At 35.1% G+C, this 72,089-nt stretch overlaps 4 protein-coding genes across 6 annotated transcripts; 1 reads left to right on the top strand and 3 right to left on the bottom strand.

Moving 5' to 3' along the window:
* The first annotated feature begins 1,486 nt into the window (after window positions 1-1,486).
* LOC132279745 (eukaryotic translation initiation factor 5A-4-like) lies at window positions 1,487-5,820 on the top strand. The gene is made up of 5 exons (XM_059781783.1): window positions 1,487-1,723; window positions 4,581-4,703; window positions 4,902-4,958; window positions 5,301-5,375; window positions 5,519-5,820. The coding sequence occupies exons 1-5, from the start codon at window positions 1,601-1,603 to the stop codon at window positions 5,621-5,623; spliced, it is 483 nt and encodes a 160-aa protein (XP_059637766.1). The 5' UTR covers window positions 1,487-1,600; the 3' UTR covers window positions 5,624-5,820.
* Window positions 5,821-6,229: 409 nt separating this feature from the next.
* LOC132279744 (probable purine permease 5) lies at window positions 6,230-10,447 on the bottom strand. 3 transcript variants are annotated; one of them, XM_059781781.1, is made up of 3 exons: window positions 10,219-10,447; window positions 8,056-9,108; window positions 6,230-6,738 (listed from the first exon to the last, which is right to left on the bottom strand). In XM_059781781.1, the coding sequence occupies exons 1-3, from the start codon at window positions 10,241-10,243 to the stop codon at window positions 6,728-6,730; spliced, it is 1,089 nt and encodes a 362-aa protein (XP_059637764.1). In that variant the 5' UTR covers window positions 10,244-10,447; the 3' UTR covers window positions 6,230-6,727. The 3 variants fall into 3 exon arrangements, with proteins under 3 accessions (XP_059637764.1, XP_059637765.1, XP_059637763.1); XM_059781782.1 differs by lacking the exon at window positions 6,230-6,738 and adding an exon at window positions 6,828-7,719; XM_059781780.1 differs by lacking the exon at window positions 6,230-6,738 and having other exon boundaries at window positions 7,814-9,108; window positions 10,219-10,443.
* A 4,109-nt stretch (window positions 10,448-14,556) lies between these two features.
* Window positions 14,557-21,878, bottom strand: LOC132279743 (uncharacterized). Its single transcript, XM_059781779.1, has 8 exons — window positions 21,753-21,878; window positions 21,479-21,578; window positions 20,267-20,839; window positions 19,901-20,130; window positions 18,975-19,713; window positions 15,362-15,975; window positions 14,995-15,021; window positions 14,557-14,898 (listed from the first exon to the last, which is right to left on the bottom strand). The coding sequence occupies exons 5-6, from the start codon at window positions 19,626-19,628 to the stop codon at window positions 15,790-15,792; spliced, it is 840 nt and encodes a 279-aa protein (XP_059637762.1). The 5' UTR covers window positions 19,629-19,713; window positions 19,901-20,130; window positions 20,267-20,839; window positions 21,479-21,578; window positions 21,753-21,878; the 3' UTR covers window positions 14,557-14,898; window positions 14,995-15,021; window positions 15,362-15,789.
* On the bottom strand, window positions 19,699-21,571 carry LOC132278060 (NAC domain-containing protein 76-like). Its single transcript, XM_059779888.1, has 5 exons — window positions 21,479-21,571; window positions 20,451-20,839; window positions 20,267-20,399; window positions 19,876-20,130; window positions 19,699-19,713 (listed from the first exon to the last, which is right to left on the bottom strand). Exons 1-5 carry the CDS (start codon window positions 21,569-21,571, stop codon window positions 19,699-19,701), a joined length of 885 nt encoding a protein of 294 aa, XP_059635871.1.
* Window positions 21,879-72,089: the final 50,211 nt, after the last annotated feature.

The raw sequence follows: 72,089 nt of genomic DNA, 5'->3' as shown, positions 1-72,089 counted from the left end.
CCATTCAATTTGTTGCACTTTATCTCTGTATTTATCGTTTTGATACATGAGTCTCCTGATCTAAAAGAAAAAATTAAACCACTGTCACATGGCCATTAATATAATAACTAAAAGTGATATTATATGCTTTAAAAATCTTTATGTTGAAAATGTATGTGTCATTGTTTGGGAAAATAAAGGACTTATATTTTTCGAAATTTGTCCTAATTATTTTGAGTCCTAGCTAGTATTCATATGACATGGCATGCATTTGAACAATTATGTGCTTTTATAAATTTTAGTTGATATATGATGTATAATACTCATATTATATAATGACAATATTAACATTTTACATCGTTGCTTAACACTATAGGTAAATAATTTAAACTCAAACAATCATGTTTTTTTATTTTTGGATAAATTGCACTGATACTTTTAAGTTTTGGTCAACGCAACTCAGTGGTCGATCGATACATTTTTTTTACGTTGACAACAATTAAGATTTAAAAAATGTGCATTGACACCCCTCCAGACCTCTGAAATAATATGGAGGGAGTGTCAGCGATTAGATACTAAAATGAATTAAAAAAAAAAAAAAAAAAGTGACTTAGAGATTAGGGTAGAAAAAGAGGTTTAATGATGAGAGTACTTTCGTCAATTATTTTGTAAATTAATTAAATTAAATAATTAAGGACAAATATAATATTTGAAACCACATAAAATGCCAAACATTAAAAGGTGTCAATATAATTTACAATTATTTTTTAACCGGTCAAAGGTCGGCCTAATACCTCTTCCACCCAAATAATAATGCTATGTACATTTTGGTACTCTTGATAACTTTATCCTTTTCAAAGTACTAATCCGTTATAAGTTTATAAAAAAAAAAAAAAAAAAAAGGTCCTCTCGTGTCGAGAATCATAACTTATCTTTATTTATAATGGAATTGAGACAAGACACTAATCAACCATCAACTATTGACTTATTAAATAAAAAAGTTAATAAATCTCTCAATTCAACTACTAGTTAAGAAGAAGAATTCAAAAACTTGATAACTATTTTCCTAGCCAAAAAAAGAAAAAAAAAATTCCATTAAATGACACCCGTTGATTGGGAGGAACAAGGTGGTATTCTATAAATATAACATATTCCAATTGAGGGGTATGGACCATCTTCTTTTGGTCACAGACTCACAAGCATCTAATTCTCTCCTTGGAAAACACACCCCGTTAAATTGATCCCTGATAAAATTAGCAATCTTAGTAGTAAAATCCTGTGAACTTCCTATCCTAAATTGCCACCTAAGCTGCAATGCAGCAGAAGAACCGAAGAACTATGATACATTCTTCCACTAGGACACGTGTTTAATGACTATTGGTCCTTATAAATCTTCAAGATGACAGACATGCACGACCTGCTCATAATAATTCCTCTTTCAGAATTCTTGATCAGACGGCTATAATTCCATCTCTCAACATCTGTCCAGAATATCTAATAGTAATCATTATAAGGGTTCGTGACGGAGTGAATCAAAACTCCGATAAAAAGCTGTTGTCTTCCTCCTCATCAGAAGTCTTCCTTCCTCAACCGTCACCGTCTTAGAGAGAGATTGAGAGAGATGTCGGACGAAGAACATCAGTTCGAGGCGAAGGGCGATGCAGGGGCCTCCAAGACCTACCCACAGCAGGCTGGGACGATCCGCAAGAACGGATACATAGTCATCAAGAACAGGCCATGCAAGGTCTAAATTCGTATTTTTCTTCAATCTGATCGTTTGTTTGCGTGTTTGATTTTGAAATCTTATCTGGGTTCCTTTATTTTTGTTAGATCTTTGATGGGTAATTTGATTCTTGTGATAATTTGTGCTTTTTGTGAGAATTGAAGCTACACATGCTATTTATTGTTTTCTATTCAATTTTTTGTGGTGTGTGTGAGATAATTTTACTTCTTTTAACTGAGTGTGTATGTTGACTTTGTGTAGATGCAATGGGTTTAGATGGAAATTTATGTATTGATAAGTAGGTGTTTCTAGGAATATCACTGTTGGCTGTCTGAATCATTTTGATTTTTATGCTTGTTAAGAGATTTCTAATGCAGGGTTCACCTTCTGAAGCTTAATCTCCTTTTGTTGGGATTTTGTGCATCAATACTGTAATAGTCAAACATGTATGTGTCATGTGTTTATTATCTATAAAAATGTTTAATAGACCTGTGAGGTTTGACTTGTTGAGGCAAGAAAATCTCATTGGATTGGATAAAGCCAGCTACAAACAACACCCGATTATGGGTATGAGATGTTTCAGACATATATGTTTAAACATAATAATTCAAGTGTACTGTATAATTGCATATTGAGACTCCTGTATCATTCACCTTTTAATTTAATTAAATTATTGCTTTAGAAAAAGTTATGTGTCCATGTTGAAAGCTCTATCTTAAATAAAACACTATATTGATTTTTTTTTTTCCTTTCCCTAAAAAACTATATTGTCATAGGGAAATAAAAGAAGAATATTAGAAGAAAACTTTATCTTTATTCTCATGTAATTGGATTTAAGTATTTGATAAAGCCGATGCCTAGATGCATACTTACACTCAACACACGTACTCTAGTTCATGTAACATGTGGAGACCAATTTTATTTTTGAGAGTAACCCCATAGGCTGTGAGCTTCACATGATGAAGATTGTGACGTTTTACATCTCATTTTATGGGGTTTCATTTAAATATTATCAGTATGCAAGATAACTGATCATTTTGTGTGGTTTCATTTGAATATTAGCAGAATGCAAGATAACTCAAACATATACTAGCTGTGAGGTTGTGCTACTAGATATCTTTTTTTTATCTTTCTTTTTCTTCCCCCTCCTCTTATAGGTCATTCCTATCTCTCAAAAGCCATATATTCTATGAAAAAGAAGCCAAAAAGTCATTCTCTTAACACTTGCCCTGACATTCTTTTGGCTTTGAACCATTTAGCTTGAAGTAGTTGCTCATTCGTATTGCTGTAGTTAGTGACATAGTTAGTTCCTGAAATTGATTCATCTCAGAAGATTCTATTCTGATGAGTGATCACTGATCAGTTCTGCTTTTACTACCAGGCAGATAAACCCATCAATATAATAGAATAGTGGCTGATTTTAATAGCAGAACTAGTGATTTTTCATTCTATTGGCTACCGAATTGTATTATTAATTGTAAATTAAATTAATTAAGATATTGCCATTTGGTGGGTGAAACTAGTGCATTTTTCTCTACTTAATGACATTACTAATTAGTGCACTTTGCCACTTACCGCTTTCATGCTTTCAGAGAAAAAAGTTCAAATTTTGAGGTTTGCGGATACCTTCAAATTATAGGTTCTTCTTCAGTTAACTTTTTCAAATTTTGTTTATTCTTTGGTTGTATAAATTTTGGATAACTTTTGAGTTTCATTTTAATTATTTAGCCGAAGTACGACAGGTACTTGTACGCCTCCATGTCTTTGTCCGACATGATTTTATTATTTTGCAGGAATGAAACACTTGCAGTCCTACATCAGCTAAATAATAAAAATAAAATTGACAGAGAGGAAGTACCTAAAATTGACAAACGTATAAAAAGTGTCACAACTTGTTTGACCTATTTTGATTTAGAATTTCCTGAGGCAGTGAAAATCATATTAACTTCTTTAAGCCTGATGTTGTCTAAACCGAATCTTCAGTTGTAGAGCGTCACTTGGATGTATACTTTTAGGACCAGCAACAACTTTGCTCAAGCAAGAGCTTAAGCAATAAATGCCACCCTTGGCAACTGTTGACCATTCATGGCTTCATTCAAGCACCGGGATGTACTATTGATGTGTTACCCTTCAAAATCATTTTGAATGAAACAGTTCGACCACTGATCCAGAGAGTAATGTTAGATGAGAAAAGTGTGTTACCTTTTTTTCCCCTTCTTTTTCACTTCAATTGGTGATCACTTAATATGAAAATGCATCTGCCTCCAACGAAAATGGATTTAAATGTCTATAAAGTCCTGGTGAATAAAGCACAGGTTCCTTTGTCCATATCATCTTTTTGGCAGGTATCTTCATTTCTATTTTCATTCATGAGAAATATGGATTATTTATTTATTTATTTATTTATTTTTATCTTGAATTCTATGCTTTAGAAATATTTCAGAGTATGGTGTTCACTTTTCATAGGACTGGAGAATATCTGGGCTCCTTTGTTCTTAATTAAATTTTCTTCTGTAACATTTGTCCATAAGATATTATCTCCTTGTCTCCTTTGAAATAATTTGCACAAAATTTCACACAAGAAAACGGTTGGGAGTCGTAAGATTACAAACTTATCAAGCTTATATTGGGTATTCGTTGGTGAAGAATATTATTTTTGTGGCCATTCCTTCCTATGATGGATGCCAGATTTCGGTTATACGCGCCCTTACTTGTATTGCCGCTTGACTACTCAAAAGGGTTGGCCATTCTGTCATTTTTAGTATAGTCTGTTCTTTTGCCTAGAACATACAGTTTCCTTTCATTACTGCTTCTAGAAAAGGTACAAGATTTTGATCTCCATTATATCAACTGTTTGTTTGGTGACTGCTCCAAACAGGTTGTGGAGGTGTCTACCTCAAAAACAGGCAAGCATGGGCATGCAAAGTGCCACTTTGTGGGAATTGATATTTTCAATGGAAAGAAGCTTGAGGATATTGTTCCTTCATCTCACAACTGTGATGTAAGTCTGTTCCCGTTTCTTTTTTAAACTATTTTCTTTTGTTCCTTCTATTTTTAGTCTTAATGTGGAATTCTCCTTGCATGACCTGGGAATTCCATCCCTGGTTCTCCAGCTGATCACTTAATTTGATTAATAAAGAAAAATTACTAAAATTGATTGACTTGTTGATCAAATAATTATGCATTTGTGTTTTTACAGGTTCCCCATGTTAATCGTACTGACTATCAGCTGATAGATATCTCTGAAGACGGCTTTGTAAGAGTCATCTTTTACTATTTAACTTTCAAATATAGCTGCATGGCAATGTTATTATCTCTTAACCTTCCCCCTGCCCCAAGACAAAGAAAAAGGAAATGTTGTAAGAATGTGAAAGGTCACGTAGGATTTGATGCTTTCGTTGAATGGGTTCTTCTGTGTGTCGTCTGATTTGGGGGTTCCCGTTTCATTCACCCATACCTGCGTAGATCCCAGTATCCGACTGAACCATACTGCATCATTCTCTCCATACATAGATTAGTTAAATTTGGTGGTTACTATGCTGAATTCAGGTTTATCAAATCTTGTGATCTTAATCAATTGGATTTGCATCTCTTATAGGTGAGTCTGTTAACTGAAAATGGAAACACCAAGGATGACCTGAGGCTTCCCACCGATGACAATCTGCTTACGCAGGTAAATCATAGAGAAACAGCTTAATTCTCCTCCGACTTTGTTTTGCTTTGAATGTGTTAATTTTGTCTTTGTCCTTGTTTCATTTCGTTTTTTTTTCCCCCCTACTTGCGCTGAACTTCCGTTTCAAATTATATTGTATGTAGATTAAAGATGGGTTTGCTGAAGGAAAAGACCTCGTGGTGTCTGTCATGTCTGCAATGGGAGAAGAGCAGATCAACGCTCTCAAGGACATTGGTCCTAGAAATTAGATATTTGGCCATGGCAGTGCTAATGCTATGGGCTATGGGCGTGCAACAAACTTCTATTAATATGTCCGTTTAGTTATGTAACTAAGACTCGCTGTATGATGCGAGAGGGAGAATGAAATGAAGAGACGAGCAATGCTGATCCCCTTTAAAGGCACCATGCTTTTAAAGCAGGACTGTAATTATCTATTTTATATCAAGGACTCCATGTAGTTGGGGAAAAAAAAATGCTTTGTTGAGTTGAATTTTATATCAACTTAAATTAGCTCAACTAAACTTTTACCATCTTTTGGTTTGGTTGTAACAAATCAGGTTTACATGACTCCTTTGTCCTACATGGTTCATAAAATAAATCCTGTGTACAAATCCTGTGTCTTTTTGACTTGTTTGTCCTGGTGGTGGTGGATCACCGGTTTAGCGTCCTAGGGCAATTACCTGCTCATGATGAATACCTGGTGGTGGTGGATCACCGGTTTGGTTTATCGAAAGGAGACAAACACTTGCATGGAATGGAAGTTATTTTCCAAGAATTTCTTCGTCCTATTAGTGGTGGTGGTGTACCTAATGCCATGGGATCTTGGACTACAATTTTTTCATGACGCAACACTATATGAAAAAGTTATGAAAAAAAATAAATAATCAAAAGCAGTTTTCTACACTTAAAAAACAGAGGAGAATCCAAAAAAAGCTATGAACTCTGTAACCAAAACTAAGCAACAGGGCACCAAAAACAAGGCATCAAGCCAATTAGCCAAAGGCAAAAGCAACCAGAGCCAAACAAAGCCAACCACCCAAACAAACAAAGTAGCCACCCCAGCACTCAGAACCCACTGACCACAGAAGAGTACATAGCAGAAAGATCAACCATCTCTAAAAATGGAACTCGCCAAATCCCGCTACTTTTGCTTTCATAGACTCTCTTGGGGCTTAAATAGTCCCTTAGCAAATCACATTCTCAGCTTCACCAATTCAGTGTAATTTCTTTTCGGATTGAAAGCACAACCCTGTAATTGTTGGAGTACATCTTCTCATTACTCTCCCTCCAAACCACATATGTAGTGGCTCCCAGCATTAGTTTGCTTATGGTATTCTTCACTGATTTCCGCTTCAAAGCATTGCTTTCCCCAAGAATAAAATCAGATAAAGAATCAGAAACCCACCGAGTACTGCATTTACAGCCAAGGAAATGCCAAACTCTAAAAATGAATGAACAAGCAAAAAAAATAATAATAATAACAAAGAGCAATGTTTTTCAGAGCTTAGCCTGCAAAAAACAGTTGGTGGTGGATATCACTTCCACAGTAACCAATCTGTTCAGAGTATACAACTTGCCCTTGATGACCAACCACAAGATTATAACATGCCTAGGAGTATTATATTTAAACCAAACCATCTCCTTCCACCTCACCCTGCATTGTCTAGGTCTCAACTCATCCCGCATGGCAAAGAAATTACCTTTAGTAGGTGGTGAAACAATTCTATCAACTCTGGAAGGGAAAGGAACAAAGGAGTTCGGACTACATGCTTGAATTTCCAGTACTTAAGTAGCTAAGGTATCAGGCCAGTGCCAAATTTCATTCCTAATGACGTGACGGACTGAGGCTTCCCTATCAATGCCAGAGTTATGAATAATCTCTTCACCTTTAACCCATAGACAAGGCCCTATGGGATGTCAAAAATCAAACCAGAGCCAAGTTTTTTTACCATCTCCAACAATGTGTTTAATTTTCATTCTAACATTACTTCTCTGCTTCAAAATCTTTCTCCTACTCCAATAAATATTACCCGAGGGATTGATAGTATACATCCATCTCGCCCATAAAGAATCATGGTTAGAACGATTAGAGAATTAATTCCATAGGTGTTTAGAAATGGCAGCATGATCCCAAGTACACAAGTCCTTGATACCCAGACCGCCCTCATCCTTTGGTAAACAAATTTCCTTCCAAGCCACTTTAGCACCCCTAGGGTAAAGAGATGCCCCTTTCAAGAAAAACCTCCCGAGCACTTTGTAACTTTCCATAGGTGTTTAGAAATGCCCCTTTGTAACTTCATTAGCACCCCTAGGGTAAAGAGATGCCCCTTTCATCTTGGTTACACTGCAAATTCTTTTCAATGTGAGTGCTTGTAGATTACTGTTAATTGCAATATCTCAAATTCGATCTTGAATCATCCAAAATATAATGCATCATCTAGTCCTCCAGCAAATGCTACAATTAAATAAAATCTTGCCCGTTTCTAAACCAGACATGAATGCAACATGCAGTAAAATGTCAGTGTGTGTGCAAATGTAAGTATTCGATTCTTGTTGTATAAATTAGACATTACAACATAAGTAAACAGTTTCAAGCTAGTAACAATTGACAGCATACACATTAATGGAGGAGATAGAATAATAACTGAACACTCACAAACAGGTTATGTGGAATCCTTACTTAAAGAGTAATTTCCGTAGATATAGGAACCAAATCCCCAAAATGTTATGATCAGAGAGAGGATCTTGAAACCGCTCATGGGATCATGCAACAATATAACAGCTGCAATGCTTGTGAGAGGTACCCTTACTGCATTAAGAACACCAGCTAGGACAGTAGAAGCCAAATAAAGCACAGCAGTCGCTCCCAAAACCCCCAACTGAAAAGTAATAGCTCCCCAGATGAGAACTAAGCAATATGAACTTTCACCCCCCACGAAACTTTTGGCCTCAGTTTTCATTCCTTGGAAATCATTATTTACGATAAGCCCAATTGTGGTAAATATGAAAGCAGAGAAAGAAACCATGACTTGTTGCTCCAGCACAACGTGGAAGGATCTTCTTCCCAGTAATTTCACAAAAACAAGCTCGGAAAGAGCAAAAATGAGCCCATGGACAGCGGATCCAATGATATCCCACATATAACCCAAAATGTATTGGCTGTCGGTAATATCTCCGTATCTGTCGGAACTTGAATCCAGACCAATGATTGCCATAGCAGCAGTAATAATCACAACAGCATTTATTGTTGAGGCATTAATTTTATTCTTCACAAAAAGATATCCAAAAAGTGCAGAAAACACGAGGGATGATGATGCCAAAAGAGAGGCCGTTGACGCTGGGAGGTAGGCATAGGCATATGCATACATAAGGTTGTCAGCAGCACTTAGAAAACCCAACACAACATAGGAAAGAAAGAGTTTGAAGTTCAAAGGTGTTGGAAAGGTTCTAGTAAAGATGTATGTGGGAATTAACATTAAAGCAGTTAGCGGCCACCCAACAACTGCCACCCACGAAATGATCCATTTGCTCTTGCCCCCATTGGAGTAATATACACGAGACAGGAGGGAAGAAGCAGGGAATGCCACAAGAATTGCTGCACTGCTTAGAAGTAGAAGAATCCAATATGAGATTGGCTTGCTTATGTATGCTTCCGAGACCCTACCCCTAAAATTCGAGATCTTTTCCCTCCACGAAAGAGATGGTTTTGACGTTGCATCCTCCATTACTTCCCCTAGTATGGATAAATGACCATGAACTCATGAAAAATGCAATAGAAACCAACAAACCAACAGTATCACAAGCAATGTGCTCGCAGCAGAAAAGGTGAATAAAAATCCAGATTGACACTTTTTTTTTTTGCTTTGAGTATCAATATATTAAGTTATAATATATGGAAAAGATGCAATTATCAGCATAAAATAAGTTTTGGAACAACCCACAAATACAAAAGTATTTCATGCTGAATGCAATATGCCTACCAAAAATCAACCAAGTCAAGTTGCTTGATTAATAACAGGTATACCAAAAGAATCATAAGAAGCTCTTACTTTCAAGAGTTCCAGCCTTTATATTTACTGAATTCTACATTATTGTTACCTGGGGCAATGGTGGTGATTTTGCTATAGTTAGTGCTAAGACAAACTTTGCAGATTACATATCCAATGGTCCCAATTAATTTTTCACCCAGTGAACATAAAACCCAAATTTACTTCAAATAATCGAAGACATTCCAAATTATTCAACAATTCCAGAACTATTTGAACAATAACCAAATTCCTCCAATTAGTCAATTACATTAAATTCATCTCCAGGTTTTCTTTGAGTACATACCCAGACATCATTTTGAGGTAAAACGTTTCAATTGTGTACTTTATATTTACAGGCTCTCATTCACCAAGGGCAAACACACACTACGTAGGTAGTGATTTAGGGACCGAATTCGGCGGTTACCAAATTGGAATGGTAGGTTACATCAGTCACGATGAAATCATATAGTAAGGCAACCACACACATTCGTTTTTACCTAATTCGATCCTTAAATAATTATTTATAATATATATATATAAATTTGCCAGGATCCAATACACTAAAGCTTGTATATGCACATATCTCGATTCGTTTTTGCTTGCTAATTCGTGAGCATACAACACAAATCAAGCCCAAGTAACAAAAATTGGTTGATATACTCAAAATTATATTGAAATCTAGAATTAAAAATCACAACTAATTAACATGGGTATATAAAAGAAAACTGTTTATATGGGTATATACAGAGAGCAAAAATGAAAGAAAATTGTTTATATGGGTATATAGAGAGAGCAATGAAGCTAACGCTGCTAACCTGGTTCGAGCAGTGGCTGCAGCATGAAGCCGACTTCTAAAACTCCAGAGCTGCGACTGCGAGAGTAAAACAGGCTACAGTGACATAGTGTCGCCAACAATTTCGTCCATGCAATTCATGTTCCTCGTTGAATAATGTTGATTTAATTACGGTCGTGCCATCCAAAAATCAGTACCATCAGTGGCTTCGCGGGGTAGTTGGTCTGATTCGATGCTGGCCGTCAGATCAGTTGAGATGGCACCACTATTTGGTGGAGATCGGAGTAGCTTTCATGCCCTTTTATTATTCTGTGAATTTTGTGGTGAGAACGTTGGAAGGGGCAATTATTGATGCTGTGTGAAACCGTTCTTACTGAACTCGCGCTCTCGTCATTGTTTGATTGTGTGACTTTTGATGTCGAGTCGCTCAATGATAGGTAGTAAGGGGTGAGCTCACTAAAGACCATTTCTCATCGTAACATTACTCTTTTGGAGTAATTAAATGGTCGTTTCAGATTTTGAGTAAGATCTGGACAAACTTTATTTTATGATACTTAAAAAAAATTATACTCCGTATTAAGGATCTTGATTGCTTGAAAATGTCAATTTATTATTGTTAGCATTGTTGGGCAATTCACATCCAGTCATCCAAGAAAAAAAAACATGAAATGAATAAAAAACACTTAGACCAGAATGATACTGAGACTACTGTATAAAAATGTGAATGGGCCATGATTAAACTAACGTGCCGGTGAGTCAACTTATTACTATGGTGGTGTTGACCCACTTATAACACTCTTAATCGGTCTCTAACACATGGAGGGCCGGTTATGGGGCAAAGCAATCAACCGGTCACTTAGAGTCTCCAATTTCAAGTGGTCTCAAACTTAGTACCATAATATAATATAGTATTATATATCTGAAATATTATTATTTTTCATAATTAAACATAACTTTTTAATCAACTACAATTTTCATAATTAAAAGACAAATATACAATCATATATCATCTAAATTTAGTACCATAATATAATATAGTATTATATGTCTGAAATATCATTATTTCCCATAATTAAACGTAAACTTTTAATCAAACACAATTTTCATAATTAAAAGACAAATACACAATCATATATCATCTAAATTTATTGCAATAAATAACTATCAAAATATATATATATATATATATATATATATATATATATATATATGACAATAAACACATACTTATAATATAAATTTATATATGTAATACAATAATTTGTATGGTAAAAATAATTTGTTTCTATCCCTTTCCTTCAACGAGAAATTGATTTATTATTTAATTATATTAGTTTTGGACTCCGGTGGATGCATGATAGTTAAACCTAGTTCAAACAACTAAATTTTTAACTCATAAATGCAACCAACAGTCAAAATTTTAATTCAGCCTAGTTCAAACAATAAAATTATCACAGTGATTGGAATATTTTAATTTATAATTTTATATCTCAAAATGTAAGACGGTTACATTTATTTTAATATGAAGTTGAATTTTGATTTTTTTGGCTAAGTTGTGTTGAGTATTTTTAAAAAATTTTAATATAAATTGGATTGTGCTTTTACCGGGACCAATTTTTGTTTTGTATGTTTTCAACCTTAATATATTTTATGTGCTTATCTTCTGATTTTAATGTAAATTTCACACTCATATAACTTTTTTCTCGTGTGAAACGTTATGTATATAGGGTCTCAAATTTAAAAATTTGCCTAAGGCCTCTCAAAACTTTGAAAATCTCAAAGCCGGCCCCGAACATATGCAATCTTCCTGTCCCACCTACACCAAAAAAAATTTTAAATCTCTTCAGAATGGCCATCAGCACATGTTTTTTGATTTTATTGTAGGTCCATTTTATTTTGGTAGAGTGTTTGTAGTCGTATGTTGCACCACGTCACCGTTTTAACTGTTACAATGAGTAATTTCTTTTCAAGAAGATATTGGATATGTCGTGCATGTCATGTCATTAGTATATCCATTCAATCAAATATAACATATCATATTGTTGTCATCAATTTTATAAATAAGGGGGTCAATGCATTTTGCATTATCACTTGATGGGTATATACCAATGATATTACGTGCCAGGCACATCCAATATCAACTCGAACATGCAAATGGAGTCCCAATTAGAAGAATTTGGTTACTGAGCAACATAAGGCTTCCAAATGGGTATTAGAAAATATAATAAAAACACAAAAACATAAACACTTGGAGAACTGTAACATTGTCACATAAGGTACATATAAGGAGTGATATAGGTAATATTGTCATAAAATTAAGGTAAAAAAATTTGTAATGGCACTACCTCAAAACCTATAATACATTGAGAATATCAATTGGATGATAGTAAATAACCAGGACTCATAACTCTATCTATGTGTAATTTTCTCTTAAAAATACACCTATCAATAAATAAATTCTTATTAAAATATTTAATTAATAATTATTATTAATATCGCTTTTACCTTGTGTCAATTTTCTGTTTACTGATTATTTTAGAGTTTTGTTAATTATATTTTATAGAATAATTTTTTAATTTATTATTGTAAAGATTTTGTAAATTGTTATCATTATTTAATCTTGTAATCTGTGTATCTTAATTAATATATCATCATTTTAAAAAATCTATTTTAATTACCATTTGAGATTACTTTATTGAATATTAATTTTAAATTATATTTTACTCACTCACAACACATACCGTTTTCCTAGTATATATACAAGAGAAGAAATGATGAGAATGGGAGGCGACAAAACAGGTGTTAAAAAAAATAAAAAATAAACAATAAAAATAGATAGATAGTGTCAATAGGGGAAGATTTTTTAAAATTAGATTTTACTAATGTACAATGCAACATACCATTTTCCTAATATATATAAGAAAAGAAATGATGAGAATGGAAGAAAATAGAAAATAGAAAATGAAAGAGATAGACGGGGGAAGATTTTTCTGTTGATTCTTCCAGTAAATCCTCCATAATCACTTCTCTGATTTATACTGAACAAGAGAGAGGGAGCTCTTCCAGCTGTAATATTCTTATCAGGATTCAGATTTAGCATTCAAATAACATAATGTTCAGGCTGTTGGAAGGACCTAGCGGCAATGCAGCATATGCTCATTATCTGAAGAATTGACATCCTCCACAATTTGGTGTGCTTTCTGACTTTGACGCTAAAGAACTACCACACCATTTGGCGTTTAACTGAAACTCAAACAGCTATCACTGGACAAAACATCCAAAAAAGAGTACCAAACAACATCCTATTGATCTCACTACTACTTATTTACCAGCACCAAAATTTTTTTTTTTTTTTTTTTTTTCTCGCATAACTAACATATGTGTGGCGGTATTGCCATAGTGGTAAAGGGTCAACCTAAAGTGTCCCCACATTGTTAATCCTAGATTCGATTCCCCACTCCCCGAACTAACTACCAACCATTGCATAGTCTCTTCCCGTCCTTTACCAGTGCTATCACGTAGTAGAGAAATCCGGGGAAAAATGGTAAGATTTGAAAGGATTTGGTGTGTAATACCAAAAGTATACCTCAATTAACTACCAACCCACCTTTGTACTTGCACCATCTCTTTATCCCAAAGTGATAAAAACGAATTTATTTCAAATTCCAGTAAATTCCAAACATCAAATAAGAATCCTATTTTAATTACAATCCAATTTCTTTTCTAATTCCAATTTCAAATCCCAAAGGATTTGGTTCCAAACAGAGCGAGGTTTCAATATCCTAACTTCAAAACCAGTAGCTATACCACTGGGTAGACCTAAAAGTTTTTCTTACCAAGGGTTGTAGGCTAGTGATTCTTCCAAACCTTCCAAAGTAGCCGTTCTTTGATATAGATTCTCTATTCCTAATTGCGGTGACACGGAAATTCTTAGATATTAGATATAAATTCTAATTTTAAATAAAAATTAAAATTCATATTTTAAACAATTAGAGGTCATTGTAATTCATAACAGGTGAACAATATAGTGTTGATCAAATCTATCATGTGCTCTATTCAGGCCTACTGGACTCAAGCCTTCATCCTTTCAATGAAGGGAAAGTCGAAGATTTGAATCCACAATGGGTGTGTGAATTTCTTGACAAAAAAAACTAAAAAGTTTTCAAGTACAAAGTCGAAGAATTGAATCCACGATGGGTGTGTGGGTTTTTTGACAAAAAAAACCTAAAAGTTTTCATTTAGCAACCAAAAGAATACATCAACAACTAATGTTTATTTTACAGAAGAACTATTTCGGACCCATACCTGTCCCACATTAAAATTCCTATACCATTGCAATTTAGAGGGGGAGAGAGAGTTATTTTTACAAGGGGATACTATCTTTTCTTCACAAAAAACCCTACTAGTATTCATTTACAACCAAAAGAACACAATAGAACATCAACACCTAATGTTAATTTTCCAGAAAGAACTATTTCGGACCCATACCTGTTCCACATTAAAATTCCTGTACCATTCCAATTTAGAGAGAGAGAGAGGATGATAGCTGAAAACATCAAATGTATTGTTATTTTTACAAGGGGATATACCCTTTTATCTCCCTCTCTTGTGGGGCAATGTTAACAGTTGGAAATGACTTCAAGCTATCAAAAAATATATGACGCCACTTGTCAGCCCACTTTGCATGCTATCCAATCATGATCTGCATAAAATCAAAAGCTTAGTTATATTTCTCTAAAATGCCTTCCTTTGCCAGAACTTAAAAAGAAAATCAAAATAAATAAATAAAGAAACTTACATGCAGTGGAATAGAATCTCCCATTCACTGCAAAATGTAAGACATACATGTCAGAAACAGGCCGTATTGCAACAAAGCAAGATAAACAACAGACCAGAACACTCCCTAAGAACCATATGCTGTTTGCACAAAGCAACTACCTATTGTTACACGGAAGTCAGATTGTTCTAGTACGGGGATGGTGGAACGTGGTCTACGTCTATCTTACACGGACTTAGGGATCCCGTATTAGGTGTGGGGGTGGGTGTATAGGTGTTGGACCCCCCTGAACCCTAAATCAAAGGCACACCGAAATATTGCTTGAAATGTGTCAAAAGGTTACTTGTTAATATATAACAATCTTATTATGTTAAGTGATGTGGCATACCTTCTCGTTTATCTGACCACCAATGTCCTCTTGGTTTCTCTTGCAGTAACCCGACGGATTGTGAGCACTAGGATAATCATTTTCGCGTCCCCTACGCAGTGAACTTTCATCTTCAACTCGGTCCCCTCTCTTGACTTGCTCACTCTGCCGCCCTGTGTCTTTCAATTGGTAATCTTTGGCAGAACCTTTATAACCATCCTTCTCTCTGGCATGGGTAATCCATGCTTTATCCTCTACAGCTTGTCTACTCCTCATTCCTCCCCATCGTGCTACTCTTTCTCGCTTTAACAAGCTGTCATCGTGTGACATATGCCACTCACCCTGCTCCTTCAGACTTTCACTCCTCTGAAACCAGCCCTCTTCTTTGTGCTTGGAAGAATAATGATTGTCTTCTTTTATTCTCGTTTGCTCATATCCCTTCTGCTCATTCATAATATCATCTCTATCTCGCTTTCTATGAGTGCTATTTTCTCTATGCCATCAATGTTCTCATATTGACTCCTTAAATGATCATCCCATTCCCTGTACCGTGATCCCATATATTTATTATGATGACCCCTCTGACTAACATCGTCACAGCGCATAGAATATTTTCCCTGCGATTCAGAACCTCGCTGTTTTCATTTCCAAAAGAGAAATCATTAGAATGGAGGCAAACTATTACAGGTGAAATATCAATTAAAATTTCATCATCTAATTACTAGGGAAAAAAAAAAAGAATCATCATCTAACACGCTAGCAATTAAACAAGACTCAAGAATCATTGCCATCGATGATTACAAAAATAACATTATATGACAAAATAAAATAACTTGAACCCTAAACGATTGAGTGGAAAGGACATAAAGATCACTGTACACAATATGACAAAGGATGCCTATTAGATTGGTTTATCACACAACTGCACAAAGTTATAGTAAAGGTCTATGTTACTAATGTAATTAAAAATTATCTTTACTTGACTGTCAAACCTCTCTCTTTCATCAGTTGGTCATTCAACAAGTTAGATAGTATTTCAAGGACCAAATTTTTTTATTTTTTATTTTTCTCAAGAAATCCTATTCTAGGTTTTTTTCTTTTTCTTTTCTTTCTACTATTTTTTCTTTTAAAATAACATATTGTCATTGGTTAGAAATGATATAACACATCATAAAAAAATATTCTTTTCTCATGCCATGTCTTCCACATATTGGTTAATACGTCTTGGTGCTGGCAACAAGTATCACAAGTTCACAACAAATCAAAGTATTATTGTTCTTGAGGCTATATAACTTCATAGTATTACATCTTTAATAACTTCATTCGGATAATCATGTGATCCAACAAATGTACTCACCCCAAACAAACACAAGGAAATTTCATGCTGAACTAGCTCAACAAGAATTGAGTGAAAATAAATACAAGTACAACAAATTAAAGCATGTAAATTGTGGCAAAACGAATACAATATAAATGTAGCATGTCATCTAAGTGGAGAATTCTGCCATTTATAAATGAACTAGAAAAGAGATCAGATAATCCCACCATATCCACGAAGAGAAGAAAAAAAAAAAAACTGCTGGAGAAAAAATATAATGGATCTGCCTAGAAGATAAAATAGAACAAATCCACTAAAACTCATCCATTGACAGAAAAAGAACGGAAAGCATGTAAATTGTGGAAACATATTTCCAATCCATCCCCAGTTTTGGTACGACAACAATTCATGATTCATGTGGCATGAGGTGTCACATCGATGTCCAATTAGCGAAGAAATATGCTATTTGAAGAAATTAGCTTTTTTTTTCTCTTTATATATATATATATATATATATATATATTCCTCCATGCCCTTGTAGAGAAGAAAACTTCTGAAGAAAAACTATCATGGATCCACCTAGTGAAGGAAATGTATGAGGGATCCACCTAACAATCAATTCAAAGGACGAACAATGGAAAACAATCGACCTGGATCTGCCTTACCCAGGACAGTGATGGACCGACACACACAAAATTTGAGAGCGGGCAGCCTTGAACACAATAAAATAATTCAAACTACCATACTCCGTCCCAAAATAAGTGTCCATTTTGGGGAGTAGAAGTTTTTAAGTGGACATGCAATTATTGCATTGCCTCCTTTTAAAATTACTAAGTTACCCTTTCAAATTTGAATATATAATCAAGTTTGAAATTTTGTAAAACTTCAAGGGCATTCATGGAAAGATGTCAAATACCTTGTTTAAAGCGGGACAAGTATTTTGGGAGAGCCCAAAAAGAAAAGATTGACACTTATTTTGGGACGGAGGGAGTAAACAAAAAAACTTTGATATTTTAATTAAAACTTGCTCATACTTCCATTTCAATTAGTTTTTTTTTAGGAAAATACTTCATTTCAATTATTATCAAGCTGACATGATAGGAAAATTTTAGGTATGTTATATAAATAAAGAAAAATAGTGGGGATGACCAGTATGTATAAGGTGTTTTATCAAAAATTTAGTAGGAATATTATTAGAATTTTAGCAAAATTTTAGGTGCATAATACAAATAAAGAGAATGTCAGTGGGGGCGGCCGCCCCCACAGACTACTACATGGGTCCATCCCTGACCCAAGATCCACCAATTGGATCATAGCAGTTAACAACCAGTCATAGTTCTGTTGAGTGCAAATCATGACTGCGTACAGGCCAAGCTATGCCAAAATGCAATGTGATGCTTAGCAAGCTGAAGATGAGCTAGGCAGGCTGAACAATGATACCATATAGCATTTATGTTTTTCAAGGCATATGTAATGACTTTTAGGGCTTTGTTGGTTTGCAGAGCAGCTCATTTGAGCTTGAACCGAATGAACCTAAAACCACCAACAGATCTAGCTAAACAAAACCCATCTATTTGGTAAAGGCAGAGGCAAAGCCTGTGCCTATCCGAATCCGAAAATAAGTTTACATATCCCCCTTCAACCCTCCAAACACAGACATAATGGAAAATAGGAAACGTAAAGTGAGCTACCAAGACATAGTTTAGGCATCACTTGTATTCTACATTCTTCAGTTTCTCCATAAATGAGAAATTCCTCTTCCAGTAATGATGCATTAATCAACGTTCAAATAGTATGTAATTATTCGTACAAAATTACAGTAAAGAAAAATTTCAAAAACATAAAAGACACATTGATTCATGAAATTACAGTAATAACTTTAAATAAGAAGAAGAAAAAAAGAGGTTAAAGTACATAAATCATACACAATAAGTGTAAAATAAAAAGAAGAAAAATAAATTTTAAAAAAGAAAAATGAGAGAACTATGAAGGGAAAACAATTAGGGGAAATGTAACTTCTTTAAGGAAATCAAAGGAATTAGGGGGGTAGTGCAGCTTGAATGTATGCTGTTTGCACAAAGCAACTACCTATTGTTACACGGAAGTCAGATCGTTTTAGTACGGGGATGGTGGAACGTGGTCTACATCTATGTTACACGGACTTAGGGATCCCGTATTAGGTGTGGGGGGTGGGTGTATAGGTGTTGGACCCCCCTGAACCCTAAATCAAAGGCACACAGAAAAATTGCTTGAAATGTGTCAAAAGGTTACTTGTTAATATATAACAATCTTATTATGTTAAGTGATGTGGCATACCTTCTCGTTTATCTGACCACCAATGTCCTCTTGGTTTCTCTTGCAGTAACCCGACGGATTGTGAGCTCTACCCTTAGATTCTTTGCTCTTCCTTGCATTGTCTTTAGATGTCTTATCGTGTGCCCCATGACCATTAGAATCATCGAACGAACGATCATTACCAGTCTCACTCTGCCGCCCTGTGTCTTTCAATTGGTAATCTTTGGCAGAACCTTTATAACCATCCTTCTCTCGGGTAATCCATGCTTTATCCTCTACAGCTTGTCTACTCCTCATTCCTCCCCATCGTGCTACTCTTTCTCGCTTTAACAAGGTTTCGTCATGTGACACATGCCACTCATCCTGCTCCTTCAGACTTTCACTCCTCTGAAACCAGCCCTCTTCTTTGTGCTTGGAAGAATAATGATTGTCTTCTTTTATTCTTGTTTGTTCGTATCCCTTCTGCTCATTCATAACATGATCTCTATCTCGCTTTCTATGAGTGCTATTTCCTCTATGCCCGTCAATGTTCTCATATTGACTCTTTAAATGATCATCCCATTCCCTGTACCGTGATCCCATATATTTATTATGATGACCCCTCTGACTACCTTCTGTTTCGCCACTCTGCTCATCATATTCGCCGAAAGGTCTTTTAATGTTCTCCATGCGCATAGAATGGCCATCTTGAATAACTGCCTCCTTAACATCATGTAACTTCCGAGATTTGATACCATCAATCCTTTCAACTGATTCCCACCTGTTTAAACAAGACAAAATTGAATATGAGAACGTTCATAATGAATTGAAAATTAGAACCAATATATAATAACCCGTAACATGCACACACAAGCACACCCAAAAATAACAGACTGCCATTTTAAAAATCTAATTTCCACAATATGCTCAATAAAGTACATACAGTTTCATCTAACCAAATTTCATACCTCTCCCCATGAGGGAAGCCAAAATCCCTGCCAGCATATACTTGGGTCCCTTTAGAATTAGCATGGTATTGACTGGGTACTTCTGGAGGCAAAGGCAGCGTCCCATCTCCTTCACTTACATTTTTCAAACAAGAATTCAAGGCAGATGTTTTTCGCCCAATTTCAATTGCCAGATTTCCTCTGAGATCCTCTCTATCATGATCTTTCTCTGCAGAGTACTGCAAATCTCTCTGTTTGCCAAAGAACATTAGTTCGTCAGTATTGTATTTGCAAGGTAAGAATATGTAGAAATTAATTTTCTAAAGGACAGGATTGACCACAAATAAGTAGAAATTAATGTTTTGAAGGACAGGATTGACCACTTACCTCAATGATTGCATCCGAATCACGGATTTGCAGTGGCCGAGTATCAATGGATGTGGCACATTCACCAAAACCACTCTCCACCTGTGGTGGCTGCACAGGTGCAGATGTATCTTTATTGTTCTGCAGCTCTGGCCTTTCGTATATTACACATAGTGCCAGATCTGACTATTTTTCTAACACATACTCCTTCATTAGCCAACGTCCATGTCCACCAGACTTCCAAGTATAGGTCAAGTCTTTTCGAAAGCCTATAAGCACCGTTTCGAGAAAAATATTCAAGTATTTGTTGGAAGCTCTCCAGCACCCGTCGTTTGTTCCGCGCCTTATCTGGACCCCATCCTTTGTTTTTCTTTGTAAATTCGTGAAAAAGTACATATTCTGATTGTCACCATTATCAATGGCAAATGCTTTAAGCTCCATCGGATTGAACTGATATACATTCAGTTCTCTGATTACCCCTTTTGGAACAGATTGATTGTTTACCCTCGGCCTGAGGTACTCGTTCAGTAATTCAGCTGGGGTTGGTGAGAACCTTACCCCAGGAGGAACCATTCTTCGCCATTCTTCCATTTTCTGCAATCGAGGCACACAATTGAAACTATAATTACTGTAAAATAATTCACATTTCATATAATCAATATTCTAAAGATTAATAACTATATAACTTAAGCAACCTATAAAAATAAAACAAAGCACCACCTCCAAAAAATTAAAAAATCATTCTGAGGCAAAAGAACAACAACCTCATTTAATATTTGCAGATATATGCTAAAAGTACTTATCAAATAAAATATAAGCCAAAAGCAAGAAAAACTTTGGTTTTTAACATAACCCAAACAAATTTAAACCTTCAATATAACCATGAAAGACCCGGTATAGATAAACAATGAATCAGAGTGTGATAAAAAGAAAATGTAAGTTAATCAGTATAAAATTTTTCAAGAATAGAGTAATCATAAAACATGTATTCTATAAATGTGTGTATATAGATAAATCTAGAGAGAGAGAGGCTCACATTGAAGATGGAAAGAAGATGGCTAGGGTTATGTGAATATGAGCTTAACAACTAAATTAACAAATAGATGGAAATCAGGTAGATTAAGTACTCTAGAAATCAAGAAATAGTATCCAATTTTGAACCATCAAGAAAATTATTAAAATCTGCTGCTGCTCCACCCATGTATCCAATTTGTACAGAGAAGAGAATCTAACCTGGTAACCACATTGACAAGGCTTCAATTGATCCGTCCCGTCAATCTCTTCTGCACAGAGAGGGCATCTCTTTTCTTCTTTGTCGTCGCTCATAATTGCGCTAATATATGTAGAAGAATCGCAAAAAAAGAGAATCAGTAATAAAGCAATCATAAAACATATACGATTATAATACAATGAGATTTAAAATTAGGGTTCTGTAAATCTTTGATCGAAAAGCAGATACAAATGTAGAGAGAAAAATAGAGATAGAGAGAGAAAGAGAGAGGCTCACATTGAAGATGGCTAGGAAATGATGAATATAGCGGAAAGAAGATGGCTAGGGTTTTGTGAATCTAAAGGCTGATTGAAAAGCAGAGACAACGAAGAATGTAGCGAGAGAGAGAGAGAGACAGGAGAAACCAACTGCAATAGAGAGGTACGGCTAAGTATTTAACGACTCAGGATTGAGACGGCCGTTCTGGTAAATTCTTTATTAATTTCTTTATTAATTTAATCTTTTGTAAACTACAAATTACTAAATAGTAATTTGGTTGATTAAAATTTATATATATTTTTTAGTATTTATATTTTTTTAGTATTTATTATTTTATTGACTATTATTAATAATTTAAATAACATATATATGTACTATTATTAAATATGTAAAGAGTTTTAGTGTTTTAATATTTCAGTATTTATTTATTAATATAAAAAAAAAATTTTATAAACAAAAAATTACTTAAAAATTATTTAAAAAATTTAATTCAAATTACAAATTACCTAATAAAATTTATTTTTCTTGTCCTATATTGATTTTAAGTAAAAAGAATTATATGAAAAACTCTTATAAAACTATTGACCTAAAAAAATAATAATCACATTTTTCTCAGCCTTTTGGTTAAGATTAATTGTAATACTAAATTTTTTTGGGTCAGCCTTTTGGCTAACCTTTCATGATCTTTTGGTATTTTAATATTTCAGTATTTATTTATTAATATAAAAAAAGAATTTTTATAAACAAAAAATTACCTAAAAATTATTTAAAAAATTTAATTCAAATTATAAATTATCTAATAAAATTTATTTTTCTTTCTCGGCCTTTGTGCAAAAAAGAGAAATCCAAAATCACTCGAGTAACATAGACACTTATTTTTTAAAAAACAAATAAAAAACAAAAAAAATGAAGAAACAACAAGATTCTTAACTCTTGATAAAAATAAAAAATAAAAAATAAAAATTCTTACCTAATAAAATAGGTGTATTATGAAAGTACAAATTTTTGTAACATCATCCCTGTTTTTAAATATTCGTGTGGTAGTTTCGTAAAGGGTTCATAGGCAATTTGACTGACTTGAGAAGGGATCTTTCTGGCGGGGTCCATTTTATATTTGATTTAGAAGTAAATTAGTTCTATACATTTGAATAGTTTCTTAATTTGTTTAGTACTGTATTGTTTTTTTATTGGATTAAAGAATGTTGAATTGGATTATTAATTTAGGAAAATATGTCCATGTGTAGTACTACTACCTAATAAACTATTATGTCAAATCCGACGTTTTTTTTTTTTTAGTTCAGTTAATAATCATACTTTTAGATACGATTGAAAACCTCCCTTCTTTTTCCTTTTGTAACATGTTTATATTTAATTATTAATATAAATAAAGAGTTTTTATAAATAAAAAATTACCTAAAAATTATTTAAAGAGTTTAATTCAAATTACAAAGTGCCTAATAAAATTTAAAATAAAGTGCAAAAAAACCCCTTCAACTATTTGTCATGTGCAATTAACCCCCCTGAATTACAATTTGCCCCCTTAAACTATTGAATTTGGTGCAATTAACCCCTAATGTGACATCTCCGACCAATTGGTGTAAACGGAAATAGTAAAAGACAATTTTATCCCTTACATTAAACTACGTCGTTTCAAAAAAAAAAAAAAAAAACTTCAGACCGGCATTCAGTTCATTTTTCATCTTGGACCTCCAGACCACCCAAATCCAACCCTCACCTTCACGTGATGTTCTTTCGTTCAGTTCCTCCCAACAGCACCCTCCTATAGATCCACAACGGCCTCGACGGCATCCAAAAATTTCGTAAATTCGTGCCTTGTGAATCCATGGCGCTCTGCGACTGGATTGAACTTCAAGATGTCGAATAAGCCGAGGATCTGGTTGCCGCCAGAAGAGAAGAAGAAAGGTGACGGTGACGCAGCGGCGAACCCTAATTCTGCTGCAGTCGACGGCGACGGTGGGCGACACATTTCTATGAACAAGATGAATATTGAGAGACAAATACTTTTTTCCAGAAGATTTCCCAATATATCATTCCAAAATCCAAATCAAAACGGGTGACAAGAGCCACTGATATTCACTCTTACAAACAAACTGAAATAGACACACGTGAAAAAGAAATACACAGATGCACTAATGAACATGAATGATTGGAAGAGTGGGTGACTGATCATCTCACGTCAAGGTCGAGAAAGGGCTACAGCGGACAACAAGATTAACAGTATAAACACAAGAATTCCTCCAAATGATCTGATCAAAGAGCCAGAAGTGCGCTCACAGAAAGATTAGAATTGTTGGCAGACGGCAAACCAAATCTGCTGCCACCAGATCGGCTCTACAACAGCCGCCACCTCCATCTATATCTCCAAGCTTGTGCACCTCACGGCCAAGAGTCATCCATATACACGACCGGCCTTCACCGGATCCACGCCGACCAAGAGCTCATCACACAGCCGCCAAATTTATTCTCACAACTCTCTTCTTGTCTCCGCCAGATCCGCCGCGAGCTCGATCCACCATAGCCGGATCTGTTCTCACCGACTTTTCACTGCCATCAACATCCTCAAGCTTGCCGCGCTGCAAGTCCAAGTCCAAGACCCAGATCTATCTTGCTGGTCATTTCCATCCTCACAGCCAAATCTGTTTCGCCGGCCATCTTCAGCCTCGAAGGTGCAGTTGTGGGGACGGACCGGATGGTGGTGATGGTATCATCTTTTTTATTGACGATGAACAGTGTGTATTTAGCATAAGGGCGTGTTTGGGTGTTCTAAGTGGTTTTGGGTGTAAAGGTAAAAGGTTGTATGGTCATTTAAAGAAATTTGGGTTGTCACGTGACCTATCACGTGCATCTTCACGGCCAAATTCAACCGGCTTATCACCGGACGGGGTTAATTGCACCAAATTGGTTAGTTCAAGGGGCTTATATGTTAAATTAATAGATCATGGGGGTTAATTGCACATGGCAAATAGTTGAAGGGAGTTTTTTGCACTTTACCCTAAAATTTATAAAAATTAGTTTAAAAAGTTTAACTCAAATTACAAATTACGTAATAGAATTCATTTTTCTTGTCGCACATTGGTTTTAAGTAAAAATAATTACATGGAAGCTTCTTATAAAACTATAGATCTAAAGAAATAATAATTACTCATTTCTCGGCCTTTTGGCTAAAATCAAGTGTAGTACTAAATTTTTTTGGGACGGCCTTTTGGCTAACCTTTCTTGATTTTTTAGCTAAGATCAAGTGTAGTACTACTTTCTCGGCCTTTTGCCTTTCAATATTTATTTATTAATATAAAAAAAAGTTTTTATAAATGAAAAATTACCTAAAAATTATTTAAAGAGTTTAATTTAAATTACAAACTACCTAATAAAATTTATAAAAATTAATTTAAAGAGTTTAATTCAAATTACAAATTACCTATTAAAATTCATTTTTCTTGTCTCACATTGGTTTTAAGTAAAAAAGATTACATGAAAGCCTCTTATAAAATTATAGACCTAAAGAAATAAGGCTAAGATCAAGTGTAGTACTAAATTTTTTTGGGACGGCTTTTTGGCTAACCTTTCTTGGTCTTTTGGCTAAGATCAAGTGCAGTACTACTTTCTCAGCCTTTTGGCTTCAGTATTTATTTATTAATATAAAAAAAGAGTTTTTATAAGCAAAAAATTACCTAAAAATTTAAAGAGTTTAATTCAAATTACAAATTACCTAATAAAATTTATAAAAATTAATTTAAAGAGTTTAATACAAATAACAAATTACCTAATAAAATTCATTTTTCTTGTCCCACATTGGTTTTAAGTAAAAAGAATTACATAGAAGCCTCTTATAAAACTATAGACTTAAAGAAATAATAATCACATATTTCCCGACCTTTTGGCTAACCTTTCTCGGTCTTTTGGCTAAAATCAAATGTAGTATTACATTCTCGGCCTTTAGGTTAACCTTTTCAAATTATAGAAAGTCTAAAAATTATTACCTAATAAAATTCAAATAAAATATTTATTAAAACTTTAACACGAAATACATTTCAAATATAGAAACTCTAAAAATTTATACCTAATAAAATTCAAATAAAATATTTATTAAAACTTTAACACGAAATATATTTCAAATTATAGAAATCTAAAAAAAAATAAAAAATAAAAAAAGAGTTTCTATAAAACTCTAAAAATTATTACCTAATAAAATTCAAATTACCTATTTTATCTATTTATTGTTTCTAAAAAAAATATGTACTCTCGGTATATATAAGTCTTTTTTTGCCTTGCTACACAAAATATATTTCAAATTATAGAAACTCTAAAAATTATTACATAGTAAAATTCAAATAAAATATTTATTAACACTCTAACATGAAATATATTTCAAATTATAGAAACTCTAAAAATTATTACTTAATAAAATTCAAATAAAATATAAAATATTACCTAATAAAATTCAAATAAAATATAAAAATTATTACCTAATAAAATTCAAATAAAATATTTATTAAAACTCTAACACAAAATACATTTCAATTTATATATTTCAAATTATAGAAACTCTAAAAATTATTACCTAATAAAATTCAAATAAAATATTTATTAAAACTCTAATACAAAATATATTTCAAATTATAGAAACTCTAGAAAAGAGTTTCTATAAAACTCTAAAAATTATTACCTAATAAAATTTAAGTTACCTATTTTATCTATTTGTTGTTTCTAAAAAAACTTATACTTTCCCTATATACAAGACTTTTTTTACCTTCTCGTAATCCCATCAGTTTTATATATTTTTTTCCAAGGTACGAGTAACCCCCAGGTTATGCATTGTTTTATCTCTCATATCATGCATTGTTTTATTATTTTTTTATTTGTCTCACCCCCATATCATGCATTGTTTTATTATTTTTTATTTGTCTCATACTCAGATCATGAATTGTTTTACTATTTTTTATTTGTCTCATACCCAGATCATGCACTGTTTTATTATTTTTTTGAGTTTTGAATTCTTTTATATGTCCATTGCTTATGCCTTCCGAATATGTTCTTTGTAAAATAACCCTCACCATTTTAACCCCTGAAGAAACTGACTATTTGACTGGCCGAATTCAGAACAATGGAACTGAAGTTGTTGAATTGAAGTTTCTGAATAACACCTCAATTGAAGTTGAGGAGCTTGAAGTAGTAAGCTTAGAAACAATAAAATTTAATTTTGTGGACTTCAAGGAGCTGAACAAGTACATTGATGCAAAAGAAAATATGGTTTGCTATCGTTTAATTCTCAACTCTCCATATATATGTTCTTTCTTGTACATATATAAAAAAAAATTAAAATTAACATTAATATTTTATTTTTTATTTTATTTTTATTCTTGCTAGATGTTTTGGAAATTGTTATTGAGGTATCTCCTTTATTGAACATATGTAAGAAGAACAACAAAGACACAACATAAAAGTTGGAAAAACGGGAAGCCATTATAATGGATATGAGGTACGTCATTACTATATTACATATACAATCATAATTATGCAAATATCATATAATGACTAAAGTAATTAATCTTTATTACAGTTTAAGTACAATTACTTTGATGTTATGGGAGGATCTTGCTGAGAATGAAGGAAATTTTATCATGGAGCTAATATAGGAAAGATATATCATCACAATTACACACTTACAAAGGTAAATTATCATACAAATTGATATTATTTACATTATATATTATTAAGTAAATCTATAATAACAAATTTTTACAAATAACAATGTATATTCCAAGTCTGTCTCTTCAAACACAAAAAGAATCTACATTGCAAATTAATATGGATATTGAAAGTGTCAAAGCATTAATATATTGATTTGTTATTTATTATAACTTCTTTTACATTATATATACACTATTGGTATTACACTATTTGTAGAAAGGCTACCACACTGGTGAACTACGAGTGCACAATCCCACATCGTCTGGGAAAGGGAAAGAGGAAGTGCTTATATGCAGGTGTGTCATTCCAATTGGTATGATGCCTTTTGGGGTAAAGTCCAAGAGCAAAACCGTGCTGGCTCAGGCCTAAAGCAGACAATATCATACCATGTGGTGGAGTGGGTCGTTACAAACATGGCGCTACTAATTGGTTTAAACACTAATTAATTACATGTCTCGTAATATTATGGAACATTAAAAAAAAAAAAAAATTAGGATAAAAATGCCCTTTTAATTATTTATTCTCTTATGTTAAGTTTGGTATGCAATAATTGAATGGAATGGTATGCAAGAATTAAATGGAATAGAATGTAAGGGGGAATAAAATATAATACAAGTGTTTGATTTGACCAATTTAAAATTTTGAATGAAATGCATTTCAAATTGAATTTTTCAAAATACCTCTCTTTTAATGATAAATAAATTAAATTAATAAAATAACGTTCTTCCATAATTTTTCTAAGGGTTAAAAAAAAAAAAACAAACTTGAACTATTGGAGAATCAGCAACTAACCCCCTGACCTACTAAAATTATAACCAATCTCCTGAACTAAGCATTTTTGTTGTAGATAGCCTTACCCGTCACTATTTCGGTTGGATACGTCACTGTTCTGGTTGGATCTTACAATTAAAGTGACCACGTGATGGCACATGACATACACTATAATTTTAATGACTATAGTACCCTCGTGAGCATGAAAAGACACTAATGTCACTTATTGTAACTATTAAACCTAAACACCTTTTAAACACTCCCAAACACACTTTTATGTCTCTCTCTCTCTCTCTATATATATATATAATTATAAATTATTGTTTATCTTCTTCACAAAGCGCATGATTGAAAAAAGTTTAAGAAATTCGCATTCACTTGTGGAAGATTTTTTTTGTGTGTGTATATATAGCTCATTTGTATGTGTAAATTGCAAATCAATGGAAGATTTTTCAGAGGAAGCGTAAGAGAAGAAACAATTGCAGGCCGGAGAAGAATGAATCGACACTTTCCCTTTCTTCCATTTTCTCAATTTCACCCTTATTTTATCAAACCCTAAGGAAGCATATCTTTAAATGATAAACCGAAGGAGGGGGGGTGGGTGGGGGTTTCTTCAACACTTAGTTAATTTCAATATAAATAGGCTCACACATTCAACTGCTCAGTGATTTTACAAGGAAAATCTCTCTCAACTAGAGATCAAAAACATTGAATCTTGGCCACACCCAATGTAAGCTCCACTAGTTATAATGCATGTAGATACACATTTAGTTGTCTCTCAATTTGCACACACCCTAGCTCACAACAATGCACACATCCACTCCATCTATCATAAGCAACCCTCTTTGGACCCTATGAGCTCTCATGGCTCACCAAAATATATAAAGATGTATATCAATAATACTTAAACTATTACAAAGGATAAGAGTATAGCTTAAAGTATCAAACAGCACCTCAAAATATTCATTCTACTAAAACGGTATACTGAGGGGTATTTCTGGAAATTCGTATCAACACAGACCAACAATAGAACTCAGAGTCTCATATCAACATTATACATATACCCCGATGATGATCTTAATGGAATAAGCAATGTCTGTGAAAATCATAGCTCAATGGAACTTAGTCTCATATCAACATTACTCTTGACGCTTGCCTGATTGAAAAGTTTGAGCTTCACAAAATATTATTTACATCTTTGAAAGTTTGAAATTCAAAAAATATTACATCATTGCATGTTGTCCAATAAGATCATGATCTGCATAAAATCAAAAGCTCCTATTGTATTGAAACAGAGCAAGATAAACAACACAATCAAAACAAAAACACTTCAGAGAGCTCTAAGAACCATATGCAGTCTGCTCTATACATCAATTAAAAATAGCAAAAACAAATAGCTCCCCATACACTCCTATGTCGAGACAACTAGGTGTGGTTCTGCAAAAGTGCAATCAATCCACTCAACTAAAGATGCAGGATTGGGCTCAACTCAGATACCTAATGACTTAAATTCAACTTGAGCCATTGATAACATAGATTCAAGTAATATTTAACCACTACTTCCTTCAAAGGATGCAAAAATAAGCTAGTCTCAGCAGTCACCCAGAGACCTACAATGAAATGCACGGTCAACCAAAATTTATGAAATTTGAAAGAAAGAAAGAACCTCATACGGGGTAGGTTATTGCATATTCGACGTTATGGAAACATGCATCGGAAAATTCAGCTACCAGCCACCACATTAGGTTGACCCTTGTGGCCAAAAAATTTCACGAACAACTTGCATTTTCACTAGTACCTCCAACTCGGAAACACAGCCACACAGAGTCACAAACACCATTTAGTCAATTAGTTGTAATTCCCCACTCCATTTATTAATTAGGAAATTTACATGTTACATTCTGAATAATATTTTCTTCAGGAAATTTCTCCAAAGTGTGTGTTTAAAATTCTCCAGAGTTGCCCATAAATGACCTCATCTCACCACAGGAAAAAGTCCTTGTTAACTAAAATTCAATTTATGACCTACCGCAAATTAGATCCCCGATCATTTGTAAATGAAATCCTCTTAGCATGAGATTTTAACTTTGCTTCAACATGTTCCAGTCAATTTTAAAAAACCCTCTCCTTATTTTAGAAAAGTTGTGTTAGCATGTGCCAAAAAAATGCCCACCCAACAAGATCATCCTCCTAAAATGTCCCATTGCATAACTACCAAATATTAGATATTCAGTTTCTGGGAATATTTTGTAATTACAATTCCAATCTTCTATTAGCAAGTTCAGAACCTTCAACCCAAACTGATATTTGATCACCTATTTTCATTACTCAAACTTCAAAAGAAAATACTCCAAATTCCAAAAAATTATCAAAAACGCATCTCCACTTTAACCATGTTCCGAGGGTCACCATCATATGTCAAGGACAAACCTCAATTTAAGCATTAAGCCCTTTGTTTTCTCTAGTATAGGTGGTTCACAAGAGATCAGATCCTGACATAAACGGATCCCTTTTACATACAGAGTCATTATGGAGACAATTATCAAGAAACGAACATATTTTGGCAATATAATGCCATAAGGCTTCCTTTTCTTCCAAGAATTGGCCAAAAAAGAAAAAAAGACTTTAACCAAATTGTTCTAAAACCATCTAAACTGTATAAATTTGGCATTCATGTCACACATTATAAACAAATACCAGATGTCTAAGATTCTTAAAACACTATACTTTCATGCACTACGCAATAATTTGTTTTGAAATATAACTGAAATAATAAAGTGTAATCTACGAACAAAATATATAAATATTTAATCTGACCTTATTGAACCTAACTCAAAAAAATAAAAATTGTACCATCTATTTGAGAGCGAGTAAAAGAACTCTTGTTTCACGGTTTTCGCCAACTTCAGAGGCAACTTAGTCCCTACTTAGAAATTTTTTTTTGATAAGTAGTCCCTACTTAGAAAAATTATGAAGCCATACTTGAAATTTGAAGAACTCAATAATTTGAGCCGCAGGAAGTGGAGTCAATCCATATATTTCTGTTGCAATAGTCCATAAAACTGTAGTCTCGAATGCTAGAGGTGTACTTGGTCCTAAGAATGAAGAAATTCGCCAGAGCGATACAAAACATTGATTTGGATAAGTGAGACCAACATCTCACTTTTCATAAGAGGCCATTGCTACAAATGTAACACGTTTTGAAGCAAAGGAACATAGCACACCAACGTAGATTATCAAAACTTATGCAGCATAGAACACCACATGGGAAAATAGAGAATTCAGTATAAAAATTAAAAAATTACCTAACATTCACAGACATGCTAAAGGTTGCTGGCATGCTAGAACCTCTTACTATACCGCAACCCCGACTTTGTGGAAGGGTTATCATATAAATACAGTAGAGACAAAAGATGAAGGAAGTCGTGTTAATCCACTAAATGGAAGCCAGTGGACTCTAAATGACTGCCAAAAAAAAAAAACATTTTATAGACCTTAATAAAATAACGGAGGTATTTATCGTAAAAAAAGATAATGGAGGTCAGTCAAATCCAATCAATCTAGATTCTTTACCATATTTGTATAAAAAGAATCAAGAGGTTGGTTGGCCAGGAAATGGAGTTCTTGACAAATTAGTATAAAGCCAAATAATGCAACCAACAGCACACTACAGCTAAAATTATGAATTTTATAAACATAAAAAACAATGCCATACTTCAGATTTCGCTAGAAACTTTGCAGAATCATGGAAGGAGACAATACACAATTTTATTCTCAAGATCTATTTCAATTAGTCATAGAGAGTTAATAAATGATAAATATAACTATTAATAACATGCAGATTCTAAGAATTTTGATAACATGCAGATTCTTTTGTATAAAGTTACATAAATTTTGATAAGTAAACAGAATCTACTAAAAATGGCAAATTGGGGGTCCAATGCATGTACATGTGAGGTATTCAACTTTATAAAAAAGCCACTTAAATAACTCATATCTCTCAAGAACTCTACAAAAGAATCTCAACTTCGGAAAATAAAATATTCAAGAAAGAAAAATGACTGGTCCTTGAGGACCAAATCATTTTCCGAAAGCATCCAGCACCACTGTTGGATGCTTTAGGAGTGGTTTCGGTCCTCTGTTTACAAAGGACCTATCACCACTCTTCAAGAAATGAGTTGATTTATTAAAGGAGAATACTGTATGTAAAGGGATTTAAGTAACACAACATGAATATATGATCTTACAACATACAACACTCGTCTACACTTGTGAGGCCACAAAATTAACTCATATATCCCAAAAACTCTACAAAAGAATCTACAGATCATACTCTCGAAAGTATTGGTTTCAATCTTTAAGCGGGAACTGGGAAACTACTCTCCTTAAAATTCCAATTCCTTCCCTGCAAAATGCATCACAACAAGCAAAGGGAGCTACATCCCATACATTCCTAGATCTCAGTCTCTTACAACCTTCCCAATCCTCTAAGCACATCAATTACAGTCACTGGAGTGGCCCAAGCACCACCACTAAGGACAAAAGAAGGGCCCAAAAATCAGTTGCTACTCCACAATTAAGAAGGAAGATGACTCTCAGCTTCCACAGCACCCATGCTTTTGTAACACTCTAGTTTAGAGATACAGAAGTCTCATCTTCAGTTTATCTGTAGTGATAACAGAATCCACAGCTGTTAACCAAGCAAAAAAGTGCCGACTTGAAGGAGGCCTTTGGGAGAATATAACTTCTAAGGGAACTAGATGCCCCCCATCCCCTAGAGTGTACCCCATAAAAGGACCAGAAGCTAATTCTCTACTAGATGCCCCCTTTCTGACAATATACCTTAAGCTGCACACCATTTAGCTCATCTTCCATTTCCCCACAACCAGGTCCCTCGCAACATTTCCAATAAGGCCACAACTAGTCCATCTCCCAGTTGTGCAAATCTTTCCAATTCTAGGGCTCCCAATCACACCAGTGGGCCAAAAAGACAAAAACTTGCAGCCGAGGCAACTTTATCTGTTGTGATCTGGAAGAGTTCCAATAACCTATCTTTAAGGACTCTTTCACAAACATATGCCAAAATCTGACTATCCTTTCCGCATCACAATAAACATGAAGTAGGAATTCCTCCCAATCTTTTGTAGTACCTCCAGGCCCACTCAGTTTGAAGAATCCACCTCCCTCGACACCTAACCACCTCAAGAACACCCATACTTGTGCTCTACTACTCTTTGGCACAAGGATTCCTTCCTAGCAAATCCCGAAGGCACTTCTCCAGCAATATTCAATAAGACACCCTGAGCTCACTAATTTCATAACTTCCATCCTTGAGTAGAAGGCAAACCTTATTCTATCCCACCACATGGAACTTATGTCCTCCCCAATTCCCAAAAGAGCATCTTCACGGAGCTTATACAATCTCATTCTGCGAAGGGAGACATGAATCCTAGTCAATTTACTCTTTATAATATTAATCCTTCCTTTCTCAAGAGATGTTGCCGGTTCATCCCTTAAGCCACCTCTGAAACTGCTTCGAGATAGCATCCCAATATGCCTTCACCTTGAAGGAAGCTACTCCGTACCCCAAAATTGGAAGTTAAATCTTCCATGTCCCCAATCTTCCCAACTGGAATAAGCTTCTCTTTCCCATATTAGCCGAAGACATGAGACCAATGCCTCAAGTGCTCCATATTTGCACAGCAAAAAGATGTCTTCTTCTAGCAGCAGGTAGAAATCTTCCATCTGATAGCCACTATCCAACTTCAGAGCACCTCAACAAAATCCACTCATCTGCCCTCCTCAGCAACCGATCAAGTCATCACCAATTTAAACAACAAAGGAGAGAAGGGATCCCCTTTTGAACGCCTTCTAATACACTTTTATTTATCACAAAAAAAAAAAAAAAAAAAAACGAACCCTTCTAAAGAGCAGGCCACAAAACAATAAGTCAAATAGTAGAAATACAAGGCTCTATCCACTTCCTTGCCTGATTGTAATACCATCCTCTTTTTACACAAAAGAAAACCTCAATTTACATGGTCATATACCATCTTAAGGTTTAGCCTATAGAGTACTCTCTCTTCCTCACTTCAGTTTATACAGTTCACATATTAATTCGCAATAAGCATCACATCAAAGATTCATGTATCCCCACAACCCTTTCCTGTGCCTTTGAGACAATCACAACCCTTCAAGTATTAAGGATAAGGCTTTAGCCAACAGCTTACTAACACTCCCTACCAAGCTAACCAGTCTAAAATCCTTAATGTTAATCGCACAGTGCGCACGTTCTTTCTAAGTTACCACTGCAATAAAGTAAGCATTTCGACTCCTCTTTAAGATCCCCTGCCCAAAGAAATATGAAAAAACCCGTCATCACCTAATCATTGACCAACACTGCTGAAAGAAACCCATGGTGAATCCATCAGGACTGGAGACTTCACAGTTAACTGCTATCCGCCACATTTATAACATCAAACTACAAAACCCCCCAAAGAAGGTCACCACACATTCCTACATAAAACCTTTCATGGAACAACACTTCATGTTCACCTCTTTTTCATTTAGCTCCAACCAATTAATGATGATAGTACAGATGTGATTAACCCTCTGATCGGAGGTAGCTATTTAATAGAAGGAACTTAGTATTTTTATCTCCATCATTAAGCCACAAAAGTGCTCCTTTTGGTAGGAGGGATGGAAAAATAAATGGAAGGGAGAAGAGAGAAGATGAAAGAGGCATCGCTAGGGAAGGGAGGATGTCTGTCTCTCCTGTTGTTTGGTTGAGTGGAAAGGGAGAAAGAGATAATATTATTATTTTACCATCATATCCTTAAATGTATAAATTGATACACTTAAATGAGAATAATATCGTCTTTCAATTAAATTTAACAAATATATTTCTTTCTGTCTCCTCTTCCTCCCAAATTCAGATGGATGCATAATAGTGGACCTAGAGGGATGCCTCACCCATGATCCCACCCTATCTCTTTTCCCTTCCCCTCTACCAAACAATAAAAACTTTGTTCCATGCCTTCTCCCTCCACTTCTTTCCCCTTCCATACAATAAACCACAAGCTAAATCAATTTTACCAACTTAACTATTCTGAAAGCACAAATCTCTCTCCCTAATTCCCTTTCTTCTCATCTCGCGAGGCCCATCCTTCCCTTGTGAGAATGAATTGCTTCTCCTCAACCAATTTCTTATTTTCTTGGAGCACTTGGGCCAAAACCGTGTGCATGACTTTTCACCATTTACCACTCCACAAGCCTGTCTCCTCGCTACCAGTGCCATGGGTGTTTTTCTTACTCTACCAACCCATAAACTATCTCTACCCATCAACTCCCTCATGAGACTACATCTCTTTCAATCTCATTAGTCTTAACCTATAACCTAAGTGCCTATTATAGAGTTCCAAACCCAATTCCTTGTTAGAAAAGGATTACAATTTCTTAAAGCCCAAGACTTGCTTAACATGAAATTTCCTAACAAAATACAACTCTAAAATAGAAACCTAATTAGAATAGGAATTTAAGACACAATTCCCAACACTAACCACATTCAAAAATCTCCAACTACATGTACACACCATTAGCCTGTAACTGCCACAAGATCACCCCATAAAAAGCTCCCCTCAGCATCATCCACATGCCTATAAACCACACAAGTCAAAAGGCAGAAAACATAAGAGATTTCCACCTAAAAGTCCACCCTAGATACCACCTCATATCCCACATGTCAAAGACACCTCTACCATACTTATGCGCCCCGAGTAAGCCCACTCGAGTCATACCGAACTCCAGAACACAATTTATCTTCATTGATAAATAAATAAACAGAATTTGTGATGAAGCAAATTGCTTTCTCGGAGAGAGAAAGCTCCTACCTGGCAAAAGCAAACAAAAACACAAAATGATAATAACATATTAAGGACCAACAAGTAGCAAACTAAAAATAATTCAAGGAAGGAAATAGAACTCATAAGAATGTTTGCAATTAGAGAATTATAAGTCATAAGAATGTTTGTAATTAGAGAATTAGAAGTCATAAGAATGTTTGCAATTTCTAATTCCGTGAGTCCAATAAAATAATAATAATAATTTAACTAGTCCTAGGAATATTGACTTTTTTGCACTAGTCATATCAGAAATATAGTGGGAAAAAAAAGAAAAAGAAAAAAGAATTTATCCACACAAAGGAGAAAAACAAGTTAGAAATATTTATGGAAGGAGATGATATCGGCGCTACAAAATGCCCAAGACACACTTCTTCTTTAGTCCATGTGCCATTAGAAATGATGTGCCTCAGCCTTTTCTCGGAGCGTTGATATCATTTACCTAACCTAAATTGCTGCAAAATTACACTCAGCAACATAAATTCAGAAACCGCATAAAACAAAATAGTACTAAAATTCATTGTCTTTACCATCTCAGAATAGCTTAGATCATAAAGATCCTCATCATGAGCCCACTCATCCATGCTAAACTCAGGAAATGGATGACAAGTGTTTGAATAAAGCCATTGACCTTTCTCAATTTTCCGACAGATGAGGCTTTGCATCACTCCCTTTATATTGAATGCAAAGCCAATGCAATCTAAAGATAACAACGGCAAATATATTAAAAACATAAGAAAGGACAATGGACAACAGTTAAAATATCTAACTAACAAAGAATTAATATATATATACAAAAAAAAAAAAAAAGGGAAATGGTTAGCCTACACAAAAACGAACAAGCCCATCAAGCTGAACATAACAAATAAAACGGATTAAATAAAACTGTTGTACTGAAAGGAAGGTTACACCTTTTGCTCTGCATTAAATCAAAGCAAGATGTGGTCAAGAGACTGGTCATAATTGAGTTTGACTCATACAAGATTATAGAACATTTGACTAAAACTGTTGTTCATAGATGGAGACGATAGGTCATGCTTTTTGTTACTCAAAGTATCTTAATACCACCAACTAAAAATAATTACTCAGTAAATAACATTTGACTTATGTAGTTCCCTTTACCTGACCATCAATCACATGCCGGTGGTTGTGGGTATCAATAGAGCCCTGTCCTTATGTACGCTGGGAAGAACTTTGGCAGACAATGAATTCCAGCCTTCAGAACATGTTGTGTAGCTGCTTTACCTAAGCATAATAGTACTTGGCTTAACCCTTTGCACACGCCTACTCACCTTCTAGGAATGAATTGAATCATCCAGGTGGAATGGGGGGGAGAACCTAAATGGGTTTAACACCATAAATAAATGATTGTATCAAGTCATACAAACTATTGACCAGTTGAAATTCTTGAAGTCCAACCATCGGACTGGATTAATCTTCATAATTCTATATTGGTTCTCCTTGGTGAAGGATTTGGAGCTATGGTCTGAAATATCGTTGTGCATCATTGCATTTGTGGCAGTGGCAATCTATCTGTTAAAGTTTAGATGGTAATGCAGAGTAAACGGTTAGCTTCATTAGGGAAAACATAAATTTATTGGTTTTGCATATGCAATGGTAAAATCTCATGAGATGAGAATAAATGAAGAATAAAGGTGGTAAGATTATGACAAATGGAGTTCACTTGGTAAGCCCCTCCTCTACAACCACCATAAATAAGAAGCTCTGGATAAACGCTGAACCAAAGCCTAACAACCATCTCTTGAATAGTCTAAGGTGCAGTAATATTCTCCCCAAGTACATGAAGAGATTTAACTCATAGACAAATAAATAGAAGAGTATGATTTTGAGACTTTCTTCCACACATTCGACAACACACCCATTCAGAAAAAAGCTCATCAAAATCCAAATTGGTAAAAATATATATACATATATAAAAATAAAATGAAAAAACAACATTATTGGAGCAGTCCTCCAAATGAGACCCATCAAAAGGCTAATAATTCACTCTTCATTCAATAAGGATACACAAAAATTCGATTTCCAATGATCATAGAAACTAAATAAAATAATGATCATCCTATACATTAAAAATTGTATCTTTAGAGATCAGAAAATAGTTACGAAAGCTGAAAGCGACATGTTGGGCAGGAATTGGATTTGGACAACCAGGCTGAGATGCAGCGCCTGTGGAAGACATGCAAGCAACAAGTCTCATAGATGAAGTCCATGGTGTCGGTCGACATTACATCCAGACATATAGGGCACAAACCCACCGCCGTTGATCGGTCGTCCTTGGTCCGCTTCCAGACGTGGTCCTTCTCCGGATCAATTTCGAAAAAGCCTATCGGTTCGTCGGTGTCAATCGGTTTCAGTGGATACTTCCCGCGTTCACCCAATTTTTGGGGTAGCGAACCCATAATCACAAACAGGTCATCATCTTCTTCCCAATTATATTTCGGATCTTCGTAACCATCCTGATCAATCAGAGCATAAAACTCTTCATCTAATTCGTCGTCCGATGAATCTGACAAATATCGCGTAGGCGAAGGCGGAGGAAACAACGGCGACGGAATGGGATGAGTAGTGCGGAAGCCGTAATTGGCCGTTCGACTTCGATCAACGTCAACGACTATGACTATTCTGGGCAAATTGCGGCGAAGAAGATTTTGGGGGCTAAAGCGAAATCGAGAGATGAGATATGTAGAAATCTCATGAGCTAAGGATGGGACGGTGTTGGGTAGGAATTGGTTTGTGGTGTTAAGGGCGTTAACAGCAAGCGATTTGATGGAATTATCAGATAAAAGCCTTATGCGGTCAAAGATAAAAACCTTCTCTGATATTCCTCCTTGGGTGATTTCTTCACTTCGGTGCTTAATGGTTATAAATTTGTCGGAGATACGGAACATGAAAAGGGCTTGACAATCGGAAACTCCATTCTTGCGGAGCTTCTCATTCCACCTGAATACACGCACTTTTCTGCAATCGGCTTCTTCACTCACGCGCACCATCTCCGTCGATCGATCTTTTCAGACTCTCTCTTTGTTTACTGTGTTCTGTCTACCCGATATAATTTGATTCCACAGATGTACTCCTTCCTATTCCAGGACACTCGCGTATGTATTGTAATATTGCTCCCCACTCCTACAATATATTCACACACACACACATATTGTATATTTATATATACACACGGACGCATTCAATAGAGGTACTCCTCCTTATACAAGGACCAGATACTTGGGGTTACTTAAGGAAGAAAAGAGATAATCTTTAGGGTAACTTTAGATACTTTATCCTTAAGCAAAGTATTTGTCCTATTCTTGTATAGGAAGAAAAGAGATAATCTTGCTCCCGACTTAATTTAATTTAATTTAATTTTTATTTGATTACACTTAATTTAATTTTTATTAAAATAAATAATAAACAAATGCATACTAATTTGGTAAAGTGTTAAAATATAAAATAAATAGTACTTGAAGTATAAAATTTTACCCCAAAACTAATTTTTACTATTAAAGGGTCATAATGTCCTTTCTTATTAGATTACACTTAACTTAATTTTAATTAAAATAAATAAGAATAATAAATGCATACTAATTTGATTACATATTATTCATTAGATTTGTATAAATTTATTTTTAAAATTTTAAATTAATTATTTAACTAAAAATCTCAAATAGAAAATTTAAATTGTTTAAGTAATTTCTTTTTTTTTATTATTAATATATTGCATAAAAAATAAGATATTTTTTAATTAAGTAATTTATTAATTTTTCATCAGTATATTGTATGAAAATAAAGTGTATTTTTTTACAAGGAAAAAGTTTAAACTGAGTATAGTAATTTTATAATAAGTGAAATTTTTATAATAAGTTAATAGTTAAAACTCTATTTATTTTTTTCTCATTTTTTTGATAAAGTGATACAAATAATAAAATTAAGGTAAATGGTATAATTAATATTTAGATAAGACAAAAGATAATAAAAAAAATTAATAAGAAATGACAAATTTAATTAGAAAGGGTAAGATATTTTTTTGTAATGAATTTGTTTTTAATTGAAACAAATCATTAGTTCAAGGGTCAGTTTTAAAGGGTTTACTAGTAAAAGGAAAATAGTAGGGGTAGTTGTTTTGCACTTTACCCTTATTATTAATTATTTTTTCTTATCACCCCTTTAAAAATCTTAACTTAAGATTTGGAATAAGACCCAAAGTCACTAATTTTTATTTTTATTTTTTCCCATGTTGATAATGGTGTCGGACGTACCGAGTTTTCATCGAATAAAAATTCCCATAAAACTTATTTAAGTACTTTACCAATTTTAAGACCACAATCGGACATGCTAGTATTTTAATTTAATAAGGAAGAATGACATGATTTATGGATCATTTTACAGGTGCTACATCTGCTTTCTGACTTTGATGCTGAAGAACTACCAGACCATTTGGCATTTTATTGTAACTCGACAGCATCGTTCGGACACTTGACAAAACATCTGAAGAAATAAATTGTTGAAGTTGGCTGCAAAAACAATTTGTCACATAACTCCCTGAATTAACCAATTTGGTGCAAGGAACCCCGTCTGGTGATAAGCCGGTTAAATTTGATCGTGAAGATGCACATTATGGGTCAAGTGACAACCCAAATTTCTTTAAATGACCATACAACCCTTTATGAAGCTAAAAGACCATAATTGCCCTTTTATTACCTAAATCCCAACCAAACATTGCCCTATTTGTGGGGTCAGAAACCCTAAATCATCTCATTCTTTATCTTCCTCGATCAGCCACAGCTTAAGTGAAAAAATCTAAATATCCATCGATATTGATACCCCAAATCTCTCTCTATATCTCTGTCTCGCAATCGCGTTTCTCCTTTTGTTTATATATCATTCAATCAAGAGTTATTTGAAGCTTTGTTTTGTGTGTCCCTTTTTTTTTTTCTTTTTTTCTTTTTTTGAACAAATAATGAGCTCCGTGGGTGAATCCTATTTTAGCAATAGAATTCGTAGAGGTCCTTTCAAGAATAGAGAAAAAAATAACTCTAAAATTAAAAAATTAAAAAATCCCTAAAATAAAAAAATAAAACTCGTATATTATTTTGAGAGAAAAAATCATATCATGTACATTACATCAGTAGTTACAAATTAACGTATTAAAGTTGAGAGCTGATTGAGTAACCATTAAGAGATCAAAAATCCGTTCAGCCAAATCTTTCTTCAGTTCTTCAGAGTTTCAGCAGTTTGGTTTTTCTGCAAAAATGGAAGGAGGTGGTTTATTAAAAGGATATATTAGATAAGGGTAAGGGTTATGAGATTACGCCCTCCACGTCTGAATTATGTTGATAAGGTTGGTCTGTGTTGTCAATTTCTTAGTGGTTGTTGATATTACACCTTCCATGTCAGACCACGGTGATAAGGTTGGTTTTTGTTGCTGATATTTTAACTGAAATGACATAGTATTTATAAGGGGTGAAATTGTCTTTTACCATTTCCATTTTTACCAATTGGCTGGAGATTAAACATTGGGTGTTAATTGCACAAATTCAATAGTTCAAGGGGGCAAATCATAGTTCAGGGGGATTAATTGCACATCGCCAATACTTCAGGAGATTTTTGCACTTTACCCTAAATAATATAGTCAAATTCTAAGCAAGGATTGTTGACAATGAAACGACATCCGATTGATCTCCCTACTGCTTGTTTACTTTTTGCTGCATGAAAAAACAGCAGAACTAACACACTCTCTTCCCATCCTCAATCAATGCTATCACCATCGAGCTCTGCTCTCCATTCAAATATTGAGTTTTCCGCTGTCAAGAAGTTTTTGCCTTCTAAAATCCAAAAGAGACCGTAAAAATATCTACTGTTTTTGTCACATGTAGCCGGCCTATAGGTAATGAAAAAGTAAACAATTATATACAAGCATTTGGTGTCTCTGCTACCTTCCAAATAAGAGATTGAGGGTTAGAAACGCAGATACATGTTCGCATGCATTTCATAGGTACTGCTTGTTACCATGGTTGCCGAAGAATAGTTCCTGCCCAATGTGTCGATCACTTTTCACGCGCACCATGGTTTATCTGTAATGATCAGTTTTTGTTATGTCTTTATTTCCAGAGTACTGGTCATTTTTCATTTTCCAAGCATCAACAATATATATATCAAATTTCAGATGGTTTATCAGTATGTTGCAGGGAGAACTTTTTTAATTTTTTACTAACAAAGGTCAAGCATTGACAGACAGAGAGAGAAACATAGTTTTCAAAATGCATCACCAAGCAAGATAATTAATGAGCAAAGCTATGTATTTAATAAAAAATAAAACTCATCTATAATCTAGATCCATATATTATCCAGTAAATAAACAAAGGCAATCAGTAAACACAAAACTTTCAATGTCAACTGTTTCTTCAGTTATAATGCCTACAGCAACAGTTCTTCCTGATGCTCTTAGGTATGCCCTCCCAAGAGCCTTGCAGCTAGAAAACTCCTCCACGCAAACCGCTCCTTGCAAAATGAAATATGATAAACAGACTCATCAGACCAGGCTTTGATAACTTGAGCAATTCGTTCCACACAACCATAACAACAGTTTTTATTTCCATTTTAACAAACCTCAGCTACTGCACTCTGCTTTGTGCTTAGACATCTTGGTGCCTGCTTTGTCACCTTTCCAGTCTTTGGACCGAGTAATGACAATAACCTTACAACTCTAGTTTATGGTCCGACTGACCAATTCAATGTGCACCACCATAAGTCATAATAACAGCAATTATTGCCATTTTAACAAACCCACCAAGCCCAGCCCTAAATCTATACACTTGGATGACTAACATCAGATGGATCACTTACAATAGGAAGATTTAATTGAGTCAGTCTTCTCTTCTGCTTGGTCAGCTAGCATCACTTCTCTGTTTTATACTGAAATTATGAGATAACTCTTCCAGCAGTAATATTATTTGAGGATTCAGATTTAACATTCAAAGACGTCAGGCTACTGGAAGGACCTTGTGGCCATGCAGCATATGCTCGTTATCTGAAGAATTGGCTTACTCCACAATTTTGTGTCTGTTTTCTGACTTCGACGCTGAAGAATAACAGACCATTTGGCATTAACTGAAACTCGACAGCAGTGTTCTGACACTTGACGAAACATCTGAAGAAGTTAAATTATTGAAGTTGGCTGCAAAAATAAAGTACCGTCATAAAATTATATTAGTCAAATTCTACACAAGGAATGTTAACAGCAAAACAACATCCGATTGATCTCCCAATCACTTGTTTACTAGGGTTTTTGCTGCACGAAAAAACTGCATAAGTAACATACTCTCTTCCTGTCCTTAATCAGTGTATCACCATAGCTCTGCTCTTTATTTAGATATTGAGTTTTCCTTATAGATGAGGCTTGCCTAATTGAAAAGTTTGAACTTCACAAAATATTACATCTTCGAAAATAAACAAATACCAGATGTCTAAGATTCTTAAACACTACACTGTCAAGCACAACATAATCATTTGTTTTGAAATATAAGTGAAATCTACAAACAATATATATATATATATATATATATATATATATATATATATATTATCTGGCCTTATTGAACTCAACTCAACAAAAAATTGTACCATCCATTTGAGAGCGAGTAAAAGAACACTTGTTTCACTGCTTTCGCCAACTTCAGAGGCAAAGTAGTCCTTATGTAGAAAAATTATGAAGCGATACTTGAAATCTGAAGAACTCAATAATTTGAGCCACAGGAAGTGGAGTCGATCCATACATTTTTGTTGTAATAGTCCATAAAACTGTAGTCTCGAATGCTAGAGGTATACTTGGTCCAAAGAATGAAGAAATTGGCCAAAGCGTTACAAAACATTGATTTGGGTAAGTGAGACCAACATCTCACTTTTCATAAGAGGTCAAAACTACAAATGTTCACTTTTTGAAGCAAAGGAACATAATTATGCAGCATAGAACACCACATGGGAAATTAGAGAATTCTGGAAAAAAAAAATGAAAAAATTAGCTAGCATTCACAGACACACTAAAGGTTGCTGGCATGCAGAAAATAGAATACTTCCCACACACGACATTTCAACATCAAAATTGATTTTATATTTACTCGGATATAAGCAACGGCTTATGAAATTGTGCTTACTCAAAAAATGAAGGAAGTCGTGTTAATCCACTAAATGGAAGCCAGTGGACTCTAAAAAACTGCCAAAAAAAAAACATTTAGAAACCTTAATAAAATAACGGAGGTAGTAACTTATCGGGAAAAAAAAAAAAGATGATGGAGGTCAGTCAAATCCAAACAAGCTAGATTCTTGACCATATTTATATGAAAAGAATCACGTGATTGGTTGGCCAGGATATGGAGTTCTTGACAAATTAGAATAAAGCCAAATAATGCAACCAACAGCACACTACAGCTGAAATTATGAATTTTATAACATAAAAACAAAGCCATAATTCAGATTTCACGAAAAACTTCGCAGAAGCGTGGAGATTCAAAAGATCTATTTCAATTAGTCATAGAGAGTTAATAAATGATAAATATAACTATTAATAACATGTAGATTCAAAGTGTTTTGATAACATGCAGATTCTACTGTATAAAGTTGTATAAATTTTGATAAGTAAATAGAATCTACTAAAATGGCAAATTGGGGGTCCAATGCATGTACATGCGAGGTATACAACTTTAGACAAAAGCCACTAAAATAACTCATATCCCTCAAAAGCTCTACAAACGAATCTCAACTTTGGTACATAAAATATTCAAGAAAGAAAAATGATTGGTCCTTGAGGATCAAATCATTTTCCGAAAGCATCCAGCACCACTGTTGGATGCTTTAGGAGTGGTTTTGGTCCTCTGTTTTCAAAGGCCCTATCACAGTATCACCACTCTTTAACAAATGAGTTGATTTATAAAAGGAGAATATTGAATGCAAAGTGATTTAAGTAACACTGTATGAATATACGATCTTACAACATACAACACTCTTCTACACTTATGAAGCCACTAAAATAACTCATATCTCCCCAAAACACTACAAAATAATCTACAGACCATGCTCTCGAAAGTATTGGTTTTAATCTTTAAGCAGGAACTGGGAAACTACTCTCCTTCAAATTCCAATTCCTTCCCTGAAAAATGCATCACAACAAGCAAAGGGAGCTACATCGCATACATTCCTAGATCTCAGACTCTTACAACCTTCCCAATCCTCTAAGCACATCAATTACAGTCCCCAGAGTGGTCCAAGCACCACCACTAAGGACAAAAGAAGGGCCCAAAAATCAGTTGCTACTCCACAATTAAGAAGGAAGATGGCTCACAGCTTCCACAGAACCCATGCTTTTGTAACACTCTGGTTTAGAGAATACAAAACTGTCATCTTAAGTTTATCTGTAGTGATAATAGAGAATCCACAGCTGCTAACCAAGCAAAAAAAGTGCCGCCTTGAAGGAGGCCTTTGGGAGAATATAACTTCTAAGGGAACTAGATGCCCCCCATCCCCTAGAGTGTACCCCATAAAGGACCAGAAGCTAATTCTCTACTAGACGCCCCCTTTCTGAGACTATACCTTAAGCTGCACTCCATTTAGCTCATCTTCCATTTCCCCGCACAACCAGGTCCCTTGCATCATTTTCAATAAGGCCACAACTAGTCCATCTCCCAGTCGTGCAAATCTCTCTAATTCTAGGGCTCCCAATCACACCAGTGGGCCAAAAAGACAAAAACTTACAGCCGAGGCAAATTTATCTGTTGTGATCCGGAAGAGTTTCAATAACCTGTCTTTAAGGTCTCTTTCACAAACATATGCCAAAATCTGACTCTCCTTTCCGCACCACAATAAACATGAAGTAGGAATTCCTCCCAATCTTTTGTAGCACCTCCAGGCCCACTCAGTTTGAAGAATCAACCTCCCTCGACACCTAACCACCCCAAGAACACCCATACTTCTGCTCTACTACTATTCAGCACAAGGATTCCTTCCTAGCAAATCCCGAAGGCACTTCTCCAGCAATATTCAATAAGACACCCTGAGCTCACTAATTTCATAACTTCCATCCTTGAGTAGAAGGCAAACCTTATTCTATCCCAACACATGGGACTTATGTCCTCCCCAATTCCCAAAAGATCATCTTCATGGAGCTTATACAATCTCGTTCTGCGAAGGGAGACATGAATCCTAGCCAATTTACTCTTTATAATATTAATCCTTCCCTTCTCGAGAGATGTTGCCGGTTCATCCCTTAAGCCACCTCTGAAACTGCGTCGAGATAGCATCCCAATATGCCTTCACCTTGAAGGAAGCCACTCCGTACCCCAAACTTGGAAGTTAGATCTTCCATGTCCCCAATCGTCCCAACTGGAAAAAGCTTCTCTTTCCCATATTAGCCGAAGACATGAGACCAATGCCTCAAGTGCTCCATATTTGCACAGCAAAAAGATGTCTTCTTCTAGCAGCAGGTAGAAATCTTCCATCTGATAGCCACCATCCAACTTCAGAGCACCTCAACAAAATCCACTCATCTGCCCTCCACAGCAACCCGATCAAGTCATCACCAATATAAACAACAAAGGAGAGAAAGGATCACCCAGCCTCAAATCTTTTACTAAAAACGAACCCTTCTAAAGAGCCGGACACAAAACAATAAGTCAAATAGTAGAAATACAAGGCTCTATCCACTTCCTTGCCTGATTGTAATACCATCCTCTTTTTACACAAAAGAAAACCTCAATTTACATGGTCATATACCATCTTAAGGTTTAGCCTATAAAGTACTCTCTCTTCCTCACTTCAGTTTATACAGTTCACATATTAATTCGCAATAAGCATCACATCAAAGATTCATGTATCCCCACAACCCTTTCCTGTGCCTTTGAGACAATCACAACCCTTCAAGTATTAAGGATAAGGCTTTAGCCAACAGCTTACTAACACTCCCTACCAAGCTAACCAGTCTAAAATCCTTAATGTTAATCGCACAGTGCGCACGTTCTTTCTAAGTTACCACTGCAATAAAGTAAGCATTTCGACTCCTCTTTAAGATCCCCTGCCCAAAGAAATATGAAATAACCCGTCATCACCTAATCATTGACCAACACTGCTGAAAGAAACCCATGGTGAATCCATCAGGACTGGAGACTTCACAGTTAACTGCTATTTGCCGCATTTATAACATCAAACTACAAAACCCCCCAAAGAAGGTCACCACACATTCCTACATACAACCTTTCATGGAACAACACTTCATGTTCACCTCTTTTTCATTTAGCTCCAACCAATTAATGATGATAGTACAGATGTGATTAACCCTCTGATCGGAGGTAGCTATTTAATAGAAGGAACTTAGTATTTTTATCTCCATCATTAAGCCACAAAAGTGCTCCTTTTGGTAGGAGGGATGGAAAAATAAATGGAAGGGAGAAGAGAGAAGATGAAAGAGGCATCGCTAGGGAAGGGAGGATGTCTGTCTCTCCTGTTGTTTGGTTGAGTGGAAAGGGAGAAAGAGATAATATTATTATTTTACCATCATATCCTTAAATGTATAAATTGATACACTTAAATGAGAATAATATCGTCTTTCAATTAAATTTAACAAATATATTTCTTTCTGTCTCCTCTTCCTCCCAAATTCAGATGGATGCATAATAGTGGACCTAGAGGGATGCCTCACCCATGATCCCACCCTATCTCTTTTCCCTTCCCCTCTACCAAACAATAAAAACTTTGTTCCATGCCTTCTCCCTCCACTTCTTTCCCCTTCCATACAATAAACCACAAGCTAAATCAATTTTACCAACTTAACTATTCTGAAAGCACAAATCTCTCTCCCTAATTCCCTTTCTTCTCATCTCGCGAGGCCCATCCCTCCCTTGTGAGAATGAATTGCTTCTCCTCAACCAATTTCTTATTTTCTTGGAGCACTTGGGCCAAAACCGTGAGCATGACTTTTCCCCATGTACCACTCCACAAGCCTGTCTCCTCGCTACCAGTGCCATGGGTGTTTTTCTTACTCTACCAACCCATAAACTATCTCTACCCATCAACTCCCTCATGAGACTACATCTCTTTCAATCTCATTAGTCTTAACCTATAAACTAAGTGCCTATTATAGAGTTCCAAACCCAGTTCCTTGTTAGAAAAGGATTACAATTTCTTAAAGCCCAAGACTTGCTTAACATGAAATTGCCTAACAAAATACAACTCTAAAATAGAAACCTAATTAGAATAGGAATTTAAGACACAATTCCCAACACTAACCACATTCAAAAATCTCCAACTACATGTACACACCATTAGCCTGTAACTGCCACAAGATCACCCCATAAAAAGCTCCCCTCAGCATCATGCACATGCCTATAAACCACACAAGTCAAAAGGCAGAAAACATAAGAGATTTCCACCTAAAAGTCCACCCTAGATACCACCTCATATCCCACATGTCAAAGACACCTCTACCATACTTATGCGCCCCGAGTAAGCCCACTCGAGTCATACCGAACTCCAGAACACAATTTATCTTCATTGATAAATAAATAAACAGAATTTGTGATGAAGCAAATTGCTTTCTCGGAGAGAGAAAGCTCCTACCTGGCAAAAGCAAACAAAAACACAAAATGATAATAACATATTAAGGACCAACAAGTAGCAAACTAAAAATAATTCAAGGAAGGAAATAGAACTCATAAGAATGTTTGCAATTAGAGAATTATAAGTCATAAGAATGTTTGTAATTAGAGAATTAGAAGTCATAAGAATGTTTGCAATTTCTAATTCCGTGAGTCCAATAAAATAATAATAATAATTTAACTAGTCCTAGGAATATTGACTTTTTTGCACTAGTCATATCAGAAATATAGTGGGAAAAAAAAGAAAAAGAAAAAAGAATTTATCCACACAAAGGAGAAAAACAAGTTAGAAATATTTATGGAAGGAGATGATATCGGCGCTACAAAATGCCCAAGACACACTTCTTCTTTAGTCCATGTGCCATTAGAAATGATGTGCCTCAGCCTTTTCTCGGAGCGTTGATATCATTTACCTAACCTAAATTGCTGCAAAATTACACTCAGCAACATAAATTCAGAAACCGCATAAAACAAAATAGTACTAAAATTCATTGTCTTTACCATCTCAGAATAGCTTAGATCATAAAGATCCTCATCATGAGCCCACTCATCCATGCTAAACTCAGGAAATGGATGACAAGTGTTTGAATAAAGCCATTGACCTTTCTCAATTTTCCGACAGATGAGGCTTTGCATCACTCCCTTTATATTGAATGCAAAGCCAATGCAATCTAAAGATAACAACGGCAAATATATTAAAAACATAAGAAAGGACAATGGACAACAGTTAAAATATCTAACTAACAAAGAATTAATATATATATACAAAAAAAAAAAAAAAGGGAAATGTTTAGCCTACACAAAAACGAACAAGCCCATCAAGTTGAACATAACAAATAAAACGGATTAAATAAAACTGTTGTACTGAAAGGAAGGTTACACCTTTTGCTCTGCATTAAATCAAAGCAAGATGTGGTCAAGAGACTGGTCATAATTGAGTTTGACTCATACAAGATTATAGAACATTTGACTAAAACTGTTGTTCATAGATGGAGACGATAGGTCATGCTTTTTGTTACTCAAAGTATCTTAATACCACCAACTAAAAATAATTACTCAGTAAATAACATTTGACTTATGTAGTTCCCTTTACCTGACCATCAATCACATGCCGGTGGTTGTGGGTATCAATAGAGCCCTGTCCTTATGTACGCTGGGAAGAACTTTGGCAGACAATGAATTCCAGCCTTCAGAACATGTTGTGTAGCTGCTTTACCTAAGCATAATAGTACTTGGCTTAACCCTTTGCACACGCCTACTCACCTTCTAGGAATGAATTGAATCATCCAGGTGGAATGGGGGGGAGAACCTAAATGGGTTTAACACCATAAATAAATGATTGTATCAAGTCATACAAACTATTGACCAGTTGAAATTCTTGAAGTCCAACCATCGGACTGGATTAATCTTCATAATTCTATATTGGTTCTCCTTGGTGAAGGATTTGGAGCTATGGTCTGAAATATCGTTGTGCATCATTGCATTTGTGGCAGTGGCAATCTATCTGTTAAAGTTTAGATGGTAATGCAGAGTAAACGGTTAGCTTCATTAGGGAAAACATAAATTTATTGGTTTTGCATATGCAATGGTAAAATCTCATGAGATGAGAATAAATGAAGAATAAAGGTGGTAAGATTATGACAAATGGAGTTCACTTGGTAAGCCCCTCCTCTACAACCACCATAAATAAGAAGCTCTGGATAAACGCTGAACCAAAGCCTAACAACCATCTCTTGAATAGTCTAAGGTGCAGTAATATTCTCCCCAAGTACATGAAGAGATTTAACTCATAGACAAATAAATAGAAGAGTATGATTTTGAGACTTTCTTCCACACATTCGACAACACACCCATTCAGAAAAAAGCTCATCAAAATCCAAATTGGTAAAAATATATATACATATATAAAAATAAAATGAAAAAACAACATTATTGGAGCAGTCCTCCAAATGAGACCCATCAAAAGGCTAATAATTCACTCTTCATTCAATAAGGATACACAAAAATTCGATTTCCAATGATCATAGAAACTAAATAAAATAATGATCATCCTATACATTAAAAATTGTATCTTTAGAGATCAGAAAATAGTTACGAAAGCTGAAAGCGACATGTTGGGCAGGAATTGGATTTGGACAACCAGGCTGAGATGCAGCGCCTGTGGAAGACATGCAAGCAACAAGTCTCATAGATGAAGTCCATGGTGTCGGTCGACATTACATCCAGACATATAGGGCACAAACCCACCGCCGTTGATCGGTCGTCCTTGGTCCGCTTCCAGACGTGGTCCTTCTCCGGATCAATTTCGAAAAAGCCTATCGGTTCGTCGGTGTCAATCGGTTTCAGTGGATACTTCCCGCGTTCACCCAATTTTTGGGGTAGCGAACCCATAATCACAAACAGGTCATCATCTTCTTCCCAATTATATTTCGGATCTTCGTAACCATCCTGATCAATCAGAGCATAAAACTCTTCATCTAATTCGTCGTCCGATGAATCTGACAAATATCGCGTAGGCGAAGGCGGAGGAAACAACGGCGACGGAATGGGATGAGTAGTGCGGAAGCCGTAATTGGCCGTTCGACTTCGATCAACGTCAACGACTATGACTATTCTGGGCAAATTGCGGCGAAGAAGATTTTGGGGGCTAAAGCGAAATCGAGAGATGAGATATGTAGAAATCTCATGAGCTAAGGATGGGACGGTGTTGGGTAGGAATTGGTTTGTGGTGTTAAGGGCGTTAACAGCAAGCGATTTGATGGAATTATCAGATAAAAGCCTTATGCGGTCAAAGATAAAAACCTTCTCTGATATTCCTCCTTGGGTGATTTCTTCACTTCGGTGCTTAATGGTTATAAATTTGTCGGAGATACGGAACATGAAAAGGGCTTGACAATCGGAAACTCCATTCTTGCGGAGCTTCTCATTCCACCTCAATACACGCACTTTTCTGCAATCGGCTTCTTCACTCACGCGCACCATCTCCGTCGATCGATCTTTTCAGACTCTCTCTTTGTTTACTGTGTTCTGTCTACCCGATATAATTTGATTCCACAGATGTACTCCTTCCTATTCCAGGACACTCGCGTATGTATTGTAATATTGCTCCCCACTCCTACAATATATTCACACACACACACATATTGTATATTTATATATACACACGGACGCATTCAATAGAGGTACTCCTCCTTATACAAGGACCAGATACTTGGGGTTACTTAAGGAAGAAAAGAGATAATCTTTAGGGTAACTTTAGATACTTTATCCTTAAGCAAAGTATTTGTCCTATTCTTGTATAGGAAGAAAAGAGATAATCTTGCTCCCGACTTAATTTAATTTAATTTAATTTTTATTTGATTACACTTAATTTAATTTTTATTAAAATAAATAATAAACAAATGCATACTAATTTGGTAAAGTGTTAAAATATAAAATAAATAGTACTTGAAGTATAAAATTTTACCCCAAAACTAATTTTTACTATTAAAGGGTCATAATGTCCTTTCTTATTAGATTACACTTAACTTAATTTTAATTAAAATAAATAAGAATAATAAATGCATACTAATTTGATTACATATTATTCATTAGATTTGTATAAATTTATTTTTAAAATTTTAAATTAATTATTTAACTAAAAATCTCAAATAGAAAATTTAAATTGTTTAAGAAATTTCTTTTTTTTTATTAATATATTGCATAAAAAATAAGATATTTTTTAATTAAGTGATTTATTAATTTTTCATCAGTATATCGTATGAAAATAAAGTGTATTTTTTTACAAGGAAAAAGTTTAAACTGAGTATAGTAATTTTATAATAAGTGAAAATTTTATAATAAGTTAATAGTTAAAACTCTATTTATTTTTTTCTCATTTTTTTGATAAAGTGATACAAATAATAAAATTAAGGTAAATGGTATAATTAATATTTAGATAAGACAAAAGATAATAAAAAAAATTAATAAGAAATGACAAATTTAATTAGAAAGGGTAAGATATTTTTTTGTAATGAATTTGTTTTTAATTGAAACAAATCATTAGTTCAAGGGTCAGTTTTAAAGGGTTTACTAGTAAGAGGAAAATAGTAGGGGTAGTTGTTTTGCACTTTACCCTTATTATTAATTATTTTTTCTTATCACCCCTTTAAAAATCTTAACTTAAGATTTGGAATAAGACCCAAAGCCACTAATTTTTATTTTTATTTTTTCCCATGTTGATAATGGTGTCGGACGTACCGAGTTTTCATCGAATAAAAATTCCCATAAAACTTATTTAAGTACTTTACCAATTTTAAGACCACAATCGGACATGCTAGTATTTTAATTTAATAAGGAAGAATGACATGATTTATGGATCATTTTACAGGTGCTACATCTGCTTTCTGACTTTGATGCTGAAGAACTACCAGACCATTTGGCATTTTATTGTAACTCGACAGCATCGTTCGGACACTTGACAAAACATCTGAAGAAATAAATTGTTGAAGTTGGCTGCAAAAACAATTTGTCACATAACTCCCTGAATTAACCAATTTGGTGCAAGGAACCCCGTCTGGTGATAAGCCGGTTAAATTTGATCGTGAAGATGCACATTATGGGTCAAGTGACAACCCAAATTTCTTTAAATGACCATACAACCCTTTATGAAGCTAAAAGACCATAATTGCCCTTTTATTACCTAAATCCCAACCAAACATTGCCCTATTTATGGGATCAGAAACCCTAAATCATCTCATTCTTTATCTTCCTCGATCAGCCACAGCTTAAGTGAAAAAATCTAAATATCCATCGATATTGATACCCCAAATCTCTCTCTATATCTCTGTCTCGCAATCGCGTTTCTCCTTTTGTTTATATATCATTCAATCAAGAGTTATTTGAAGCTTTGCTTTGTGTGTCCCTTTTTTTTTTTCTTTTTTTCTTTTTTTGAACAAATAATGAGCTCCGTGGGTGAATCCTATTTTAGCAATAGAATTCGTAGAGGTCCTTTCAAGAATAGAGAAAAAAATAACTCTAAAATTAAAAAATCCCGAAAATAAAAAAATAAAACTCGTATATTATTTTGAGAGAAAAAATCGTATCATGTACATTACATCAGTAGTTACAAATTAACGTATTAAAGTTGAGAGCTGATTGAGTAACCATTAAGAGATCAAAAATCCGTTCAGCCAAATCTTTCTTCAGTTCTTCAGAGTTTCAGCAGTTTGGTTTTTCTGCAAAAATGGAAGGAGGTGGTTTATTAAAGGGATATATTAGATAAGGGTAAGGGTTATGAGATTACGCCCTCCACGTCTGACTTATGTTGATAAGGTTGGTCTGTGTTGTCAATTTCTTAGTGGTTGTTGATATTACACCTTCCATGTCAGACCATGGTGATAAGGTTGGTTTTTGTTGCTGATATTTTAACTGAAATGACATAGTATTTATAAGGGGTGAAATTGTCTTTTACCATTTCCATTTTTACCAATTGGCTGGAGATTAAACATTGGGTGTTAATTGCCCAAATTCAATAGTTCAAGTGGGCAAATTATAGTTCAGGGGGGTTAATTGCACATCGTCAATACTTTAGGAGATTTTTGCACTTTACCCTAAATAATATAGTCAAATTCTAAGCAAGGATTGTTGACAATGAAACGACATCCGATTGATCTCCCTACTGCTTGTTTACTTTTTGCTGCATGAAAAAACAGCATAACTAACACACTCTCTTCCCATCCTCAATCAATGCTATCACCATCGAGCTCTGCTCTCCATTCAAATATTGAGTTTTCCACTGTCAAGAAGTTTTTGCCTTCTAAAATCCAAAAGAGACCGTAAAAATATCTACTGTTTTTGTCACATGTAGCCGGCCTATAGGTAATGAAAACGTAAACAATTATATACAAGCATTTGGTGTCTCCGCTACCTTCCAAATAAGAGATTGAGGGTTAGAAACGCAGATACATGTTCGCATGCATTTCATAGGTACTGCTTGTTACCATGGTTGCCCAAGAATAGTTCCTGCCCAATGTGTCGATCACTTTTCACGCGCACCATGGTTTATCTGTAATGATCAGTTTTTGTTATGTCTTTATTTCCAGAGTACTGGTCATTTTTCATTTTCCAAGCATTAACTGCACGTGTGTACATATATATATATATCAAATTTCAGATGGTTTATCAGTATGTTACAGGGAGAACTTTTTTAATTTTTTACTAACAAAGGTCAAGCACTGACAGACAGAGAGAGAAACATAGCTTTCAAAATGCATCACCAAGCAAGATAATTAATGAGCAAAGCTATGTATTTAATAAAAAATAAAACTCATCTATAATCTAGATCCATATATTATCCAGTAAATAAACAAAGGCAATCAGTAAACACAAAACTTTCAATGTCAACTGTTTCTTCAGTTATAATGCCTACAGCAACAGTTCTTCCTGATGCTCTTAGGTATGCCCTCCCAAGAGCCTTGCAGCTAGAAAACTCCTCCACGCAAACCGCTCCTTGCAAAATGAAATATGATAAACAGACTCATCAGACCAGGCTTTGATAACTTGAGCAATTCGTTCCACACAACCATAACAACAGTTTTTATTTCCATTTTAACAAACCTCAGCTACTGCACTCTGCTTTGTGCTTAGACATCTTGGTGCCTGCTTTGTCACCTTTCCAGTCTTTGGACCGAGTAATGACAATAACCTTACAACTCTAGTTTATGGTCCGACTGACCAATTCAATGTGCACCACCATAAGTCATAATAACAGCAATTATTGCCATTTTAACAAACCCACCAAGCCCAGCCCTAAATCTATACACTTGGATGACTAACATCAGATGGATCACTTACAATAGGAAGATTTAATTGAGTCAGTCTTCTCTTCTGCTTGGTCAGCTAGCATCACTTCTCTGTTTTATACTGAAATTATGAGATAACTCTTCCAGCAGTAATATTATTTGAGGATTCAGATTTAACATTCAAAGACGTCAGGCTACTGGAAGGACCTTGTGGCCATGCAGCATATGCTCGTTATCTGAAGAATTGGCTTCCTCCACAATTTTGTGTCTGCTTTCTGACTTTGACGCTGAAGAATAACAGACCATTTGGCATTAACTGAAACTCGACAGCAGTGTTCTGACACTTGACGAAACATCTGAAGAAGTTAAATTATTGAAGTAGGCTGCAAAAATAAAGTACCGTCATAAAATTATATTAGTCAAATTCTACACAAGGAATGTTAACAGCAAAACAACATCCGATTGATCTCCCAATCACTTGTTTACCAGGGTTTTTGCTGCACGAAAAAACTGCATAAGTAACATACCCTCTTCCTGTCCTTAATCAGTGTATCACCATTGCTCTGCTCTTTATTTAGATATTGAGTTTTCCTTATAGATGAGGCTTGCCTAATTGAAAAGTTTGAACTTCACAAAATATTACATCTTTGAAAATAAACAAATACCAGATGTCTAAGATTCTTAAACACTACACTGTCAAGCACAACATAATCATTTGTTTTGAAATATAAGTGAAATCTACAAACAATATATATATATATATATATATTTTCTGGCCTTATTGAACTCAACTCAACAAAAAATTGTACCATCCATTTGAGAGCGAGTAAAAGAACACTTGTTTCACGGCTTTCGCCAACTTCAGAGGCAAAGTAGTCCTTACTTAGAAAAATTATGAAGCGATACTTGAAATCTGAAGAACTCAATAATTTGAGCCACAGGAAGTGGAGTCGATCCATACATTTTTGTTGTAATAGTCCATAAAACTGTAGTCTCGAATGCTAGAGGTATACTTGGTCCAAAGAATGAAGAAATTGGCCAAAGCGTTACAAAACATTGATTTGGGTAAGTGAGACCAACATCTCACTTTTCATAAGAGGTCAAAACTACAAATGTTCACTTTTTGAAGCAAAGGAACATAATTATGCAGCATAGAACACCACATGGGAAATTAGAGAATTCTGGAAGAAAAAAAAATGAAAAAATTAGCTAGCATTCACAGACACACTAAAGGTTGCTGGCATGCAGAAAATAGAATACTTCCCACACACGACATTTCAACATCAAAATTGATTTTATATTTACTCGGATATAAGCAACGGCTTATGAAATTGTGCTTACTCAAAAAATGAAGGAAGTCGTGTTAATCCACTAAATGGAAGCCAGTGGACTCTAAAAAACTGCCAAAAAAAAAACATTTAGAAACCTTAATAAAATAACGGAGGTAGTAACTTATCGGAAAAAAAAAAAAAAAAAAAGAAAAAAAAAGATGATGGAGGTCAGTCAAATCCAAACAAGCTAGATTCTTGAACATATTTATATGAAAAGAATCACGTGATTGGTTGGCCAGGATATGCAGTTCTTGACAAATTAGTATAAAGCCAAATAATGCAACAAACAGCACACTACAGCTGAAATTATGAATTTTATAACATAAAAACAAAGCCATAATTCAGATTTGACGAAAAACTTCGCATAAGCGTGGAGATTCAAAAGATCTATTTCAATTAGTCATAGAGAGTTAATAAATGATAAATATAACTATTAATAACATGCAGATTCAAAGTATTTTGATAACATGCAGATTCTACTGTATAAAGTTGTATAAATTTTGATAAGTAAATAGAATCTACTAAAATGGCAAATTGGGGGTCCAATGCATGTACATGCGAGGTATACAACTTTAGACAAAAGCCACTAAAATAACTCATATCCCTCAAAAGCTCTACAAACGAATCTCAACTTTGGTACATAAAATATTCAAGAAAGAAAAATGATTGGTCCTTGAGGATCAAATCATTTTCCGAAAGCATCCAGCACCACTGTTGGATGCTTTAGGAGTGGTTTTGGTCCTCTGTTTTCAAAGGCCCTATAACAGTATCACCACTCTTTAACAAATGAGTTGATTTATAAAAGGAGAATATTGAATGCAAAGTGATTTAAGTAACACTGTATGAATATACGATCTTACAACATACAACACTCTTCTACACTTATGAAGCCACTAAAATAACTCATATCTCCCCAAAACACTACAAAATAATCTACAGACCATGCTCTCGAAAGTATTGGTTTTAATCTTTAAGCAGGAACTGGGAAACTACTCTCCTTCAAATTCCAATTCCTTCCCTGAAAAATGCATCACAACAAGCAAAGGGAGCTACATCGCATACATTCCTAGATCTCAGACTCTTACAACCTTCCCAATCCTCTAAGCACATCAATTACAGTCCCCAGAGTGGTCCAAGCACCACCACTAAGGACAAAAGAAGGGCCCAAAAATCAGTTGCTACTCCACAATTAAGAAGGAAGATGGCTCACAGCTTCCACAGAACCCATGCTTTTGTAACACTCTGGTTTAGAGAATACAAAACTGTCATCTTAAGTTTATCTGTAGGGATAATAGAGAATCCACAGCTGCTAACCAAGCAAAAAAAGTGCCGCCTTGAAGGAGGCCTTTGGGAGAATATAACTTCTAAGGGAACTGGATGCCCCCCATCCCCTAGAGTGTACCCCATAAAGGACCAGAAGCTAATTCTCTACTAGATGCCCCCTTTCTGAGACTATACCTTAAGCTGCACTCCATTTAGCTCATCTTCCATTTCCCCGCACAACCAGGTCCCTTGCATCATTTCCAATAAGGCCACAACTAGTCCATCTCCCAGTCATGCAAATCTCTCCAATTCTAGGGCTCCCAATCACACCAGTGGGCCAAAAAGACAAAAACTTACAGCCGAGGCAAATTTATCTGTTGTGATCCGGAAGAGTTTCAATAACCTGTCTTTAAGGTCTCTTTCACAAACATATGCCAAAATCTGACTCCCCTTTCCGCACCACAATAAACATGAAGTAGGAATTCCTCCCAATCTTTTGTAGCACCTCCAGGCCCACTCAGTTTGAAGAATTAACCTCCCTCGACACCTAACCACCCCAAGAACACCCATACTTCTGCTCTACTACTCTTCGGCACAAGGATTCCTTCCTAGCAAATCCCGAAGGCACTTCTCCAGCAATATTCAATAAGACACCCTGAGCTCACTAATTTCATAACTTCCATCCTTGAGTAGAAGGCAAACCTTATTCTATCCCAACACATGGAACTTATGTCCTCCCCAATTCCCAAAAGATCATCTTTATGGAGCTTATACAATCTCGTTCTGCGAAGGGAGACATGAATCCTAGCCAATTTACTCTTTACAATATTAATCCTTCCCTTCTCGAGAGATGTTGCCGGTTCACACCTCTGAAACTGCGTCGAGATAGCATCCCAATATGCCTTCACCTTGAAGGAAGCCACTCCGTACCCCAAACATGGAATTTAGATCTTCCATGTCCCCAATCGTCCCAACTGGAAAAAGCTTCTCTTTCCCATATTAGCCGAAGACATGAGACCAATGCCTCAAGTGCTCCATATTTGCACAGCAAAAAGATGTCTTCTTCTAGCAGCAGGTAGAAATCTTCCATCTGATAGCCACTATCAAACTTCAGAGCACCTCAACAAAATCCACTCATCTGCCCTCCACAGCAACCCGATCAAGTCATCACCAATATAAACAACAAAGGAGAGAAAGGATCACCCAGCCTCACATCTTTTACTAAAAACGAACCCTTCTAAAGAGCCGGACACAAAACAATAAGTCAAATAGTAGAAATACAAGGCTCTATCCACTTCCTTGCCTGATTGTAATACCATCCTCTTTTACTAAAAACGAACCCTTCTAAAGAGCCGGACACAAAACAATAAGTCAAATAGTAGAAATACAAGGCTCTATCCACTTCCTTGCCTGATTGTAATACCATCCTCTTTTTACACAAAAGAAAACCTCAATTTACATGGTCATATACGATCTTAAGGTTTAGCCTATAGAGTACTCTCTCTTCCTCACTTCAGTTTATACAGTTCACATATTAATTCGCAATAAGCATCACATCAAAGATTCATGTATCCCCACAACCCTTTCCTGTGCCTTTGAGACAATCACAACCCTTCAAGTCTTCAGGATAAGACTTTAGCCAACAGCTTACTAACACTCCCTACCAAGCTAACCAGTCTAAAATCCTTAATGTTAATCGCACTGTGCACACGTCCTTTCTAAGTTACCACTGCAATAAAGTAAGCATTTCGACTCCTCTTTAAGATCCCCTGCTCAAAGAAATATGAAAAAACCCATCATCACCTAATCATTGACCAACACTGCTGAAAGAAACCCATGGTGAATCCATCAGGACTGGAGATCTTCACAGTTAACTGTTATCCGCCGCACTTATAACATCAAACTACAAAACCCCCAAAAAAGGTCACCACACATTCCTACATACAATCTCTCATGGAACAACACTTGATGTTCACCTCTTTTTCATTTAGCTCCAACCAATTAATGATGATAGTACAGATGTGATTAACCCTCTGATCGGCGGTAGCTGTTTAATAGAAGGAACTTAGTATTTTTATCTCCATCCTTAAGCCACAAAAGTGCTCCCTTTGGTAGGAGGGATGGAAAAATAAATGGAAGGGAGAAGAGAAAAGATGGAAGAGGCATTGCTAGGGAAGGGAGGATGTTTGTCTCTCCTGTTGTTTGGTTGAGTGGAAAGGGAGAGAGATAATATTATTATTTTACCATCATATCCTTGAATGTATAAATTGATCCACTTCAATGAGAATAATATCGTCTTTCAATTAAATTTAACAAATATCTTTCTTTCTGTCTCCTCTTCCTCCCAAATTCAGATGGATGCAAAATAGTGGACCTAGAAGGATGCCTCACCCATCATCCCATCCTTCCTCTCTTCTCTACCCCTCTGCCAAACAATAAAAACTTTGTTCCATGCCTTCTCCCTCCACTTCCCTCCCCTTCCATACAATAAACCACAAGCTAAATCAATTTTACCAACTTTACTATTGCTGAAAGCACAAATCTCCCTAATTCCCTTTCTTCTCATGTCCCCAGGCCCATCCCTCCCCTGTGAGAATGAATTGGTTCTCCTCAACCAATTTCTTATTTTCTTGGAGCACTTGGACCAAAACCGTGTACATGTCTTTTCACCATGTACCACTCCACAAGCCTATCTCCTTGCTACCAGTGCCATTGGGGTTTTTCTTACTCTACCAACCCATGAGCTATCTCTACCCATCAACTCCCTCATGAGACTACATATCTCTCAATCTCATAAGTCTCAACCTATAACCTAGGTGCCTATTATAGAGTTCCAAACCCAGTTCCTTGTTGGACTAGGATTACAATTTCTTAGAGCCCAAGACTTGCTTAACAAGAAATTTCCTAACACAATACAACTCTAAAATAGAAACCTAATTAGAATAGGAATTTAGGACACAATTCCCAACACTCACCACATTCAAAAATCTCCCACTACATCATGTACACTCCATTAGCCTGTAACTGCCACAAAATCACCCCATAAAAAGCTCCCCTCAGCAACATCCGCATGCCTATAAACCACACAAGTCAAAACGTAGAAAACATAAAAGATTTCCACCTAAAAGTCCACCCTAGATACCACCTCATATCCCACATGTCAAAGACACCTCTGCCGTACTTACTGCGCCCCGAGTAAGCCCACTTGAGTCATATCGAATTCCAGAACACAATTTATCTTCATTGATAAATAAATAAACATAATTTGTGATGAAACAAATTGCTTTCTCAGAGAGAGAAAGCTCCTACCAGGCAAAAGCAAACAAAAACACAAAATGATAATAACATGGACCAACAAGTAGCAAACTAACAATAATTCAAGGAAGGAAATAGAAGTCATAAGAATGTTTGCAATTAGAGAATTAGAAGTCATAAGAATGTTTGTAATTTGAGAATTAGAAGTCATAAGAATGTTTGCAATTTCTAATTCCCTGAGTCCAATAAAAAAATAAAAAATAATTTAAATAGTCCTAGGAATATTGACTTTTTTGCACTAATCATATCAGAAATAGAGTGGGGAAAAAAAAAAAGAATTTATCCACACAAAGGAGAATAACAAGTTAGAAGTATTTATGGAAGGAGAGATGATATTGGCACTCCAAAATGCCAAAGACACTCCACTTCTTTAGTCCATGTGCCATTAGAAATGATGTGCCTCAGCCTTTTCTCAGAGCGTCGATATCATTTACCTTACCTAAATTGCTGCAAAATTAAACTGAGCAACATAAATTCAGAAACTGCATAAAACAAAATGCTACTAAAATTCATTGTCTTTACCATTTCAGAATAGCTTAGATCATAAAGATCCTCATCATGAGCCCAGTCATCCATGCTAAACTCGGGAAATGGATGACAAGTGTTAGAATAAAGCCATTGGCCTTTCTCAATTTTCCGACAGATGGGGCTTTGCATCGCTCCCTTTATATTGAATGCAGAGCCAATGCAATCAAAAGATAACAATGGCAAATATATTATAAACATAAGAAAGGACATTGGACAAAAGTTAAAATATCTAACTAACAAAGAATTAATAAATATATATAATAAAAAAAAATGTTTAGCCTTCACAAAAATGAACAAGTCCATCAAGTTGAACAAAACAAATAAAACGGATTAAATAAAACTGTTGTACCGAAAGGAAGGGTACACCTTTTGCTCTGCATTAAATCAAAGCAACATGTGGTTAAGAGACTGGTTGTAATTGAGTTTGACTCATACAAGATTATAGAACATTTGACTAAAACTGTTGTTTATAGATAGAGAGGATAGGTTCATGCTTTCTGTTACTCAAAGTATCTTAATGCCACCAACTAAAAATAATTACTCAGTAAATAACATTTAACTAATGTAGACCCTTTACCTGACCACCAATCACATGCTGATGGTTGTGGGTAATCAATAGAGCCATGTCCTTTTGTACGCTAGGAAGAACTTTGGCAGACGATGAATTCCAGCTTTCAGAACATATTGTGTAGCTGCTTTACCTCAGCATAATAGTACTTGGCTTAACCCTTTGCACTCACCTTCTGGGAATGAATTGAATCATCCATTAAATACATATTTATATGATGAAAATTTTGAGATATATCTATATAACAATTTTCATATGGTTTATAAGAAGTGTTGCAGGAAGAACATTTTTTACTAATAAGGACCAGGCATTGACAAACAGACAGAAACATAGCTTTCAAAATGCATAACCAAACAAGATAATTAATGAGCAAAGTTATGTGTGAAATAAAAAAATAAATTAAAAAAAATTAAAAAAAAACAAAGGGACTCGGAAAACACAAAACTTTCAATGTCACCTGTTCTTCAGGCATGCAGTACTATCAGATTGAATTATTCCTCCTCTACTATTCGGTTTACAGTGCCCACAGCAACAGTTCTTCCTCACGCTTTTAGGCATGCCCTCCCAAGAGCCTTGCAGCTAGAGAACTCCTCCACCTCCTTGCAGAACAAAATATGATAACAGACCCATCAGACCAGGTTTTAATAATTTGAGCAATTCATTCCACAGACACAACCATAACAACAGTAATTATTTCCATTTTAACAAACCTCAACTACTGCACTCTGCTTTGTGCTTTAGACATCTTGGTGCCTACTTTGTCACCTTTCCAGTCAATCGAGTAATGAAAATAGCCTAACAACTCTAGTTTCTCGCCCAACTGACCAATTCAATGTGCATCCCCACAAGAACAGAAATTATTGCCATTTTAACAAACCCCAAGCCCAGCCCTAAATTCATACACTTGGACGACTAACAGCAGATGGATGACGAAGTTTTGATTGAGTCAGTCTTATCTTCTACTTGGCCAGCTAGCATCACTTCTCTGGTATATACTGAAAATATGAGAGAGCTTATCCAGCAGTAATATTCTTTGAGGATTCAGATTTAACATTCAAAGACATACTGTTCAGGCTACTGGAAGGACCTTGTGGCCATGCAACATATGCTCATTATCTGAAGAATTGGCTTCCTCCACAATTTTGTGTCTGCTTTCTGACTTTGATGCTGAAAAATACCAGCCCATTTGGCATTAACTGAAACTCGACAGCAGTGCTCTGACACTTGATAAAACATCCAAAGAAGATAAATTCTTGAAGTTGGCTGCAAAAATAAAGTAGAACCATAAAATAATATTAGTCAAATTCTACCCAAGGAATGTTAACAGCAAAACAACATCTGATTGATCTCCCTATCACTTGTTTACCAGGGGTTTTTGCTGCACGAAAAAACTGCATAAGGAATATACTATCTTCCCGTCCTTAATCAGTGTATCACCAAAGTTCTGCTCTTTATTTAAATATTGGTTTTTCCTTATAGATGAGGCTTGCCTAATTGAAAAGTTTGAACTTCACAAAATATTATATCTTTGAAAATAGAAGATCCACTTTGCGCATTGAGTTGCAAGCATTGTAGGCCTTGCAGATGAATCATGACTTCATTGATTATTGTTATTAGGGTCAAAGATTGCATGTTGTCCAATAAGATCATGATCTGCATAAAATCAAAAGCTCCTATCATATTTCTCTGGAATGCATTCCTCTGCCAGAACATAAAAATAAAGTCACTAATTAAGGCAGAAAAATAAAATAAAATAAAATAATTTACATGCAGTGCAATGAAAATTCCCCTTCACAGCAAAATGTAAAACATACATGTCAGAGAAAGAGGCCGTATTGCAACAGAGCAAGATAAACAATGAAATCAAAACAAAAACACTTCAGAGAACCCTAAGAACCATATGCAGGCTGCTCTATACAGCAATTAAAAATAGCAAAAACAACAATAAATTGTGTAGCTCCTATACACTCCTATGTCGAGACCACTAGGTGTGGTTCTGGCATAGTATGATTTTGAGCTTTCTCATACATGGTGTACAAGAGGCTTGTGATCCTCAGTTAATCAGCAAGTAAAGCTATTATACCCATGAACTTTAATTGATAAATGTCGCCAACGTATCTCGCCCAAAAAAAAACAAAACAAAACAAGCAAAAACAATTTTGTCAACATGAACAAATGCAATCAATCTACTCAACTAAAGATGCAGGATTGGGCTCCACTCAGATACCTAATTGACTTGAATTCAACCTGAGCCCTTGCTAACGTAAATTCAAGTAATATTTAAGCATGACTTCCTTCAAAGGGTGCCAAAATAAGCTAGTCTCAGTAGCCACTCAGAGACCTATAATGAAATGCACGGTCAACCAACAATTATCAAATTTCAAAGAAAGAAAGAACCCATACGGGATAGGTTATTGCATATTTGTCGTTATAGAAACATACATCAGAAAATTCAGCTATCAGCCACCACATTAGATTGACCCTTGTGGCTACAAAGATTTACAAATAACTTGCATTTTCACTAGGACCTCCAACTTGGAAACAAAGCCATACAAACACCACTTAGTGAATAAGTTTTAATTTTCCCCTTCTTTTATCAATTAGGAAATTTATATGTTACATTCTGAATAATATTTTTATACATATGCTATTTATAGGTGTCCTGGGGACGCTGGTATTTTTAGAATGGGCTCTCTAGTACTCTTGCTCTAAATTAACAATGCATACTCGCTCCAAACTCTAGGGATTATAAATTTCAACATCTCATCTCCATACTTCTTCAGGAAATTTCTCCTAAGGTTTTTTTTTTTTTTTCGATAAGTAAATTTCTCCAAAGTTGCCCTTAAATGACCTCATATGGCCACAGAACCAGTCCTTGTTAAGTAAAATTCAATTTATGACCTACTACAAATTAGATCTCGATCATTTGTAAATGAAATCCTCTTGACGTGAGAATTTTTTTTTTCATTGGCAAGAAACATATTCACACACCCACTTTTTACCCACATGAGGACTTGAACCCTTGATCTTCTACTTTGGAAGGCAAGGAGGTGCCACTAGGCCACAACTCACAAGGAATTGCTTTAACATGTTCCAGTCAAATTTAAAAACCCTCTCCTTGTTTAAGACAAGTTGTGTTAGCATATGCCAAAAATACCCACAAGAAGATCATCCTCACAAAATGTCCCATTGCATAATGACCAAATATTAGATATTCAGTTTCTGGGAATGTCTTACATACCAATATTTTCTATTAGCAAGTTCAGAACCTTCAACTCAAACTGATATTTAATCACCTATTGTCATTACTCAAACTTGTAAAGAAGATACAAAAGTAAATAAAAAATAATAATAAAAAAAAAATAGCATAAAAACATATTCACTATAACCATATTACGAAGGTCGCCATCATATGTCTAGGACAAGCTTCAATTTAAGCATTAATCCCTTTGTTTTCTCTAGTATAGGTGGTTCACAAGAGATCAGAACCCAACATAAAAAGATCCCCTTTACATACAGACTGAGTCATTATGTAGACAATTATCAAGAAAGGAACATCTTTTGGCCATTTAATGCCATAATGCTGCCTTTCCTTCTAAGAATTGACCAAAAAAATATTTGACTTAAACCAAATGGTTCTAAAACCATCTAAACTGTATAACTTTGGCATTCATGTCACACATTATAAACAAACACCATATGTCTAAGATTCTTTTAACACTACTTTCATGCACTACACAATCAATTGTTTTGAAATATAAGTGAAATAATAAAGTGTAATCTAGGAACAGAATATATAAATATTTTATCTGACCATATTGAACTCAACTCAACAAAAAATTGTACCATCTATTTGAGAATGAGAAAAGGAAATCTGGTTTCATGGCTTTCACCAACTTCGGAGGCTACTTAGTCCCCAATTAGAAAAATTATGAAGTGATACTAGAAATCCGAAGAACTCAATAATTTGAACCGCAGGAATTGGAGTAAATCTACACATTTATGTTCAAATAGTACATAAAACTAGTCTCGAATGCTAAAGGCGTACTTGGTCCTAAGAATGAAGAAATTGGCCAGAGAGTGACAAAACATTCATTTGGGTAAGTGAGACCAACATCTCACTTTTCTTAAGAGGTCATAGCTACTACTGTACACTTTTTGAAGCAAAGGAGCAAACGCATCAACTTAGATTATCAAAACTTACGCAGCATAGAACACCACATGGTAGATGGAGAATTCAGAATAAAAATGCAAAATTTAGCTAACATTCACACACACTAAAGGTTGCTGACGTGCAGAAAAGAGAATACTTCCCCGCACAACATTTCAACATCAAAATTGATTTATATTTACTCATATATAAGCAACGATGCATGAAATTATGCTAACTCAAAAGATGAAGGAAGTCGTGTTAATCTACTAAATGGACACAAGTGGACTCCAAATGACTGCAAACAAACATTTAGAAACCATAATAAGATAAAGGAGGTCAGTAACTTACCCAAAAAACAAAAAAAAAAAAAAAGATAATGAAGGTAAGGCAAATCCAATCAAAATAGACTTTTTTTATCATATTTATATGAAAAGAATTATGTGAATGGTCGGCCAGGTTATGGAGTTCTTGAAAATTTACTATAAAGCCAAATAATGCAACCAATAGCACACTACAGCTGAAATTGTGAATTTTAAAAACATAAAAACAGAGCCATACTTCAGATTGCACTAAAAATTTTGCAGCAGCGTCGAAGGAGACAGGATACAATTTATTCTCGCAATTTAATTCAATCCATCATAGAGGGTTGATAAATGATAAATGTAACTATTAATATAGTGCAGATTCCAAGTTATGACAATTTATTGAAGCAAGAAGCATGGCAGTAAGAGGTAACTCCTCGCTAAATAAAACTGTGACAGTGAAGTTGATAATATTAGATTTCACATGAAGTTGATAATATTAGATTTCACAACATATATATAATTGACCAAAAATACATATATAAATTTTTTGATAAGTAGACAGAATCTACTAAAAATGGTAAATTGGGGGTCCAATGCATGTACTTGTGTTGAAAAAGAGACGTTTGGTTTTAATAAGACCAGATTTTAGGGGATGTGATAGGCGTGTAAATATAGATAGTCAATGACTAAGATTACGAAATTCTATTAGTGTACAGCCTGTAGTTTCCTTTTTTTTAGCTCCTTGTATTTCCTATTTAACTGAAGCATTGTAAACCATTCTTTGTACGGCAATATACAGATTCTTTTCAATCTTGAAATCCCCTATTTGGTATCAGAGCATCTTACCGATTCTTCTGGAAAAAAAACCCCTAGCCGTCTCTTTTTTTTTTCTCTCTTCCAAACAACCCTAATCACCATGTCTGATGACGTACCTGAGTCCAAGACCAAGACCTTTGAATCCCAAGCCCAAAACTCTCAGACACACTCGGTCCAGATTACCACAATTCGGCTGAACGGTGAAAACTTTCTTCACTGGTCCCAGTCCATGCGGATGTACATTCGAGGCAGAGGCAAAATCGGCTACTTGACGGGAGAAAAGAAGGAACCGAAACCTGAATCCATCCTACTCGACCTGGGATGCAGAGAATTCGATGGTGATGACTTGGTTAGTGAATTCTATGGAGGAGGACATCAGTTTTAATTATATGTGTTACCACACAGCAAAAGAACTCTGGGACAATGTCAACCAGATGTATTCAGACCTGAGAAATCAACCTCAAGTCTATGAACTAAGGCTAAAACTCGAAGAGATCCGTCAAGGAGATAACAGTGTTACAAAATATTTCAACTCTCTAAAACGTTTGTGGCAGGACCTTGATTTGCTCAGCGATTATGAGTGGAAATCGCCTAAAGATTGCAACCATTACAAAAAGAAGGTGGAAGACAACCGCATCTTCAAGTTTCTCATTGGACTCAATGTCGAGTTTGATGAAGTGAGAGGCAAAATAATTGGATGACAGCCCCTGCCTTTAATCGGTGAAGTCTTCTTCGAGGTTCGAAGAGAGGAAAGTCGCAGGCTGGTCATGCTTGGAAAAAAGTTATCAAACGGTGCTACTGAGACCTCTGCCCTGGTCGCATCTGAAGCGAATATTGGCAGGAAACATGATGAAAAGTCCCGTCTTTGGTGTGACCACTGCAACAAGCCTCGCCATACCCGTGAAACCTGCTGGAAAAATCATGGTAAACCAGCGAATTAGAAGAGTAAGCAGGAAGGCAGATTCAACCAGTGTTGTTAAAGGCGCGCCTAGGCGTGATGCTCAGGTTTAGCGCCTATTGTCATCCCAGGCTCACTGATGTTTACTAGGCGCGCGCCTCGGTTGCGCCTCGTCTTGTGTGTGAAATGCGCCTAGGTGCGCCTCACTGATATTTGTTTTAAAAAATACGATTGTTCTATTTCTTAAGCCAAAAAGGGTACTTTTGGCAACTTAATAAACAAAAAAGAAAGTTCAATCATATTATAGAAGGAACTTTTGTTCAAAAGAATAACAAAATAAGAATGCCCAAAAGTCAAAGTGTTAACCGAACAACGATAGAATGAGATTGTGAGACGAAAACGAAGCCCTAGTTGCAGAGATGAACGACGAAGCCACGTCAGTTCTTTCTTTCTTTCTTTTTTTCTTTGTTTTTTTCTCCTTTCTCCTCTAGATCTCTCATCTCTTCTTATCTTTGTTTACATCTCTCTCTTCATCTAGTTCTCTTCTCTCTCTCTCTCTCTCTCTTTTTTCTATTTCTTTTTTTGCCTCTGTTTTTTCTTTTTTCTTTTTTTCTTGTTAACAAATTTTTTTTTTTTTTTTTGTTAACATATTTATTTCTTTTTATGCTTTGTTTTGCCATTCAAAAAAACACAATTTGCTTTGCCTTTCAAGAAAACAAATTTGTGCTATGTTTTATAGTTGTTGAATGCTTGTATAGTTGATGGATTTACTTTTTTATATTTGATATTAATTTTTAGAATATTGATATGAATGTTATGGTAGTTTAAATTTTCATTGTGCGCCTCACTTCTTCGCTCAGGCGCACGCCTCGCTCTTAGGCTCCAGGGGACCTCTAGCGCCTTGGTGCGCCTTGAGCCTTTAATAACACTGGATTCAACTAGGAAGGCAGATTCAACTGAGCCCCATCAGCTCATGAAGCCGGGGCACTTCCCTTCAGCAAAGAACAGATGGATCATCTTCTAAAATTGCTAAAATTCAATTTCTCATCTGGTACTCCTATTGCTTCTCTTGCTCAAACAGGTAACAACCTGAAGGCCTTATCTTGTCGTTCAAATTCAGGGGCTTCTAACCATATGACAAGTTTTTCTCATTTATTTCAAACTTATTCACCCTGGCTCTAAACAAATCGGAATAGCCGATGGTTCTTATTCTCCTATTGTAGGCAAAGGTTTGGTAAAACTTTTAAAAATTATTGATCTTAAGTCTGTCCTTTATGTCCTTAAGCTTGCTTGTAACCTTTTATCAGTTAGTAAATTGTCCAAAGACTCTAATTGTCGTGTTATCTTTTTTGAATCCTATTGTGAATTTCAGGACCAGAGCTTGGGGAAGATGATTGGCAGTGCTAAGATGATAGATGGTCTCTACTATTTTGAAGATGATAATTCAAGTAATAAAAAGGCTCAAGGTCTGAGTAGTTTTCGTTCTATCCTTATTAGAGAACAAATAATGCTATGGCATTTTAGACTAGGGCATCTTAGTTTCCCTTATCTTAAAAAATTATTTCCTACTTTGTTTAAAGGATTGGATTGTTCATCTTTTTATTGTGAGAATTGTTTTTTATCAAAGAGTCATCGTACTACGTATTCTCCCAAACCTTACCAAACATCAAAACCATTTTATTTAATCCATGGTGATGTTTGGGGGCCTTCTAGGATCACAACTCTTTCTGGAAAAATATGGTTTGTGACTTTTATTGATGATCATACACGTTTGTGTTGGGTGTATTTAATGAATGAAAAATCTGAGGTTGAAAAATTAATCAAGGATTTTTATATGATGATTGAAAATCAATTTCAAACAAAAATTGGCATTCTTCATACTGATAATGGCACCGAATACTTTAATGAAGTTTTAGGAAGTTTTTTAATAGAAAAAGGAATTTTTCACCAATCCACTTGTGTTGACACGCCCCAACAAAACGGAATTGCTGAAAGAAAGAATAAACATTTACTTGAAGTTTCTCGTGCCATCCTGTTTTCAATGAATGTTCCTAAGTATTTGTGGGGTGAAGCCGTTTTAACAGCAACCATAGTTGTTAAAGGCTCAAGGCGCACAAAAGCGCAAATGCCTCCTGGAGCCTGAGGCGCAAGGCGCAAGGCGAGGCGCGCGCCCGACTGAAGCAAGGTGCACGTTGAAAAAAAAAAAAAACAAAACCCACCCAATAAAGTATTAAAGATGCAATAGTATATATAAAGATGTAAAAGTCAACTAAATGAATTACTTAAGTTAAATATTCAACATAAAATGCCAAAACCAAGTAAAGTCCAATTCAAAGTGTCTACTTGCATTAATCTTATTGTGCCCAAAATCATAATGTTACTGCATTTTACTGTCATTATTACCAAGTAAAGTCCAATTATAAAGATGCCAAAACCAAGTAAAGTCCAATTATAATGTTACTGCATTTTGCTGTCATTATTACCAATTCAAAGTGTCTACTTGCATTAATCTTATTGTGCCCAAAATCATGCAGAAGGTTATGTATGATGGAGAAAGATCAAATTTTGTCTTCACCTTAAAGTCCAACATCTTTCTGATACCCACATGCACAAAATTGTATATACAAAACGCAAACAACGATCTTTTTATTGCCACGTAGTATGAAATAAAGAACAATAGTTATAGTACATAACAAACACAGATAACTGAAAAAAAAAAAAAAAAAAAACACCGACCATCTTAAATAACAACTCCAACTCTACAAACAAACTAAACTCTTTCAAATAAAAAGAAGAGCTGTAGACAGTCCAGAGTCCAGACTCGAGAAAAAAAATAAAAAAATAAAATAAAGATAAATAAAAAACTAAAAAGAAGAAAAATAAAATAAAAAATCTGCCAAGCTCGACTCGGCCGAGAGAGAGAAGAAAAGAAGAAGAAGAAAAGAAAAAGAAGAAAAGAAGAAATAAAATATCTGCAAAGTCGCAGAAGAGAAGAGAAGAAGCAAATCTGAGAAGAGGACGAGAGAAGAAGGAGAGAAGAAGAAGAGAAGAAGAAGAGAGAGAAGGAGAAGTTAGAGAACTTACCGGCAGAGTCGCAGACGCAGATCCGACACAAATCCGGCAGATCTGACTTCCGAGACTGAGAGTCCAAGTCGTCGCTGCCTCTGTCGAGTCTGTCTTCTTTCCTTTGCTTTTTGTTCTCTTTTCTTTTTTTGTTTTTTTATGTTGTAACAATGTAACTTGTAGGTTTTCTATTCAATTAACTAATAAAATAATATAATATAAATAATAATAATATAACAATACATAAAAAAAAATAAACAAACAGAACTAAACCAATAAAGAAAATTGCATTTTGCAAGCAG

This window comes from Cornus florida, unplaced genomic scaffold (genome assembly GCF_030987335.1).
Source record: "Cornus florida cultivar Cherokee Brave unplaced genomic scaffold, ASM3098733v1 CherokeeBrave_3.0.0_Hap2_Chr10, whole genome shotgun sequence".
In the NCBI taxonomy this organism is placed as follows: Eukaryota; Viridiplantae; Streptophyta; class Magnoliopsida; order Cornales; family Cornaceae; genus Cornus; species Cornus florida.
Note: the sequence above shows the minus strand (reverse complement) of the source record. Positions and strands in the feature narration are given on the sequence as shown.

Coding starts and splice junctions, on each gene's coding strand:
- LOC132279743 (XM_059781779.1), bottom strand. CDS start 19,628: ATGCGCATGGAGAACATTAAAAGACCTTTCGGCGAATATGATGAGCAG. Junction 15,976..18,974: donor GTGGTCAGATAAACGAGAAG/GTATGCCACATC, acceptor AAATGAAAACAG/CGAGGTTCTGAATCGCAGGG.
- LOC132279745 (XM_059781783.1), top strand. CDS start 1,601: ATGTCGGACGAAGAACATCAGTTCGAGGCGAAGGGCGATGCAGGGGCC. Junction 4,959..5,300: donor ATATCTCTGAAGACGGCTTT/GTAAGAGTCATC, acceptor CATCTCTTATAG/GTGAGTCTGTTAACTGAAAA. Junction 5,376..5,518: donor ATGACAATCTGCTTACGCAG/GTAAATCATAGA, acceptor TATTGTATGTAG/ATTAAAGATGGGTTTGCTGA.
- LOC132279744 (XM_059781780.1), bottom strand. CDS start 10,243: ATGCTGCAGCCACTGCTCGAACCAG. Junction 9,109..10,218: donor GCAGCCACTGCTCGAACCAG/GTTAGCAGCGTT, acceptor TATCCATACTAG/GGGAAGTAATGGAGGATGCA.
- LOC132278060 (XM_059779888.1), bottom strand. CDS start 21,571: ATGAGCGACGACAAAGAAGAAAAGAGATGCCCTCTCTGTGCAGAAGAG. Junction 20,400..20,450: donor GGACGTTGGCTAATGAAGGA/GTATGTGTTAGA, acceptor AATATACGAAAG/GCCAGAGCTGCAGAACAATA. Junction 20,131..20,266: donor ATTCGGATGCAATCATTGAG/GTAAGTGGTCAA, acceptor TTTGGCAAACAG/AGAGATTTGCAGTACTCTGC.